Here is a 72089-nt window from a genome sequence, read left to right as displayed (position 1 = left end):
TCTATCTAAATCTATAACTACTACAGAGGGATAGTATATAACTATCAGAAAAAGTTTACCATATTAACTTATAGTGCACAATATAGTTCAGTTTTTAAAATAACAACTTACCTTTAGAAAGAAGTTGAAGTGATTAGTGAAAATCCAATTGAAATGTACACCAGGAAGTAGTAGTCAAAATGGCTGTGTTTCATTCTCTTCTTTTATATATATTCAGGTACATAACCAATCAAATGTCAGGTAAAAAAAGTAGAAAATGAAAGTAACATTTTAATTGGTTGTCAATTCCAGATGTGTTTTGAGAAGTAATTTACCTCAGGGTATTTAGAGAGGTCTACAGGCTAAATGGCTAAATGGAATTCCAATCAAATTTGTGAAAATGGTAGGGATTGGTATGTAGTATGAGCTAATCTATATTTGGTGAAATTGTCTCCAGTGGCTTTTCTGTAAACTACTTTCCCACCTTTTTTGATGGTGCGCTTCCCAGGGAGCGACCCGGTACGCGAACCGTTGAGCGCCCCGGTTCGCGAACCTTAAGCGTTACGGGAGTCCACCATTTTGTGTTTCGGTCGAATTAAGATACAAAATGGAGGGCAAATAATGTTCAGAATGGGTAGAAGGGGGCACGGTAGACTTATCTTGACCCCCTAGGTTTTGTGAGGGTGGCTGAGGAGGCTTATATGTGTGGAAAAAAAACAATTTTTTAAAAAAAATTTGCGAGGTTAGCTCCCGGTTCGCGTACCGGGTAGCGCCCCAGGGAGCGTACTTTGTTGAAAATTAGTGAAAAATGTTACAGTAAAATAATAATTGTGAGTGATCAGATGTAGGGTAGCTCTGAGAAGAGCTTTTGGGTTTATGGTACATTTAGGTACTTATAAGTAGGTACCAATGCACAGTCTTAAATTCAGAGTGAAAATTCTGTTGCCCTCATCTGAGAAGTGAACTCCATCTCCTCTGTAGATATCTTGCATGTAGTAACGCAAGTTATTGTTGTACATGGAGCCCATTCCATGGTCTCTCATGTAAGCTGAAACAGATTTGTTTACATGCTTCCTCGACTTCTCAATTTGTGGACAAAATTGGTTTGACCACCTCCATTTCTGTCTTTGGCATATATTTGAATATACCAAGGCAGTCTGAGGAAAAAGTGCCATTAATTGCTCAAAGGTGTCCTTTAAAAGCATTTCCAGACCTACCCCAGTCAAAGTGCCCAAATCATTACCTCCACAGTGCACAATTAACAGGTCAGGTTTGGGCAAATGCATAAAGGTTTTCACCAATGGTATCAATTGGTGACATTTTAATCCTCTGTGGCCAAACCACTTAATTTCCACATCTTGTAAATTGAGGTTAGGTAATTTTCTGTTCTCAGCATACTCGTGAGCCCAGTGGATATAACTATGTCCAACAATCCAGACAGAAAACATGGTGAGAGAAGGTTCTCCTGCAGTCAGATGAAGTGTGGCAATGAAATGGCAGTTGAAAAAATGAGAGTTTAAAATGAAAAAAACTGTGGAGTTTCTGTGTTCATGAAGCAGTAACAGTGATTGGTGGATTTTGATTGCTGAAAACAGAAAGTTAGGGTGCATGGATGACTTATTTGAAAGATGTATTTTGAATGGTCAATAAAAAATCATTAAATGAAAGAATGCACTGGATATGCAGGTGCACTGAGAGTTCAGAGTTCAATTGCAACATTGTTGTGTGAACTTGCAAACACCAGAGGTCTTCCAAGAGGTGGTTGCCATGCAGAAAAGGCATGAAATGGCAGAGGGGGGAAGGGTTTTCATTTGAAAAAAAGTGAGGGAAGAGTTTTGATTGGGTGACATGAGAGATATGTGTGAAGAATTACAGCATTTCTGTGCTTTTGATAGCTGCAGACTCTGGAGTGCATAGCTTTTGCTCTACTGAAGACAAATTGGTGTGTTTCTGAGACTGTTTTCAAACTCAAAGTATTTGCTAAGGTGAGAAAATATTTCTTTAATTTAGATAGAGAATAGTGTGCTTTAAGGAGAAAATTATGAATTATGTGGCGCAAATTGCTTGTAAATATGCTCCCACCTGTGCATGGAAAATTTAGATTTTGAATGTTTGTGTTACATAGCCATGTTAAAAGTGATACAAACATGCTGCAAAGGCAATCAAAAAACGCTTTTATGTGTCTTAAGGACATTTTAAGTAATTTTCCCATGTGCAGTGTTTTGAAATTATGATTTGAAAATCGTTTTTGGGGAAAAGGAATTGTTTTTAAATTTATGACAAGGACATAATGGTGTATGCTTCTTTATAAGGCAATTGACTGTCCCTGATGTTATTTTTCCCATTTTAATGTAAGACCTTTCTCTGTGGCGCAAATTGCTTGTAAATATGCTCCCACCTGTGCATGGCAAATTTAGATTTAAAATGTTTGTGTTACATAGCCATGTTAAAAGTGACCTAACCATGCTGGAAAGGCAATCAAAAAACACTTTCATGTGTCTTAAGGACATTTTAAGTAATTTCCCTGTGGGCAGTGTTTTCAAATTATGAATTGAAAATCGTTTTTGAGGTAAAGGAATGTTGTTAAAATTTATGTGCGCCATATGCCCCCAAATTTCTTTTTCAGGGGTGCAGCAGGGTGTTCTTGAGACAACCCTGCACCTTTGGAAAAATTCCTAATTTGCGATGAGCTAATTGCTAATCGCAAATTGCACCTTCATTCATATGGGCATCCTGGCCCATGGAAATGAATGGGTAATTTGCAATTAGCAATTTGCTCATTGCAAATTTGGAATGGTAAAGAATCGCTATTTATTCCTTAAAATTCGCTATTTAGGAAATGCAAAATAGTTTGATGGTACATATGGCGGTTGATGTCTAACAAGATAAGAAGCTTAGGGATACATTTATGATGACTGGCGCAATGAAGTGGACATTACTTACTTCATTGGTAGAGCTTTACATGTATTATGTCCTCTGTATTCTTCATCAAGCGTAACTTTAATCTGCAATCCTGAGTAGGCCTCACCTTAAACAAACCTCTGGATAGGCCACACCTTATCGTCATCCTGAATTAATCATTTAAAATGCTAGGGACACATTTATGATAGGTGTATGCCTCTTTTGCGCCACTTACAAAACACTGTCCACGGGGAAATGACTTAAAATGTCCTTAAGACACATGAATGTGTTTTTTTAAAGCGTTTGCAATTTTTTTGGGTCACTTTTAACATGGCTATGTGACTCAAACAGTCAAAATCTAAATTCACCATGCACAGGTGGGAGCATATTTACAAGGAATGTGCTCCATGGGGAAAGGTCTTATAATGTAATATGGGAAAAATGAAATCAGAGACAGTGAAATGCCTTATAGAGAAGCATACACCATTATGTCCTTGTCATAAATTTGCAAACCATTCCTTTTCCCCAAAAACGATTTTCAAATCATAATTTGAAAACACTGCACATGTGGAAATGACTTAAAATGTCCTTAATTCAAAATTTGCTATTCTTTATTTTGCGATTGCACTGAAGGATTTGCAAATTTTGCGATTCCTTAAATGCAATGTATCAAACAAAAAATATGTAAAAAATAACATTAAGGATTTGGAAACTACCACCAACTTCTAGTTTGTGGTAATTTGCGAATTCTTTTCAAAAAGCATTTTTTCCCAAAAAACAAAAGGTGCCTGTGAAGGGGCAGGCCTTACCTCCCGGGTGCAGCGCTCCTGTAGGACCGCCCATACGGGCGATAACACTAACCCACAGCCAAAACCGGCTACCCCTCTGTCTGTTTCCCTGCAGGCGCCAACAGCCACACCGGAGTACAGCGGACCGGAAGCGGCCTGGCCTGACCCCGGAAGTACAACGGACACTGAAGGACCGGAAGTGGCCCCATCTGACCCCGGAAGGTGTTCCTCTGGAATCAGCGCAGATGCTAGAAAAGCCGGCGTCCCGGAGGAGGAGAGATCCCCAGCGGTGGACTCGTGGCAGGAGTCGGCGAGACGCGACGGATCCGGAGCGACGACGGTAGCAGAGAGGACGAGGAGAGAGAAAGAAGAAGAGGAAGACGTTTGGTGCGAGGATTGGTGGCATCCTCAGGAGGTGGCTGGAAAGCGGCCGTAACTCGGATGAGAGTTACGGCGGGGCACGAAGGAGAACCCAGCCGTGCAGCAGAAGACCTACCTGGATTCTCCTCACCGGAACCCCTCACTCGGAAGCCCGACCTACCCACCGAGGCCAAGGACTAAACAGTTCTGTGTATCAATAAACCACTTGCTAATCATAGCACACTATCTCCGGCCTCCCAGCCTGTTATTCCGGCCCGCACACCCCCACACCCCACAGTGCCATATGACGCCAATACATGTCCTTAGGGCATGTATGTGCGCCATATGCCCCCAAATTTCTTTTTCAGGGGTGCAGCAGGGTGTTCTTGAGATACCCCTGCACCCTTGAAAAAATTCCTAATTTGCGATGAGCTAATTGCTAATCGCAAATTGCACCTTCATTCCTATGAGCCTCCTAGCCCATGGAAATGAATGGGTAATTTGCAATTAGCAATTTGCTCATTGCAAATTAGGAATGGTAAAGAATTGCTATTTATTCCTTAAAATTCGCTATTTAGGAAATGCAAAATAGTTTGATGGTACATATGGTGGTTCATCTGTAACAAGATAAGAAGCTTAGGGATACATTTATGATGACTGGCGAAATAAAGTGGACATAACTTACTTCATTGGTAGGCCTTTACATGTATTATCTCCTCTGTATTCTTCATCAAGCGTAACTTTAATCTGCAATCCTGAGTAGGCCTCACCTTAAACAAACCTCTGGATAGGCCACACCTTATCGTCATCCTGGATTAATCATTTAAAATGCTAGGGACAGATTTATGATAGGTGTATGCCTCTTTTGCGCCACTGTGCGTCACTTTTATGATGCAGCGGCGGTGCAAAAGATTTGCTATGAGGCGACAAAATTACAAATTGATGCATTTAGGCAGATGTGTCATGGTGTAAAAAAAACGTGCCACATGAAACCGATGCAGCAGTGATGCAAAAGATGCACCATGTTGCAAGACAGGCCTCACTTGGGGCCATATGTATCAAGCTAATTAGCATTCGCAAAGATCAAAATTCTGCGAATTTCGGCCTTTGCGAATGCTAATTAGACAAATGGTATGTATCAAACAAGTTTGATGCAAAATAAGGAATAGCAAAATTTGCTATTCCTTATTTTGCGATTGCACTGAAGGATTTGCAAATTTTGCGATTACTTAAATGCAATGTATCAAACAAAAAATATGTAAAAAATGACATTAAGGATTTGGAAACTACCACCAACTTCTAGTTGGTGTTAATTTGTGAATTCTTTTCAAAAAGCTTTTTTTCCAAAAAAGAAAAGGTGCCATATGACGCCAATACATGCCCTTAGGGCATGTATGTGTGCCATATGCCCCCAAATTTCTTTTTCAGGGGTCCAGCAGGGTGTTCTTGAGACACCCCTGCACCCTTGGAAAAATTCCTAATTTGCGATGAGCTAATTGCTAATCGCAAATTTAACCTTCATTCCTATGAGCCTCCTAGCCCATGGAAATGAATGGGTAATTTGCAATTAGCAATTTGCTCATTGCAAATTAGCAATGGTAAAGAATTGCTATTTATTCCTTAAAATTCGATATTTAGGAAATGCAAAATAGTTTGATGGTACATATGGCGGTTTATCTGTAAAAAGATAAGAAGCTTAGGGATAGATTTATGATGACTGGCGCATCACCAGGGATGTGCCAGTCATCCTGCGCCGCTGTTCCGCCACTCATGGTGTGCTGCATTTACAATGCGGGGCATCATGGGGCAAAAATGGCACAGATGCGTGACGTATCTGTGCTGTAAAGGTAGTGATTGCTGGAGTTGTATCGCAAGTGCGATGCAGCTCAAGCAAGGCTCAGGGGTGCCCCATCTCCACAATGTTGCGTCAAGACCTATGCCTGCTTAAAGCAGGCGCAGGGTTTTGACGCAGCTTTCTCCTATCTGATTGTAAATACGGCACACCATGGGTGGCAGAGCAGCGGTGCACGTTAACTGGTGCATGCCTGGGGATGTGCCATTTAACATAAATCTGCCCCTTTACATTTAAGTATGTGCAGGGGACACAGAGTTGGTGAGGCTTATCCAAGGTTAAGAAGAGATGAGTCCTGTTCACTGAAAAATTAGACATAGGCTTCACCTGCTCAGCATCGCTGGACATGGCTAAATAATAGCTGCAAAATGTTACTCTTGTTAAACAATTTTACTATTATAATCTCTGAGATTTGTCTCTTACTCTGCAACATCTCATTGTTGTTATCTTTCTTTAAAGATAAAGACAACATCAACATGAGCGACAATCTGCAATCAGTTGATTTTGACCTCATCATTGAACTTGTAATTGAAACATCAGTGGATGTTGATCCCTTGGATGATTTAAATCCTGAGGATGAAGAAGAGCGTGATGAGGATGCAGATTTGTCCGAATTATATGACATAGGGTGGGAAGCTGACCTGCTTGAGCCTATGGAACTATAAAAATTTATTTTTAAAATTTATAATAAATAAAAAGTAAAAGTGTAAACCGTTTAATTTAAAAATAAAGACACCTTCAAAAACAGGTTATGTGTAGTGTCTTCAATAAAATATTAAAATATGCTCATAAAATTAGATCAGATTCACATATAAAATAGCACAGGTAACATGAACATAAATTCCATTTCTTTTCTGCTATTTCTGTATTGTAAATTTGCCAAGGACTAAAAAATCTTCTATTTAAAATGTCAAATAGTGTGTTAAGTTTTTGATCACTGTTATTGATTTACTGTTTGGTAATAGTGGTTAATAAAATTTTTTAATATGTTTTACCACAGATTCAACTGCAGATCATTTCAACATTTCACCATGCCAACGAAAGAAAGAGAGAGAAAGGCTGCAAAACGTCAAAGACAGCAGGTGAATCAAAAGAAGCAGCAGTCCTCTAACAAAAAGATTTGTCAAGTCACGAAGAAAGCACCGGGTAAGAGTACAAAAACATTCATAAGAAATATGTGTAGTAAAAAAAATATTACTACAGAAAATGTTTCAGTCCATAAAAAGAGAACCAATTCAAATGGAAAGGAAAGGCCAATCAAAAATGGTACTGCTAGAGCAAGAGATAACTCTGTGCATGATAGTAGAAGGAAACAACAGTTTAGGGACATTCGTAAACGAATGTTCCGCAACAGGATAATTGGCAATTTGTTAAAAAATATTAAGAAAGGTCAACAGAAAGTGGTTTTTTATAAGAGAAAAAAAAAAGTTGAGAAAGTTATTGATCAGGCATTTGAAATTAAACGTAAGTTATTTATTTTGATAATCAATAGAATTAGGAAGCTAAACAAGGCAATTTATGATTTCAAAAGAAATAGTAGATGGAAGAGAATAGTTAATCGTAGTAATTTTTGTGAAGTTTTTTCTGGAGAATGGATTCATAGTTCAAGCTGTGAGGCATTTTTTAATGAGGAGAGTTATTTCCAGGATAATGATTTGGTGCATGCAGTTGACACCAGTGGTCGTGCTTATGAAGTGAAAGATGGTTGTCCAGTTGAAAAAGAAAAACTTGTGACAACAGAGGCAGAAGAGGTGTTAGGTAATGAGGTTTTAGGAAGACGTGCTAAGGGTCCTGTGTACACCTGGAAGTGTAGTAGTATTTGTAGTGTGAGACAGGATTCCATCAATTTGCTTTGTGATTTTGTACGGTCATTTAATAAGAAAAGTTTGAAGCAGAAAATAAGGTTGTTGCAAGAATTAGATCCTTGCAGAGTGAGAGAAGTGACAGGTTTGCATGGTCATTCACTGGCTTGTCTTTCCAGGAGAGTATGCCAGAGTGTTTTTCATCATTTCAGAATGCTAGCAGTGCATCATAATAAAGTGAGGAAATTAGTTAGAATGTTGTATTATGCTAAGAGTCCAGCAATTATGCTTAAACAATTATGCGCTGCTCTTTTGCATGGTTCTGAAATAGATGTGAAGAATATATGTGAAGAAATTGAGTTTTGTTACTTTGGAAGTAAAGAGGAGAATGTTGAAATTGACCAAGAAGAAGCGGGTAATGTGGAAGATAGTGTACAGGTTTCCAGTACAGATAATTTCCAGAGGGAAATTGTCACATTTCAGGTCAAATCAAGTGAGAGGCCAAATTTCACTTGTGTGTGTTGTCGACGCACTTATTATAAGAATCAGACTAAGTTAGTGGATTTATATGCAAAAAGTGAAAGGGAAAATAATAGTGAATGGAAGGATTTTGCAACATACTTGATGGTAGAAAATTGTTTTGATTTGGGATTGGATCAACGTGTGTGTACTTATTGTTGTTGCAAATTAAATCAAAACCAGATGCCTGCTAGAGCAGTTCATAATAATCTGGAATTGGTTGAGATTCCTTCTGAATTGAAGGATTTAAATACTTATGAATCTATTTTGATTCAAAGTATCCATCCCTTTCAGGCTATTGTAAGAATGGAGCCAAAGACAGGGAAATTGCCTCCATCGGATTTACAGAGAGGATTAAAGGGAAGAGTTGTTTATTTGCCTCTAGATTTGAAGAAAAACATTAACACAATTGGAGTAGAAAAAGTGGAAGAGGAACCTCTGGTTATCTTAGTTAATGGGGTTCCGACAAAGAATAAGAAAATATGGCAAGATTTAGTAGATGTTAGGAAAGTTAAAAAGGCAACATTGTATTTGAAAAAAAATAATAAATACTATAAGAATGTATATCTTGCAGAAGAGGAAGTAAGTGAGGAAGAGGATAGCGATTTGTGTGCTGGTCAAATTGAGAAAGTAGAACCCTCTACTAGTGAAGAAATATATGAACATTATAGTGTTCATCCTTTGCATTCCAAGGAAGTCATGGGGAATGCTATTGAGTTGTTTCAAATGAAACAAGCCAAAGGGAGTCCCATTAGTGTTTGGGGGGAAAGTTTGGAAGCTCGGTGTTTCCCACAGCTTTTTCCAACAGGTCAGGGAGGAAGATATGATGAGCGACCTCATCAAATTCCTGCTTCTGAATACCGGACTTTGCGATTGTATGCAGGAGATGCTAGGTTTCGACAATGCATTCCTTATTTGTTTCATCTCCTGTTTGAAAGCGATCTGTCTGGACTGTCATATGCAGTGAACCACATCTTGAAAAGTGGTATACACATGCAAAACATCTCGGCAAGTGACTTTATGGATAAAGTCAATGTCCAAGACAGTATTTTGGATTCTCACCTGATTAATCTCATGGCGTGTCAGCGTGGTACTAATGAGTACTGGTACCGTCGTCATGGTGATTTAAAATGTATGCTGAGGAACTTAGGTACTCCCACATGGTTCCTCACTCTGAGCTGTGCCGAGTATGGCTGGGAAGACTTACTTGAATTTCTACGAGAGGCAAATGCTAACGTAGATAACATCGAATTCAAGACACCCGGAGAACTGTGCTCTTTGGATCCAGTCAATGTATGTAGGTACTTCAATCATAGATTTGAAGCTATGATGTCTTTCATCATGAATAAGAAGAATCCACCTCTTGGAGAGGTGTTGGATTTCTTCTGGAGAAAGGAGTACCAAGCAAGAGGTGCTCCTCATATACATATGTTGCTGTGGATCAAGGATGCACCTAAATTTGGAACGGATCCAGAAGACTCAGTGATGAGTTTCATCCAACAGTATTCTACGTGTACTGTTCCAAACGCAAAGGAGAAGAAAAGCCTAAGAGAAAAAGTTCTGCGTTTCCAAAGCCATCGATGTGGAAAGTACTGCCGTCGTAAATTCCGAAACAAGGACAAGTTCTACACCAAATGTCGTTTCGGCTTTCCACGACCGGTGATTTCTAAAGGAAGAGTAAACAGTTTGTTGTCTTCGCTGCGACATAATGTCATGAAGAAATCACCTAAAAACACATACAATTTGAAGAGGAACGAAGAGTCCAAGTACATCAACGACTACAACCCGGTGATTTTGTCCATGTGGAATGCTAACATGGATATACAGTTTGTGGCTGATAACTGTATGGCTGTGGCTCGGTATGTGACGTCTTACATCACCAAAAAAGAGAAGACAGAATTGAAGGATATGTGGGAGGACATTTCCCATGAAAAGAGCCTCAGCAAGAAGTTGTACAGTTTCAGTCTGAAGATGTTGTCGCATCGAGAAATTGGAGCTTACGAATGCTCTGACCGGTTGTCTTCAGCAAGTCTCTATGCCAAGTCCAGGAGTATCATTTGGGCGAGTCTTGGTCTTGCTGCAACGCGTAATCGAGTTCTGAAACCTGTGCGGGAAAATGAGTATTTGGCGGAAAAGGAGCCAAACAGTACCGACATTTTGAAGACCAACATGTTGGATACATATTATCCAAATAGAAGCAGTCACCTCGACAATGTTTGTCTGTATGAGGTTCTTCAAAATTACATATTCAAGAGGAACATCAAAGAAGATACTGAGAAAGGAGTGTATGCTGTAATAGGAAGTGAGGGATGTCTGGTCAAGCAAAGAAAATGCCACTTGGTAAACCATCGAAAATTGAGTGGCGAATCTCCTGAAAAAAAGGAGTTTTTCTATTTAGCACTTTTGCAACTTTTCAAGCCTTGGCGTGCAGAAGAGGAACTGCTTGGAGATTTCCTCTGTTACGAAGACTCTTTCAATGCCGCCAAGGAGACCATAGAATGTCCTGCTTTTCCCAAATATGTAGAAATGTTGAATGCGGAAATTGAGCAGGAAGCAACGATTGCAGCCGAGATTGCCAGAGACAGTTCTCAGGACAGTCAGAGTTCTGCTTCATTGAGTCAGGATCCACTAGGAGGACCTGTTATCGAAAATGAAGCTGCCACTGCCATGAATGAAGTGGAAAGAGCTATGGCACATGCTCAGGAGGATGCGGTTAACTTAGAAGAGTTGGAAAGACAACTCAACGTTGAGCAGAGGAAAATATATGACGAAGTTACCATGCAAATTGATCATGGATTAAGTCATGACAAGAAAGAGTGCTCATGTACGTCGTTCAAGCCTGTCCGACTGTACGTGAGTGGAGAAGCGGGAACTGGAAAAAGTTTCCTCATTAAAGCAATTTCATGCTATTTGCAGGAAAGGACAGAGTCATCGCTGTCTTGTGTTGTCACCGCTCCAACTGGACTGGCAGCACATAACATTAAAGGGATTAATTTACATCGTTTACTGATGCTGCCAGTGGAGCATGACAACAAATTACAATATCACAAGCTATCTGGAGATGCTTGTTTTGAAGTTTCAAGAATCTTGAGGAAAATGAAACTTCTTATCATTGACGAAGTAAGCATGGTTTCCAATGTCATGCTTGCCTTTGTGCATTTGAGAATGCAAGAAGTTCTCAAAACAGAGTATGATGTGTTATTTGGTGGCAAACACATCATTGTTTTCGGAGATCTTCTGCAGCTGACACCAGTGAAAGGGCAACCTGTGTTCAAAATGCTCACGCATGAAGATACCAGGAAGTGCCTAGGCAGCATTGGCAACGTCAATATATGGTTAAACTTCAATTATGCTGAACTGCATGAAAATATGCGTCAGGCGAAGGATGAAGTTTACAAGACTATTCTACAAGATGTTAGAATTGGAAAAGTGACCGAGCATGGGAAAGAAGCTTTACATGCACGATTACTGTCAAATTTATATCCAGAACAAGATGTTGTGCCTGAGAATATTTTTCAGAAAATTACTGATAAGAAATCTGGAATATGTTTGATGCCAACTCTTGCAGAATGTGCCAAATTCAACAACAAAATGTTGCATTTAGAAAAGCAAGAGATTGTGAAACTGGAAGCTATTGACAGAGTAGAGCATATGGGATCAACAATTATTTTGTCTGAGAATCTGAAAACAAAATTGGATTCATTAGAGAAGAGTATATCTAAAACTGCGGGTTTTGAAAAGACTCTGAATGTGTGCTTGAACTGCCGTATAATTTTAAGAAGGAATTTACATGTTGAAAGAGGTCTGGTAAATGGATCAATGGGTAATGTTGTTGATTTTGTGAAATACAGAAATAGAGATGGAATTGAATTTTTAAAAATTAAATTTGATGGCATTGAGGAAGTACAGCTAATTGGTCGTTGCTCTGCTAGATTTTTGCTTGTAAAAGACTTATATGTTCGCCGTAAGCAGTTTCCTGTTTGCTTGGCATATGCGGTGACAATCCATAAATCGCAAGGTTTAAGTGTAGACTGTGCATTGGTGAATATTGGCAGTTCTGTGTTCAAGGAGGGTATGGCATATGTGGCATTGTCACGAGTTAGAACTTTATCGGGATTGTACTTGATTGAGTGTGATGTCACAAACATTTGTGCGGATCTAGATTGTGTTAAGGAATACAATAGGTTAAGAAGAGAGTATGCGCCACATTTGCCTCAGTATCCTTTGTTTGAGAAACGTGTGGTAGGCCGGAAACGAACAAATGTGACCAATACTGGGGAGGTTGTAGCAAAAAGACGAAAAGTCGATGAACCTAAAATTACAAGCAGAAACAAAAAGGATTCTGTTGAAGATGTTGTTGGTTTTCAATTTGAAAACAGTTCTGGTGTCAACTGCTATGCTAATGTAGTGGTTAATGTTTTGTTTTCTCTAGAAAATGTAAAAGAAGAGATTGTGGTCAATTCTGATCAACGATTTTGCAGTTTGTTAAATTCTGTGTTAGAGAAATGTAGCACTGATAGAACAAACATAGAAAGTGTGTCTGAAATTCGAAATCTGTTAGACAGATGTTCAGGCCAAACACAATTCTCTCAAAATATTCAGCAAGATTGTCAGGAGTTTTTAATGTATATGCTTGATGTATTGCATGCTGAAGATGTAGATGTAGATCAGCTGTTTGGGCTTTCTTATCAATGGCAGCATGACTGCGAGAACTGTATGGTATCAAGTACTACTAGTGTAGACTCAGAAAGATTTATATATTTAACTTTGCCAGACAGTAAATCAGTCTCCTTTAATAAGCTAGTAAAAGCAGCTGATCACAACATGGAGTGTAGCCAATGTAAATCTGAAATGATGTCCACATTATTTATACGAACATATGGCCAGTATGTCATTTTAATGTTCCAACGATGTTGGCCTGATGGAACAAAATTGACAACTTTAATGAAAAATTTTGTAGCTTCGCAGTTGTCAATATCAGGAAGGACTTTTGTAACTGCAGCAATTATATATCATGACGGCCCTTCAATAACATCAGGACATTACACAGCTTATTTAAAGTCTAGAAATGGCTGGTCATTCTGCAACGATTCTGTTTTAATTTTCAAAAAAAAATTGCCGTATGACCTTAAAAACTCTTACCTGGTGTTTTTAAAACCAAAATTTTAGGGAAAGAATCTCGGGATGTGCTCTGTGGAATTTCAAGAAGTTCTAATGGCTCCTACACAATTTGGCCTTGAGGATAAGTGTAGTTCAGAGACATAACTTCTAACCATAAGACTGGACGTCATGGAGAAATAAGTGCACTTTGAATGAGTTCAGAAAAACTATTTCTTTTTATAAGCTAATTGAAGCAGCCAATCAAAACATAGAGTAGAGGGAATGTAAGTCTGCAATGCTGTCTACTGTTTTACATTGCTTTGTGATTGAAAGTGATGTAGATAATTAAATAATTGTAGTAGTCATAGAGTTAGTGTAAGTCTGCTTCATAGTAAGCAGTATCAGTGTCATAGGAAATGTAGAACATGACTGAGCAAGAAGGGGAAGATATTACTATTCCTGGATTGTGAAAATGATCTTCAACATTTTAATTCTGAAAGTTGCAGAAATGCCAAATGACGGGATTGGCTTACAAGAAATCCAAGAGTTATAAATGGCTCTGACAAGATTTGGCCTTGTGGAAACTTGTGGTAGAGAGCAAGAAGTCATTTATTGCATGTAACATGTTTTTAAAAACGATGGAGATTTTCTTTCAGAAAGTGGCGGGCTGAAAGTAATAACAGCACAACAGAGTGTAAGCTGTTCATAGGACATCCTTTGACGTCATGGAAAGTAAGTTAACTTTAAGGAGTTCTGAATTCTGATTTGTTATGTTGTATGGGTTTTTTAAACACAATCATTTTGATTGTGTTTTTTTTTCCCCGCTGTTATATGATGAATACCTTCAAGTCACTGTTTTTAGTGAATTTTGATACATTCTGAGAACAGCAAAAATAAACCATTTAACATGTATAATTAATTCTGTACTGTTTGCATTTATGATGTAAATGTAGAACTGTGTAGGAGGCATGGAGAAGGTGAGGCTTCTGTAAGTGTCAAAGTTGTTGCATGCAGTGCTGCGCTTCTGCGTATTCTTTCATATGCTAGACTACATCTGCACAATGAGATACCTAAGCAAAGGAAACACAAGTGATGTGATTGTGAAATGAGCAAAATAAATTGCACGTATTTCATTTACATCACCTGTGTTTCCTATCATTACGAATCACATTGTGCAGATCAAGTTTAGGTCTGTCCAGGGAAACATAGGAGGTTTGGACTTTGTTCAAGAGTGCAGTGGACATGACTCACTTCATTGGTAGACCTTCACATATATTATGTCCTCTATTCTCTTCAACAACTCGAAATTTCATCTGCAACCCTGAGTAGGCCTCACCTCAAACAAACCTCTGGATAGGAGACATCTTATTGGCATCCTGAAGCAATTATTTAAAATTTTAGTGTCTTGCGACACTTTTCTGAGACAACAGCAATGCAAAAGATGCACCATGTTTTAAGATAGGCCTCACTTCATCTGCATCAAGATACTGTTAGTTTAAAATGTATATCTTTAGGACTGTGTAGGGGGCCTGGAGAAGCAGAAGCTTCTGTAAGTGTCAAAGTTGTTGAAAAACTGTTTGTCCTTCAATCTTTTCCCTTGTCTTTTGTAATTTTTAAATACATGTTTTAATATTTTTCAAATGTTTGTTCTCTCTTTCACAGATTGAAAGTATAAAAACAAAAAGTGAGTAATTTAACGACAATTATAAGGTAAATGTTTTGTACTCTTTTCGTTACATTTCTATCACATTTAACTACTATTAGTTCCACTGCTTCATTTCTTTAACCCTCAGTTTCCTGCCTTTGCTACTTCCCTCATTCCTTTCTCTATTACCTACTTACTCAACTCCTTCCACTCTTTTTGTCAGTCCCTCTCTTCTCATAGTTCCTCACTCTTGTTCACTCACTCCGTCTCTATTACTCTTAGTGTCTTTGACTGATCACTCTATCACTATTTGTTCATAATGCTTTCTCTGTGTAGTTGAAGCACACTAAGGGGCATATTATAAACACAGCCAATAAAATTATTGCTCTTTTTATTGGCAGAAAACTGGTGCAAAAGTGGTTTTAGCGGCAGTTTTCTGCCGCAAAAGCAGCTTTAGCGACACATTTCTGCCAATAAAAGCTGCAAAACTTTTATTGCCTATGTTGATGATATGGCTCTATGTTACTTACATTTCTTTGCTGTTTCAATTAATCTTTTTCTGTTATTTTTTGTTTTCTGTTTTCTATTTTTTCTCTCTGTTATTCCTCATGTTTTAATCTTATTTTGAACATTCACTCACATTCTCCAAGAAACTCTTCTTTGTTAATGTTATACTCTCTATTTTTTTTCTTTCACTTCGTTATCTATTTTGTTTTTCACAATTATACCCTCTTCCGTCTTTTCTTCGGTAAATAGATCTATTAAACAGTATCTCTTCTTTACTCCCTATAGCTGTCTTTCTTTTAACATCACTCTCTGTTTACTTTCCTTATACATACTCTTTTTAAAAAAAAAAAAATTTTTGGTTAGCTCCCGGTCCGCGTACCGGGAAGCTAACCGGGAAGCGAACCAAAAGAAATAGAGCTTGCCAGAGTGCTAAACATTCTAGCAATTTTTTTTGAAAGGGAAGGTAGTTCTGAAAAGACCTTTTTTTTTAAATATTTTTGTTGTTTTATATTTTTTGAACATTTTTTGTTTTTTTTGTATTTTTTGAACGATTTTATATTTTTTTGGGTTTTTTTGGGGGGGGGGAAACAACAAAAAACAGGCATTGAAAAGGGCTCAACAGGAGCAAAAAAGAAATTACTGGGGGCGGTTAGGGCAATTATGGTGTTCATACGCCAGGTTGATAGCATTTATGCTCATATTGCCACATGCTAACAACGCACGACAGTGCATACAAATGTGGATCATGTGGCCAAAATTTTCTTGTATGTTTGGCACAGTTTCCCGTGCCTCTGCTGGTGTCAATGAAATGGATATTCTTGATCTGGCCACAGGTGTTGATCTTGGATTTTCCTGCAAATCCCGTATTTCCGCCCGGCTATAATTGAGTGGATGCTTCCTTGTCATGTGCCTGTGCATAGTATGGTTGCCATAACTATATTTCTTATCCGTCCCTCTGGATAATTTTTCTTTACAGATGAGGCAGGTGACATACCTCGCATTCACTTTTTTTTGGCCAGGAGGGATCGAATAAAACTGCCAGATGAAACTGGCTTTCTTATGGGAAACCCGGGGCACCTCTTCTAAGAACTGTGGTTCTTCTCCCTCCTCTTCATCCATTTCTTCCTCTTCCTCCTCAGTGTTGGTCATCACCTGGGGAGGTGGTCCTCTCTTCCCATGAGGAGGTGGAGGTGGTGGTGGGGGTGCACCAGCTGAAGCAACTACTGAAGCCATTTCTGATATAGTAATAAAGGTCTTCCTCTCACAATGATGAAAGTCAGAGTGAGGAAAGAAGGAGGGGTTTTCATCATTTGGGAAAAACAATACTTCTCAACCAATGAAAAGTGTTATTTTTAGGTCACCTGACCTAGCCTTACATCATTATGAAACCAAAAGTGAAATGAACCAATGAAAAGTTTTATTAACAAGTCACATGACCTCTCACGCTCATGTTACGCGCTGCGGAACGCGCCCCGGTTAGCTTCCGGGTCGCTGAGCTTCGCGCCTCGGTCCGCGCCCCGGGACACTTCCGGGTGCGCTAACGCGGTACGTCACAAGACGCATTACGCGGCAACGCGATACGTCGCGCTTTCACGCCGCGCCGCGGATCGCTTCCGGGGAGCTGCGTTTCGCGCCTCGGTCCGCGCCCCGGGGCACTTCCGGGTGCGCTAACGCAGTACGTCATAAGACGCATTACGCGGCAACGCGATACCGTCACTATGTTGATTTCTTACCGGTTCGCGGACCGGGTCGCGGCATCAATTTGAGCTAACGGAAAGCTTCCCGGTTCGCGGACCGGGAGCGAAACAAAAAAAATATTTAAAAAAAATTATTAATAAACATATAAAATATATTTTTGGATTTAAAGAAGAATACATTTTACAGCTATAGATATTAGCTTTTAAAAAACCAATGAAATTCACTGAAAAAACCATAGGTTATAGACCATATATAGTTAGGAATTAGCATTTACAAAACCTTGAAAATTCACTGAAAAAACCATAGGTTATACACCATATATAGTTAGGAATTAGCATTTAAAAAACCTTATTTTACTCACACAAAACCATTGAAATTCCATATATAGTTAGTTGTACTAACTATATATCGCGCACCCGCAATCCACTGCTGATCATGTCACATATTACATCATTCATGACATGGTCAGTGACATCACTGATGACATCACTGATGACATCTCAAATGACATCACTGATGACATCACTGATGACATCTCAAATGACATCACTGATGACATCACTGATGACATCTCATTTGACATTACTGATCACATCACTGATGACATCATTCATGTGATAATACGATGAACCTCTTTAGACTCTAATATAACCTTAGATACACTCAGTGTAAACAGACACTCACAGACTGTCACTCATCCATGGAGTTACTTACACACCTAGTCAGTCATGCAAAGAATCAATCACACCTCCATTTTCACAACTATACAGTTATACACACCTTACTTATTCAAACATATACTAAAACATATTTACTCACTTATACAATCCTGGATACAAGTGCACAATGATCCATACAGCCACTCACACATTCACTGGCTCTTATGCACATTTATTTATATATGTCAACTCTCACATGTACTGTATTTTACATATGTACTTACTTTGACATGTAGCACTGAGATATCTATTCACTCACCAATACAGTCATGCACACAGTCAACCGCCCATACAGCTGTTTCCACATGCACTTTTGAACCCATACATCTATGCACAGAGTCATACACCTCCCAGCCACCCACACACACACTCAGTCTCCCATACAAATGCTTGGGCAACCAATCAATAACCCATATAGTTACTCATATAGCTACTGATCAACACATGCAGCAGTTTACAGAACAACAGACATAATGATGCACAAATTAAGACAGTTTAGTCACTAACCCATGCACTCAGTGAGACACATTTAACCACTCACTCATACAGTCAGTCATGCACCTACTAAATCCTTCATCCAGACACTTATACATCCACTCATTCTTAAATATGTAAGACATATTTTAACTTTACAGAAAAATACAGTCACTGGATGTTGTCATCAGTGATGTCATCAGTGATGTCATTTGAGATGTTATCAGTGATGTCATCAGTGATGTCATTTGAGATGTCATCAGTGATGTCATCAGTGATGTCACTGACCATGTCATGAATGATGTAATATGTGACATGATCAGCAGTGGATTGCGGGTGCGCGATATATAGTTAGTACAACTAACTATATATGGAATTTCAATGGTTTTGTGTGAGTAAAATAAGGTTTTTTAAATGCTAATTCCTAACTATATATGGTGTATAACCTATGGTTTTTTCAGTGAATATATATATATATATATATATATATATATATATATATATATACATATATATATATATATATATATATATATATATCCTCACATATTACATCACACATGTTTTGTTAAATGACATCATTAATGACGTCACTTATGACATCTCAAACTGCATCATTGGCGACATCAATGATCATGCCAATGATGGGATCTCCCCATAAGTGCAACAGCAGGTCATGTACCTCAACCCTGTCCCCTATATATTTTTTTATGTAGACACAGGATACTGGGATCTAGTCCTGAGTTCTGAAATGGTGGCTGCAGTTTTTCTCTTTATGTCAGCCAATCAGATTGCTCAGTCAGTCCTGCTGGATGAAGGTGCCTTAGGGGGAAATAAAGCCCAGTAGGACAATCAGAATGCTCCTCTTTATTTGAGTTACGAAGGGAACAAGCATCCAGATATCACTATATTTTAAACTGCAGTTTCTTGAATACAAGCTTTCTGCCAAATTTGTTGAAACTCTCTATACCTGTTTTTTGTGTAACGCTTCCTAAGGAAATGAACATGGGAAAAACATGTTTTGGGAGCTCCCTTTATCTTGCCTCCTGCAGATCCCCTTAAACATTCCAGAAAAGAGCTGAGGTAGATACATTATTTTTTGGAGAAAGTTTAATTGAAGATTGGTCAAACTGCAGAAAAGCTGTTAGCAAAACCAAAAATGCTCTTCCTATGGAAACGGTGACCTAACGTATAACAACACTTTGGGGAGTGCCACTCTGTAATTCACAGACAGACATACACACACAAGCACACACACAATTATATTTATGTATATATATATATATATATTCATTGAAAAAAACAAAGGTTAGAGGGACATTATAGTTAGGCTCATATTTCACTTGTACAAAACCACTGAAATTCAGCTGTTATAGTTAGCTGAGCAAACTGTAACTCCCCCCCCCCACAAGGCACTGCATATCACCTCACATAATACATCACCCATGACATGGTCAGTGACATCACTGATGACATCTCAAATGACATCACTGATGATATCACACATGACATCATGCAGTAAGTGTTTTCTAAAAGATTATGAGTGTTTAACATATATACCAAGGTACTACAATAGTTAAAATAGTATACTCTGTGTACTACTAATGAGTAATACTATTTCTAAAATATATCATGTGAGTATGAATGGCTATGTGACTGTGTGTATCGGAAAAACTTCCAAGTGAAAGCAGTCAATGTTAGCCTCTGGAAGGAAATTCAAGTTACTGTAAGTATGGTTAGAATTACTTTTCAGGATCAGTAGTGGGCTGAAAGATGCAGCACTGAGGTCTCTCCTGATAACAGGTGCATGAATTGGAATTCATAGTTCGGCTGATTTTAAAGGAATTTTTTAAAGTTACAAAACTCCACACTTAGAAACATTTCCAAGTGAAACCAGTCAATGTTAGCCTATGGAAGGAAATTCAAGTTACTGGAAGTATGGTTAGAATTACTTTTCAGGATCAGCAGTGCGCTCAAAGATGCAGCACTGACACCTCTTGTGATAACAGGTGAGTAAATCGGAATTTGTAGTTCGGCTGATTTTACAGGAATATTTGCTCAATAGTGAAGGAAGGGGGCAGGACCTGAGGTAACATGTGTGCAAACACGCATGTGATCAGTGATGTCAAATGAGATGTCATCAGTGATGTCATCGGTGATGTCATTTGAGATGTCATCAGTGATGTCATCAGTGATGTCACTGACCATGTCATGAATGATGTAATATGTGACATCATCAGCAGTGGATTGCGGGTGCGCGAAATATAGTTAGTACAACTAACTATATAGGAGCAATTTCAATGGTTTTTTAAATGCTAATTCCTAACTATATAAGGCCTGAAACCTATGGTTTTTTAAGTGGATTTGCAAGGTTTTTAAAATGCTAATTCCTAACTATATAAGGCCTGAAACCTATGATTTTTTAAGTGAATTTGCAAGGTTTTTTAAATGATAATTCCTAACTATAAAAGGCCAGAAACCTATGTTTTTTTCAGTGAATTTGCAAGGTTTTTTAAATGCTAATTCCTAACTATATCAGGCGTGAAACCTATATTTTTTTCAATAAATTTCAAAGGTTTTGTAAATCCTAATTCTATTAGCGGATAACGTTTAAATATGTTATTATCCTTCTGGGACCACCTGAGCAGCCATCTTGTTTCTCAGGAGAATTGAGGCACAAGAGAGCACAAAACAAGAGTGGAAAACGCGAAAAGGGGGCAGGGTAGAGACCCCCTGACCCCCTAGCCCTTCTCAGGGGGTCCCAGAAAGACCACCAAGTGCAAATTATTATTTTTTTTTAAATCGCGGGGTACGCGCACGGTTTGCGTACCGTACGCGTACGGTGCGCGTACCCCGCGATTTTTTTGATTTTTTATTTTTTTTTGCCCTTGGGGGTCCTTTTGGGACCCCCTGAGAAGGGCTAGAGGGTTGGGGGGTCTCTACCCTGCCCCCTTTTTGTGTTTTCCACTCTTGTTTTGGGCTCTCTTGTGCCTCAGTTCTCCTGAAAAACAAGATGGTGGCCATCACTTCCTGGTTTGGACAGTTTAGAATGTTGACAGTCGCCTGCCAGCCAATCAGAAACTTGCTCGCGCACATCTGCATACCAGACCCTACCATTTTGCCAAGTTTGATGTAATTCCATTCAGCCGTGTCTAAAGGTCCCTATGGAAATTAACATGGGGTAAACACGTTTTGGGACCCCCCTTTCGGCCCCCACTTGACGAATCCCCCCGAAACTTTCAGGGAAGGAGCGGAGCGGAGCTGGCCAAAATTCTGGAAAATTACACGCAGATTCCTCAATCGGCGCCAAAGTTATTCCCAATAGAATGTTGAGCGCATATAGATATATAATTTGCTCAAATTCAATTTTCTCAACAACTACTGGAGGGATTTTCACCAAATATACAAAAGGCACTACTGCATACCTGTACCTACCATTTTGCCAAGTTTGGTGTAATTCCGTTCAGCCGTTCGGCTGTAGCCGTGTCTAAAGGTCCCATAGAAAATGCCATTTTTAAAATTTCAAATTCAATTTTCTCAAAAACTGCTGGAGGGACTTACACCAAACATACAAAAGGCACTGCTGCATACCAGTCCCTACCATTTTGCCAAATCTGGTGTAATTCCGTTCAGCCGTTCGAGCTGTAGCCGTGTCAGAACTTCCCTATGGAAATTAACATGGGGAAAACACGTTTTGGGACCCCCCTTTTTTCTCGGCCCCTGCTTGATGAATCCCCCCGAAACTTTCAGGGAAGGAGCGTAGCGGAGCGAGGCAAATTTAAGGAAAATTACAAACAGATCCCTCAATCGGCGCCAAAGTTAATCCCAATAGAATGTTTGGAATTTCCTACGGTAACTAGGTCCTAACTATATATACCTACTGGCGACCGCCAGTAGGTAATATATATATGTATATATATCCTCACATATTACATCACTCATGTTTTGTTAAATGACATCATTAATGACGTCACTTATGACATCCCAAACTGCATCATTGGCGACATCAATGATCATGTCAATGATGGGATCTCCCCATAAGTGAAACAGCAGGTCATGTACCTCAACCCTGTCCCCTATATATTTTTTTAGGTAGACACAGGATACTGGGATCTAGTCCTGAGTTCTGAAATGGCGGCTGCAGTTTTTCTCTTTATGTCAGCCAATCAGATTGCTCAGTCAGTCCTGCAGGATGAAGGTGCCTTAGGGGGAAATAAAGCCCAGTAGGACAATCAGAATGCTCTTTTTTATTTGAGGTACGAAGGGAACAAGTATCCAGATATCACTATATTTTAAACTGCTGTTTCTTGAATACAAGCTTTCTGCCAAATTTGTTGTAATTCTCTACACCTGTTTTTTGTGTAACGCTTCCTATGGAAATGAACATGGGAAAAACATGTTTTGGGAGCCCCCTTTTTCTTGGCTCCTGCAGATCCCCTAAACATTCCAGAAAAGAGCTGAGGTAGATACATTATTTTTTGGGGAAAGTTTAATTGAAGATTGGTCAAACTGCAGGAAAGTTGTTAGCAAAACCAAAAATGCTCTTCCTATGGAAACTGTGACCTAACATATAACAACACTTTGGGGAGTGCCACTCTATAATTCGAAGACACACATACACACACAAGCACACACACAATTATATTTATGTATCCATACTAATATTATAAAGAGAGAGCCCAAACCTTTGAGGCGGGTAATCTCAGTAACCACAGCACCAATCACAACACCCAATACAGCGTTGGAAAGGGAAGTTGCAGCAGAAGGACATAGGCTATGCAGACGGCCACCATATATATATATTTTTTGGGCAGAGTTTTATATAGCGCGAACTTGACCCGAACTGAATCAGGTATCAGAGCGCTTTACATAGCACCAGTTACGTTACATGAGGACACACATTCATTTTTGTTAGGCACGGGGAGATTAAGTGATTTGCCCAAAATCACAGGATGTTTGGCATCGTTACCAAGACTCGAACCCAGATCCCCAGGTCCGAGGTCGAGCGCCTTAGGCGTTAGGCCAACTCCTCTATACATTTAAAAGGTAAAAGAACCGTGCCCGCAAAGTAGCCCCTTGTGGGCGTGTCTGCATTGTGCTGTGGGTGTGGGCTAGGGGCGTGACTAACGCTGGGGGCGTGTGGTACAGCCATCACATCGTGGGCTGTGGGCATGTGCTGGGACGTGACAAACGGTGGGGGCGTGACAAACGCTGGGGGCGTGTGTCCGCCCTTCATGCCATGTGAGTCGTACATACAAGCGCCAATTACGCTGCTGCGCAGCATCAAGGGGCACACTGGGGGCGTGACACGCTGGGGGGGTGAGAAACCCTGGGGGCGTGTGTCCGGCCTTCATGCCATGTGAACGCAATTGCACTGCATCAAGGGGCACTCTGGGGGCATGTGCTACGTTCCGCCCTTCATGCCATGTGGGTCATACATTAATCAGAAGATCGTCTGCTGTGGCCGTGTGCTGGGGGCGTGACAAATGCGTTCACCTGGAGGCCTGGTAAGTAACGTTACTGCAGCCTCTTCTGCGCGCTGTTACTGAACTCTCTCATTCAACGAAATTACACGTGCCTGCTACCATCAACCAGGGCTCTAGCCGGGCTCAGGCGGCGGATCAGTACACTAATTACACGTGCCTGATAACATCAACCAGGTCTGCAGCTGGGCCTCAAGCGGGGGAACACACGCCTGCTAACATCAAACAGGCCTGCATCTGGGCCTCAAGCGGGGGAACATGCAAATGAGCGTGTCTGCGGGGACAATTACTGCAGCCTCTCATACTCGCTGTCACTCAACTCTCTCATTAAACGGATTTACCCGCGGCTGATATCTCTCTCATTCAACGACATTACACGCGCCTGCTAACATCAACCAGGGCTGTAGCCGGGCTCAGGCTGCATATCACTACACCAATTACACGCGCCTGCTAACAGTAACCAGGGCTGCAGCTGGGCCTTCTCCGTCCCTATTCTAATGAAACAAAAAAATTTGTCTACCGCGAGATTTTAAAATAAATTGCCCTTGGCAAATGCTCACATTACACACATTCTATTTCATACCCGGACAACGTTGGGACGGGCTGCTAGTATATATATAGTCATTGAAAAAACAAAGGTTAGAGGGACATTATAGTTAGGCTCATATTTCACTTGTACAAAACCACTGAAATTCAGCTGCTATCGTTAGCTGAGCTAACTGTAACTTCCACCCTCCCCCACAATGCACTGCTTATGACCTCACATAATACATCACCCATGACAAGGTCAGTGACATCACTGATGACATCTCAAATTAAATCACTGATGATATCACACATGACATCATGCAGTAAGTGTTTTCTAAATGATTATGTGTTTAACATACATATCAAGGTACTGCAATAGTTAAAATAGTATACTCTGTGTACTACTAACGAGTGATACTCTTTCTAAAATATATCATGTGAGTATGAATGGCTATGTGACTGTGTGTATCTGAGTGTGAGTGGGTGTGTCAGTGGCTGTATGGGGATGTGAGTAGCTGTGTGGGTGTATAAGTAGGTGCATGAGGAACTGTGGGCGAGTGAGTGTCTGTGTGAGTGACTGTATTGTGAGTAAGTGGGTGTGTCAGTGGCTGTATGGGTTGGTGAGTGGGTGTGAAAGTGACTGTATGGGTGAGTGAGTGAGTGTTTGAAAGGCTGTATGAGTGAGTGACTAGCAGTGTAAGTGGCTGTATGAGTGAGTGGCTGTTTCAGTGGGTGTTTGGTTAAGTGAGCTCGTGTGTGACTAGCTTTATTATAGATTAAGTGTCTATGTCAATGGATATATGAATGAGTGAATAGATATGTGAGGTCTTGTATGGATGTGTGAATGGGTATGTAAGTGCATGGATGGGTGAGTGAGTGGCTGTGTTGAAAGGATGTATGGGTGAGTGAGTGGCTGTGTAAGTGGCTGATTATGTGAATACGTGGGAATGTAAGTAGCTGTGTGGGTAAGTGTGTGGTTGTGTGAGTGGCTGTATGGATAGATGACTGATTGTATAAGTAGCTGTATGGGTGAGTAAGAGAGTGTATGAGTAGATGTATGAGTGCATAAGTCAGTGTCTTAGTGGATCTATTAAGGAATAAGTAGTTGTGTGAGTACTTGTATGGGTCTGTGAATGGGTATATGAGTGGTTGTTTGGGTATATGAGAGGTATAAGGTGTGATTGAGAGCCTGAGTGCTTCTGTGGATGTGTCATAAGAGATTTCATTTAAGATGTCGTCAGTTATATTACTGACCAAGCCATCAGTGATATAATATGTGAGGTCATAAGCAGTGCATTGTAGGGGTGTAAGTTATTGTTAGCTCATCTAACTGTAAGTGCTGAGTTTCACTGGTTTTGTACAAGTGAAATGTGAGTCTAACAATCCCATCTGTAACCTTTGGCGTTTTCAATGATTTTTTTATGTTTTCTTAATGTTGTTTCTTAGCTATAACGTCCCTGTAACCTTTGCTTTTTTAAGTGAATTTCTAAGGTTTAAAAAAAAAGAATTGCCTAACTGTAACTTGTACCTTTGTGAGTGAATGTAGAGTAAGTGCATGAGTGTCTCAGTGGGTGTGTGAGGCAGTGCAGGAGTGTCTTAATGGGTGTGTGAGTGGGTACCTGAGTGTCTATATGGGTCTGGAAGTGACTGCAGAAGTATCTCTCAGTGTGTGTGAGTGGGTGCTTGAGTCTGTGAGTGGGTTCATGATTTTCTGTGTAGGTGTCTTAATGGGTACATGACTGTCTGAGTGAGTGTCTCACTAGATCTGTGAGCAAGTTTGAGAGTGTCTGGTGAGTTTGCAAGTACCTCCAACAGTCTGTAAGTGGGTGCATGAGTATCTGAATGGTTCTGGGAAGGGGTGCATTATTGTTTGAGTGGGTGTGTGAATGGCTGTGTGAGTAGCTGTATGGGTGTGTGAGAAGGTATGTGAACCTCTGAGTGGGTCTGTGAATGGCTGTGAGAGTGTCTGAGTTGGTCTATGAATGGGTGTATGTGTCAGAGAGGGTCTGTGAGTGAGTGCATGAGTGCCTGAATGGACCTGTGAGTGGCTGTGTGAGTGGCTGTATGGGCCTTTGAGTGGATGCATGAGTGTCTGAGTGCATCTGTTAGTGGGTGTGTGACTGTCTCTGTGGGTGTGTCAGTAGCCGTGTGAGTAAATCAATCACACAGGAACTGCACCTGTCCTTTCATCCAGCAAGAGTCCACAGTTTTAGACAGAATTTCTACCCAAGTGGAGTTCTTTCTACTGGTTAATTATTAAGTGCTACCTCCTTGGTTAAATGTCCAGTACATATTCTACACTAGCGCTGCATAATGGAGCACAAGCAAATGTCACCAGTGACCTTGTGTGCATTTTGGAAGTGTGATTGTTCCTGGTGTGTCTTCATCCAGAAATATGTGATAACATGAATCCTCCTATAAAGAAAACAACAAGACTACAAAGCTGTAAATCTCTCCCAAATAAGGGTCCTTCTACTTAACTATATGAAGTGCCTCTTTTTTTGGTGAAGATGTCCTCATATTTCTCAGCATGAAGGACTCCTCACCAAACTAGGCAGGTAACACGCTGTGGAGGCTGCTTATTAAGCTTTCCATCATACTGGGAAAAGGCTGGAAGACCTTTGGATACTGTTGAGGTGGGCGGGGCAAACAGGGAAGTATCCAAGTGATTTCTACATTTGCATACTCCTAGAAATTGAAAGGGCGAACCATGGACTCTGCTCTCACCAGGACAGGGCAACAAAGAACCCACTCATCACAATCATATACAGATTGTGCTCCAAAAAATCAGTGTTGCCGTCACCTCCAAGAAGGAATTCAGATCATTCCTTAATATGGAATTGCTTAGAAAACAAACTCTCTTTGCCTTCACCAACCCTGGAGTTAGAATCATTTGTCCTTTACAGAAATGGAGCTCCACTTTTCTGTGAAATGAGCATCAGGGCAAGAACGCTCCTAGGTGCCCTGTCCCCCGGGTCCTGGACACAATTTAATAGAGAGAGGTGCTGCACACCCTCCCTCCCTGGGCCAATTTCGACCCCAGGGACCCCATCCCCATGGCCCACCACAATTCAATATGGAATGGGGTCCACATGGCCCCACTCCCCAGGCCCAATTTTGACCACAAGGACCCCATCCCTCAGGACCTAGCCATGTGTCCCTGGGTGCCCTGGTCCCAGCCAGGGCACCCAGTTTACAGGATGGAGACCACATGGGGAGCCTCAAGGTCCCTGTGGTCTCAGCCGGCTCCCGGCCTCCTGCAGGGGCCAGCATTGCTCTTGCACGCAAGAACTACTGGAAATGCAGCTCCCTGTCTTTCATTCCCTGCCCGCATAAAAGCAGGCAGAGAAAGAGATAAAAACTCCGCTTCGAGCAAGCGGGAGCAGTTTGATAGCTCCTGCTTTCCGGTAGCAGAGTGTTTGCTTTTGCTTGGCAGGAGCTAGCTATGTCCCGGGGGTGGGGCCCTAAGACACAGCAGGAGTCAGACCTTGAGGTTGGTAGTTCCCACGGCCATTAATAGCTCCAGAAGGGGTGTCATGCAGCCCCCTTCTTTACAGTGCACAGGCCAGTGGTGGGCCCCGGCCCACATATGGCACTGGAGGGGTGCCTCACTTCCCCCTCCTTAAAGTTTATTTTAGCACCGGGGAGGTAATGGGCCCATATCATTTTAATTATGGAATCCCAGGGAGGTAGTGGTCCCCAGGGCCCAGAGGGTCCATCCTGCCCCAATATAATGTTTTTATATATATATCCCCCACTTATTCTTAAAATTAGCCCTGGGGAGGTGGTCATCCTCAGGCCATATTTTAACCCCTTTGGAGGGGGGCCCCATGCGCCACTTTCCATTTTTATTTAAAGACCACATGTCCACAGGACCTTGCCCACCCGTGGGCTACAATTCAAAACAAGCGCCGGAGACTGCCCTTGTGGTTTTTTTTTTATTCACAGTGAGGTTCACAAATATTTTTGGAAAAATTGCCCAGGGTATTTTTACCATGCCCCCTTTCTTTTTTGCTATGTTTTGTGTCACGACACAGCTGAAGCTGAGTCCTAAGAAGGCTACCAACACTGGTTAAAGTGTTGGCAACCAGTCAGCTCTGCAGATCCCTGCATGATCTCATTATTATGTGCGTAGTCGCCGAAGCCACAGATATACAAATTTAGACTTTCTTTAATTTCTGAACAACTACTGATTGGATTTACACCAAACAACTGAAAGTGTGATCTGCATATCCAAATCTACCTTTCTGCCAAATTCAGTGTAATTCTATCCAGTGGTTCGGGCTTTAGTCGTGTTCAAAACTCATATCAGAATTAATATGGTAAATGCACCCCCGATATTTCTTAGCCCCCGCTTGCTGGATCACTCCAGAGTTTTCCATGTGCAACAAGAATTACCAGTGTACTTTTTTGGGAAACGTTTCTGAAGATTCGTCAAACAGCGCTAAAGATATAGTTAAGTCAAAAAACACTTTTCCTATGGAAACATGGTCCTACGTATAACTACCTACTGGTGACTGCCAGCAGCTTATATACAAATATATATACTCTATAGATATTTATGTACACATACACACACGCACATATGTACACACACATACACACATATATAGATGGATATATGTATATTTTTTATTTGCTGAACAAATCACAGTTAAAAACTTCAGGCCTGATTTTGATCTTAGTGGTCTTACCACTGTCCCACCGCAGTAGTGGTCCCAAATTCTCAGTTGAGCTGTCGGTGGTCCACCCGCCATATTTAGAGGTATTCTGGCTGATGATTCGTCTATGTCAATAGAGTGATCACCACCATGTACGCAGCTCTATCTCTGCCGTCTCGATAGACTCTGATGCCACCAAATAGTACTCCGTCACTATCAGGGTGGCAGGATTGTGCCAAGCTGATTTACATTTCCCAGTTGCCTACTTCATCTGCAGCAGTGCCACAAAAAGCATTGTGGTTTCTCGCTGCACGGGGATGCTGTAATTCAGCAGCACCATCCCCGGAGGAGGGGCTATGAGGGTTCCTGTGACACCTGCTTCCCGTGCCAGAGCACCCCAAGAATCATCACAGCTTCCCGCTGTGGGGGATACAGTAATTCAGCAGCACCAGCCCCAGAGGAGGGGCTGTGTGGGTTCCTGTGACACTTGCTTCCCACGCCAGAGCGCCAAAAAAAGCATTGTGGCTTTCCGCTGCATGGGATGCACTTGGGCGCGCCCGGGTTTGGCCCAGGCAAAGACCGGGCCAAGATGGGCCTGTCCTAGCCCGCCATAGCCCGGAAGAAGCTGGTCTGGGCCACCCCCCTGAGACCTGCCCTCGGATATTCCTGGCACTTGGACAAGGTCATTCAAGCTTATTTCCATCGCCAAAGGTACTGTATTTTTTACTTTTTTTGCGCTTTTTGTCCCTATGTGTGCTCTTGCTTGGGAGCCTTAAGTCCCTTGATGTTCCCAACATTTGAACTGGATTACTGTGTGCTCGAGCATTGGGCAAAAGAAAGGCAACTCCAGATGCCACAATTGCGCTACCATTGCCCCGTACTTGCTCTACCACTAACAAATACCTAACTCAGGCAGTGGTTATGATCAGAAATGAAATAAGACTGGTTAAGTGATGCCTCTCCCTTACACCGGAGGATCTTACGCTAGCTTCTCTCCTGAAACAGCCAAATACTCAAAATCCAAAGAATTTACCCGGTTGAGTACACCTAGTGTCTTGGCCCTAAGCCCGCCTGTTGGCTTACCTGGGTACGCTCAATCAGGATTGTGTGGGTTGAGTGGGTTACCCACTAATGACAGGTTGGTCTGCCCGGATGGTGAGTCTACAAAAAAGGATAAGGGAATGGCATACAAGTCCATTTCTATTGAGCGTAGTCCCACTGGTAGGGTGGATAGTGAGCAATACTGAGAGCCCGACCAAGAGAGTAGCCCAAAACCAAAGCGCAGAGGGAAACATGATAAAATTACCAAAAATAAACATCCTGCTGCTAAAGATAAATTGGCTACCCAAAATAGGCCCTGTAATGCGGAGGAGCAGGTGTCAGTATCTGCCGCCACTTAGAATATCTGGGTCCAGCTCAGTTGCCACATGGGTGAGCTATTGGATGTAAATTGCGCCTCATTATTGACTGCTTGGCCCATCTGGAAGCCAAAATTGCAGTGCTACCAGCAGTTTTTGCCTAGTCTGACTGGGATCCTCCTAATCAGGACCCCAGTCAATCTGCTTTCTCCCTAAAGTGTTATGTTATGTACTTAGGTACACTCCAGATTGGATACTTGGGTACCCTCGTCTCTCCCTAATATATGGTACACATGTACCCAGGGCATAGATACCCCGGAGTCCTCCCATGCGCTGAAGCATGTATTATGCCACCCATGAGAGGCCATGCAAAATGGAACTACAGGCCTGTCATTGCAGCCTGTGTAAGTTGCATCACTTACAGAAGATATGTCTAAGGCTCACTGCACTTAAAACCTATAAGTCACCCCAATAGCAGGACTTTACAATCCTGAAGGCAGGGTGCTTGTTTCTAAGTGAGAGGGTGCCCTGCATGAGCCTGCAGCCTACCGAGTCCATTCTCCCGGGTTGTCAGTGAAGCAGCCATATACAACATATAGAGGGGCATTACGTGACTGCGTGATGACCAACTCTAAAACGGCTGAAACAAACCCTATTGTGTTTGGTGTCAAACATGTTAGAATCATACCCCCACACCGGTAACTGGTGTAGGAGGTATGACTCCTCCCCTCAGAAGCGAGCTTCATGGGGTGCCTGGTATTCCCGATACCAGCCTTCTAACTCTGGACAGCACAAAATGGTTGCTGCCGACCAGAGACACATTTCTGCCCACCTGCTGCTGAGCCCAGCTCGAACAGGGAAAGGCAGAACATAGGCATCCTGTCACAGGGAGGTGTGACCACCTCCCAGACAGAATTTAGTTTAATAGGGCTGTGTGGGTGCTCCTGCCAGCGTCTGAAAGTCTGCATGTGGGGCAAATGTGGTGTCCCTGTGCATAGCCCAGTTCAAACCAGTCCTGGGAGCCATTGGCTCCCGCTCTGGTGCAAAACTGGACAAAGGGCATGGGAGTAACCTCTCCCCTGTCCAGACCCTTCTCTAGGAGGGTCCTCTAAAACTTTCCAACCCTCTCCGGTGGGTACTTAATGGCTTACCTGGCTATAGCACCTTAGATTCATTGTGGACAAGATTCTAACCTGAAACCACTGCACTTTGACCATCTGGGCACTCTGGACTTCGCTGGACTTCGTTTGGGCCTGACTGCGTCTCCCTCTCAGTCTACCTGCTATCGTGCTCCTCGGACGGGACGTGCAACGCCCGACACCTCGATCCCATTGAGGATCAGTTAGAACCGGACCACCTACCCTCGCAGCCGGCCTCTCCCCACATTTTTCCAGGCTCACAATGTGTAGCTGGCCCTCAGCCAATTCATAAAGGCCATCCACATCAGGACGAGGAACGCCGATCGGACATTCTGCCGTTCTGCCCACCGACTTACAGAAGCCTGTCAAGGCTCCGTATCCACATGTTAAGGTGACTTACATCACCTCCGACGCTTCACATCCAGACACCTTGTTCCCCCCTTATCTGCGATCAGGCTTTTTAACCACTCAGGCAATAGCACAATAACTAGTCCTGAAGATGATCCCAGTTAATATTTGGAGCTAGGGATCGAAATGTCACGTCGACTGTTTTAACAGTACTGCAGTTTTCAATTGTACATATTTGTTGCAGTAACTGTTGGTTTGTGCTTACACAAGATTGCATTGTATTGTAAGCCGCCTTTTGCTCCATTTCCTTTGCCTGTAAAACTTTTCCTTATCTTTCCCTCAATTTTTTTTCCTGTATTGTTTTCCTTCCCTTACTTGGTACAGGCTTGTGACAAGTTTTTTGATCTATGTCGTGTCTCACATATTCGTGAATCCTTGCTAAATTTTGAAAATAAATATTTCCCTGTCCGGCTGGACATTGAACAAAAGAGCCATAGTTCTGTTTAAGCCTATGTTTGCCACTTACAAATTTATTTGATAAGCTTAGGACCTTTGTTCTTAAAAAATTGCATTGTGCACCATACAGGATCCGTGCATGACCTGTGGAGAATCAAAGACAACTGAAGATAATCTTCCTTGGAGTGAAGGAGTCACTCCCCTGCATTTGCATGCACTGCAACACTGCTGATCGGTTTGCTGATCCCAAGCTCCTACGGACTCTGAAAGCCCCACCAACACAGGAGTTGGGTTTCTACGTCCCTCAAGGTGTGAGCACCAAGATTAAGTCATAACCCCTTGTGGGGGCTGCAATACCTGAACCCCTGTGCACCACATACTTTCGCAAGTGCATGTGCTTGCTGGTAATTTCTTAACAAGTGCATTGGACTCCTAGTAGCCCCAACCTCTGGCACCACTTCCTACAAAGATCTTCACCAACCTCACACTGTGTGCTATGTGGTCTGTTGTTTTGTGAAGCTGCTCGAGGTCCTCTTGAGACTCCTGTGCCTACGGCCTGTGGGTCCATTTAAGGGGCTGAGAAAAATAGGGCTAAAAAACAATGCAATTGCAACGTTTATTCCCATTGGATGAGTCAACAAGTCTACAACCCAAACCACTGAATGGAATTACACTAAATTTGGCAGACAGCTAGATTTGGTTACGCAGATGACTATTTCAGTTATTTGGTGTAAATCTGTTAAGTAGTTTTTAGGAAGTTTAAGAAGAAAAAGTTACTGATATCTGTGTTGGGACATACCCACACAGGTGTCTAGTTTTCAAAAATGTATAGGTTTGCTAGATTTCCCTAGGTATCGGTAGAGCTAGGGTTCAAAATCAACAGCTAGGTACTTTCCAAAAATAGGGCCCGTTTTCACTGAGAAAATGTGTTGTGTCCACGTTGCATTTTGGGCCATTTCCTGTCGCGGGCACTAGGCCTACCCACACAAGTGAGGTACAATTTTTTCTCTGAAGACTTTGGGGAATGCAGGGTGGGTGGAATTTTGTGGATCCATGCAGAGTCCAGAACTTTCCACCACAGAAATGTGAGGAAATTTGTTTTTTTTACAACGTTTGAGGTTTGCGAGGGATTCTGGGTAACAGAATCGGGTGAGAGCCAGACAAGTGACACCATCTTGTATTCCCCTGGGTGTCTAGTTTTAAAAAATGTATAGGTTTGCTAGGTTTCCTTAGGTGCCGGCAGAGCTAGGGTTCAAAAACTACAGCTGGGCACTTTGCAAAAAAAGGGTCAGTTTTCACTGTGAAAATGTGGTGTGTCCATGTTATGTTTTGAGCCGTTTCCTGACACGGGCACTAGCCTACCCACACAAGTGCCATTTTTATTGGGAGACTTAGGTTAACACAGAATTGTAGAGCAACTGTTATTAGCTATTGACTTTCGATGCAATTCTGCCTTACAAATGAAAGGCAATGTGTAAAAAAGAAGACACTTTAAAAAATGTCCTCTAATTCTCATGCTAGTATGGGTACTCACAATTTTGGAAATGTGCAAATAGCAATTGTTTCTCAACTTTATATTTCGTTTCAATTTTAGAAATCCATAGGTGTCTTTCATGCAAATTTTTCACTGTATATATTTTCCCAAATGAATTGCTACATTCCCGGTGCATAATTAAAAATCATTCCAAGATGTTGCTCAGGTATTGGTTCTGGGTACGTCGGGTTCTTGGTAAACCTACAAGTCCTATATATCCCCACATCCAAAAAGGTTCAGCGGGTGTAACAGTATATTACTTGCAAACATCTGTCATCATTAGAAGAAGTTACAGGTGAAAACGTTGCCACAAATGGGTTTTTTTCAACTCATTTTCAATGGTTCCTGTTTTCAACTGTTAGTTTCTATAAAAAAAAACCTTGAAGGATCTACACAAATGACCACTTGGTGAATTTTGAATTTGCTTTCATACCAATTTCTACCATTAACTGGAATAGGTTAAAAAAACAGAAAATAGCAAAAATAGGCAATGTCTCAGTAAAATGCAAAAACTGTGTAAAAAAATGTTGGTTTTCTGACAAATGTCTGTCAGTCCCTTAAAGCTGGGAAACTTGTGATTTCAGCCCCAGAAACCCTTTGTTGATACCATTTGCAGGGAAAAAAACAGACGCTTTCATTTGCAGCACTTTTTCCCATTTTTGCCCCAAAAAAGAAATTAGCTGTATTTTAGCTAATTTCTGGGTCCCCTCCAGGGGAATCCACAAACCCTGGATACCCTCAGAATCCATGTGATGTTGGAAGAAATGAACACACATTTGGCTTGGATACTTTATGTGGTCAAAACGTTACAGGGGCCTAAGCGCAAACTACGGTAGCCAGAAAAAGGCTTAGCACGGGGAGGAGGCCTAGCAGCGAAGGGGTTAAATAGTTAAATAAAGCTCAAACAAAATCAGTGCTCTGCTGAAGCTAGATGGACATGCCCCATGCTCTCACCAAAGATGCAAGAGAGCTGGAAAAATCTGAAAGTGGCAGTAGAAATCAGGGAGGGTTACACAAGAGAACAGCTGAAAAGACATCGGCGCCGTGCCGAAACTAGATAGACTCTGCCCCATGCCCTCACCAAACACGCAAAAGAGCTGTGATATGGTGAAAGTGACTTTTAAAAGCAGTGAGGGTTATCGAAGGAAACAATGAGATAAACTTTGAGCTTCAATTACACTAAAGCAATCTCATATCGAGTTCTTAGTAATTCATGACGCACATTGTAAGACAAGCTAATTTTAATTTAAAAAAAGAGTTTAGAGCTGAGATTGCGCAGAACACTTAAATGAAGTCTCACATCATAATAATCTGCCCCAAGTGCAAATGAACACATTTCCTGACAAACGCAGAAAAGTAAACCAAGGGAGGAAATTAAAAAACAAACAAGAAGAAAGAATTTGTTTATGTGTCCCCCGAATGCATGTAAACAATGTGTACATCAACACAGTCCATGGAGAACAAGTATCACAGGAGTGGAGAGGGTGTGGCGCAGTGGCCAGAGCTGCTGAATCGAGAGCGGAGGATCCCGGTTCGAGGCAAAACTTTATACTAAAATAGTTACACCAAAGCAGATGTTAACATATATTTTGGCCACAGGAAATTGATAAGAAAAGCAGAGGAGGAACAAGGATTGGTAAATGCAGAAAAATATGCTACAGCCAATAGAAATGGAGGAAAAGTAAATGGCAAGCACAGGAACTAATGAAAAGCCAGGAAAGTGAGGCGGTGGGATCTAACTCCTTTTTAAGATTGATATTAAAAACAATAGATTTTACAAGCACAGCGCAAGCGCTGTGCAGGCAAAACCTAAAAAGAGTTCAGTCAATCAAATATTCACAGGATCTGATAGGGCACCGATAACCCTTGACAGAAAAGTATTGATTGAGAGGGAAAAGATATGAAGGGCCATATGTATCATGCATTTTGCAGGTCGCAAACGGCCTGATTCGCAGAATGCAAAATGCATTTTGGTGTGTATGAATTTCAATTTGTGATTAAGTAACATTTACCAAATTGCAATTTGGAATTGAGAATGCATACCGATTCGGTATTAGGAAGGGGACTTGTTTAGGGCATCCGTTCTTAATATCGAATCACAGCGGTATGTAAGAATTGTAGTGTAGTTCCTATATTCTCAATAGGCTCTGCGCATTGGAATAATATATCCTATAGATGTGACATAGGACTGAGGTCAGTATATCTCTATCGAATATACTAAACTTAATTGTGAGTGCCAGCTAACTCAGAGGTCACTAGAAACTTTCTGGAATACACAAGAAGGGATTAATTTCTGACAACCGCATAAACATGACAACTTTGTTTCCCTAGGACTGGAACAAATATCTTCAGAGTCGTGGAAACAATAGATAACTATTTTACTCAGTCAATCGTGCATGCTTAGTTTCTACAGAGTTGCAGAGAAATAGTCAGACGGGCGTTTTCAATGAAAGGATTTATTGAACAGTCTTCATTCTCATGCAAGAGAGGTGAACTGCTACAATCGTTAGACAGAATGCAAAGTATAATGTGTACAGCGAGAATAGTATTATAAAATAATACTATAATAGCATTGTTTAGTGCTATGACATTTAAAAATACATACATAAATAACACAGGCTAAAATACTCAACTGGTGCTTCTAAAATACGCCTACCCCATTGTACCTAACCTAGGTCTAGTACGAGGGGAGAAGTAAGTTTTGTCTCTAGCATAGGTTTTAGTTTTTGCCAAGAATGCCAAAGGTTTCTCTAGGTTTTAATCAGCTCCATACCTTAGAATGAAGGAGGTTGGTATCTCTGTATCGGACTCGATTTCCCAACACACCGCAAGGGGAGCCAGAAACACTGGAGCTGGATTTCTCGGCAGAGTAAGACAGCTTCTTGTCAGTGTGTCAGCTGGAGAGTCGGCTTCCTTTGGCACCTGCTGTAGCGAGCTGCGTTTGGCAAGTAGGTAGTCGAACTGCACCGAACCACACCGTGCTTTGCTATAGCAAGTGAAGGTATATTTATACCTTGAATGTGTTTAGGAATGCTAGCTTTGACGTAAAGTCGGGCATATAAATGTCATGGATGAACCCCTAAGGAATAGTTGTTCATGCATAATAAATGAGTTTCTTGGAGACATCAATATCCAGGCTAGGGGAAGTCCCTTCTGCTTAAGAGTCTGGTTTTCACAAAAATCGTTGTGACGTTTGATGAACCGATGGAAGTAACCATGCCTGTATTTGGGCAGCATGGGCTATGCCTAAATAAGGGCTTGATTTCTATGCCTATATAAGGGCAATGCGAATTGTACTTATATAAGGGCATGAATCGGAAAGATTCATTCAGAATCTAAAACGCCATCAACAGAATGTTTTACGATCAAAATGCAGTCGCAAAACATTCACATTTTACCACTTACTTCAAGTAAGTGATAACCCATTCACAAATGGAAAGTGTTTCCCAAGGGACCCCTTCCCCTTTAAGAATGGTAGTGGAAATGTTTTTCAGAGCAGGACCAGTTTCAGCTCTTAAAAAATGAAAATACTGTTTTTAATTTTTCTTTTTTAAACGCAACTTGTTTTCCTGTCAGGAAAACGGGTTGCATTTAAAAAAAAAGTGGCTTTATTTAAAAGCAAACACAGGCATTGTAGTCTGCTGTCCATAGCAGGCCACTATCCCTGTGTTTTTATTGATTCCCAAATGGTTCGCAAAGTGTGACCTAACCCATAAATAATAATGAGGTAGGTCAATTACGAGCCACTGGGAATCACTAAATGAAATCATGGAGTTTCATACATTAGGAATAGCGATAAAATAATTGCGATTCGCAGAGCATCACAATTAGGTAATCGCTATTTTCAATAAGGATACATATGACCCCAAAGTCTGGTGAAATTTCATAAACCTCTACATACATTGAGCTCTATAATAATATAATATATATCCCAATAAATAAAATCAAAAGTAACACTGTTACAAAGGATTGAGTGTACAAATACGTTATAGAAAAGGAGGGACGTGCAATAATAATAATAAACAATAATAAAAAATCTTTTTGACTACGTCCATAACCAAAAACATACATGTACTCAATTGACTAACATGAGATTCCAACTCAGTCTAAGATGGCAGAACCAGTGACAACATACTATCCATAACTTGACTGCCTAATATAGATATAAAAATCTATATCGCAAAAAGTTAAACATCGTATTGAGTACAATAATAACCCAATGTTTATAGATTCCCTAACATGGGTAGACATCTCTAAAAACTGAGATCATATTGCTAATTCAAATCTTGATCGTTCGTTCATAGTGCCCAAAACTAACGCAGTTTAAATCAGAACCAACACTGCTGTAAATAGACCCTGGATATGAACATGCGAAAAAATAAAGGTGGTATCCGTAACAATAAGGGAATCAACCGCGGATGCAACCTAAACAAATATATTCACTGAAACGATCGGTTTCTTCGCTTTTGGATTTCGCCCAATCCAAGATGGCCGAACCAGGGATAACACGAAAACCCATAGTACTATTTCGGAATACAAAGTAGAATATCGAAAGGAAATGATAAGAATCCACATCCATCATCCACAGTATGTTTAATATAGGTAGATAAACCCAACAACAGTCTACAATAGCAAAAATGTGTCCGTGGACGTAAATTCAAATCCCGACCGCACGAGGTTTTTAACAATGACTTTTTGTAACTTAAGTCATAATCGACCTAACTTTTATAAGGCAGATTGTAAGTACTAAAAGCATGGGGAATATAGTCAAAATAATGGTCCCCAATCGAGGAAATAAAACTTACAATAACTAGACCTTGACTAAATAACACACTACAAGATGGCCGAAATAAAACCATACATAAGACCAGCTCCCGAACGCGATCTTGAGGCAACTTTAAACAATTAAGCATTAATTATCCAATCAAGGAGAGTATAAATAAACAACAGAATCAGGCATCCATCTCAGTTGCAGTTGGGACACAGGACGGAGTGGATGCAGTGCTGGATAACCACGGGTAAGGAGAACACCTAAGATGAGGCTTCCAAGCATTCAAATAGTAAATGCTTGATATCTAACAGTAGGAATGAGACTTTTTCGCCTCTCTTTTTTCTCAGAAATAGAACCACCTGGAATTAATAGATCAGGAGTGTTCAAAAGCAGATATTTTAGAAAAAAGAAGACCACGTATTGCTGCACAAAACTCCATGGTAATATAAAGTAACAACTATATTATCTGAATTATTAGAGTAAGAATGAGGATATGCGTCACCACATGTAAATCAAAAATAATAACACTGGGTTGTGCTCTTTACAGTTATTTGAGACATAGATCACAGCCGTCCTGTAAAAGACCCCTAGGGCAAAAAATAAAAGGTAAGACCCTTAACCAAAAAACCATAAATACCCTTGACAACCAGAATAGGACTGTCTAGTAATCTAAAATGACCCCATGTATTTGTTATAGCTCTAAGAAAACTACCAGTGAAGGAATTGACAATCAACACTGGTAACTCAAGCTTTCTAACAACATATGAACTAAACAAGTTGTTTTTAATGAAGGTCAATATTGAGTTATACTTGTTTGCCCATAATTTGAGTGCAAACAAACTATATAATATATTATACCAATAGATTCTGTGTCCTTACAGCTAACCCTGGACAACCAATAACTAGCAACACGAGTAAGAAGTCATGCATATAATCAAACCCGACTAGACATAAAGTAAGTCTAAGTTGCAACCTTCAGTAGTGGTCACAAGGGATGAATAATGAATCTCCCTATCCTAAGATCACATCTTTTACGTTATAGAACGAATTAAACAAGAAGTGCCTTAAGGAGGAGCAAGCTTGTAGGACGCTTAGTGCAAAGTGCTTATACTACATAGCTGGGTCATTTATGACATCAAGTGAGTACCATAATATTCCCTACAAGTTAGAGGGGAATAGAACATGAGGCACCATGGGGTAACAAATGTTAGAAAATGTTAATTGTGTCTCAAATTGTCTTAGTGATTATTGTTCAAGAGTCCCCTATATCCAGAGGAGATGTCCCGATCTTATGAATATAATTAGACGCCTAGGGACTATTTTGTTTAACTAATCATAGTGATAAGAGTGATAAGTAATAAGAGGTCTTTTTGTACCAGTATGTTTAGCTAATAAAATTCTTTTACCTATATCTTTTCATATAGATTGCTTTTAACCATAAAAGCATTGTCCTGAAGAAGGTGTTCAAGCCAGGTCACCGAAACGCCGCGTCGACAGTCATTGGGCTTTTTCTTTTACCTTTTTAACAAATAATTGATTGCACTTGCATTCTGGTCGCTACTCCCCGGTCCACCACAGCTTCTGTGCTGATTGTTGTGGAGGGAGGTTCAAGCGACACCACTTCCTGGTTGCTCCATCCTGGGCAGCCATCTTGGGGAGGTTGACGTGCTAGTCTCCACCCTCACCTAATCTATATGACCTCTTCCTACCTCGCGCAGCGGTGACGCGCAGCGGTAGCGCCGTATACGCGCCGAAGAGGCGCCAAAGAGAAGCCAGTCCGCGCCAGTCCGCGTCCAGACGCTTCTCGCTGGCCCTGGCTTGGGAGCCGCCCAGCACTATGGTGGGTCTTCGTATCTCCTACAACTCTTTGTTGTTACACTCCCTACGTCCCCCCACCAGTCCCTCCTGTCGCCACTCTTTTTCCCCAGCTAACCTTGAACATTACTGTAAGCACTGTACATGGAGCACCCCCCGCCCATACAGCTACACTCTCCCCCCGGGAGAGATTTGGAGATTGTATCTCCTCAACTGCCGGTCACTTCCTAAACACTTCACAGAGTTGCATCTGATGATTGAAGAGCTCAATCCTGACGCTCTGTTTTTAACGGAAACTTGGCTCCAGATGGACAATGACCCGACTACAATATGGGCCACACCTCAAGGCTATGCCCTCAAGCGCCTCGACCGCCAGTGGGGGAGAGGCGGGGGCCTGGCCATCATATATAGGGACAGTTTTAAGTGTTGTGTCATTCCCAATTCCTCGCCGACCTGCGAGAGCTTACACTTTGCGCTTGATTTTTCCCCCACCACCACTTTCTCCAGTATCTTACTCTATCGCCCACCTGGTGCCCTTAACAATTTCATCACGCAAATCACGGACCTCACTGCTAACACAGTTTTGACCTCATCTAACTTCACCTTGCTTGGGGATTTTAACATCCATCTAGACGACCCCCTTGATACGTCAGCTAATAACTTACGGGTCAACATGCAAGCGTTAGATCTTTGCCAGAGAGGCCATCAGGCGACCCACAAGAAGGGACATCTTCTTGATCACATATACAGCAACACCAACCTTAATGTAGAGTCCCCAGTTCCACTACCCTGGACCGATCACTTCCTGATACCTTTTACCTGGCTTTCCAACTCCTCTTCCCCTTGTGATGTTCCTATCAAGTATCTGGGCAGGAAATGGTCCTCCCTTTCTCTCATCGACTGGACAACTGCTCTCGTCCAAGATCCCCCGAGGAAGGCTACGACTCCGGCCTCTGCCTCTAACGATTTTGATCACTGGATCTCCAGCACCCTAGACCTAGTTCTTCCCAAACGCCCTTGTAAACTTATTAGAAGACCTAAAGTCGCACCTTGGTACACTCCTGCTCTAAGGTTATTAAAACTTGACTGCCGTAAACTTGAGAGAGCGTGGAGGAAGGACCATTCTTCGTCTAGGAAAGAGGATTATAGGTCTGCAATGAAGCTCTACAAATTAGAGATTAAAAAGGCGCAAGCCTTCTTCTATGAAGGGAAAATTAATGCAGCAGCCAATGCCCCCAGGGAAATCTTTAGGATAGCTAAGTCCCTTATTTCACCCCCGGCTGAGCGTCCCACTGCCGAAGGTGCACAAGATCGCTGCAATGAGCTGGCTGCCTTCTTCTCAAAGAAAATTTTGACCATATACTCCTCCTTTAGCAATTCTATGGTCATCGCCCGCTCTGTCCCACACAAACCAGCTGACTCTCTGGCTCTCTGTAAGCTGGACACAATTCCGCTTCTTGATGCCTGTAGTCTGGATAGATTAATCTCCAAAGTTACTTCCGGGTCACCCAATGACCCGGCACCTCCCCGGATCTTTGTCAAGGCCTTGGACGTTATTCGTCCTGTCATCTTGGAAACCTTAAACACTTCCATTGTGTCCAAATCGGTTCCACTCTCCTGGAAATGTGCCATGGTGAGGGCACTTCTCAAAAAGCCCACCCTGGATCAGAGCAACCTGTCCAACTACCGTCCCATTTCGTTGCTCCCCTGGTTGAGTAAACTGCTGGAGAGGCACGTCAACAACATCTTAACAGACTATTTGGAGTCCAACTGTCTGTTGCGTGCCTCCCAGACAGGATTTCGTCCTCAACATGGTACCGAAACCGCTATGTTAGCGGTTACAGAAGAAGCAAGAGCTATTCTTGATCAGGGAGGAAAGGTGGCCATTATCTTGTTAGACCTTAGCGCCGCGTTCGACACGGTGAACCATGCCACGCTATTACATCGATTGGCTGGCATGGGCGTGTCGGGCGCGGCCCTGGATTGGCTTGCCTCCTTTCTGAGCGAGCGTTTCTTCCAGGTCTTTGAGGGTGAGACAGTCTCTCCCAAACATCCTCTCAGGTGCGGGGTTCCTCAGGGCTCCTCCCTGAGCCCGACCCTTTTTAACGCCTACATGGAACCTCTGGACAGGATAGTCCATCCCTTTGGTGTGCGTATTTTCACCTACGCGGATGATACGCAGCTGGTGGTCTCGCTAGACCACGCAGATGGATCATCCAACACCTTAGGCCCCTGTCTAGAGGCTGTTGCCAGATGGATGCAAGCCTCCTGTCTGAAACTTAACGGGGAGAAGACAGACATCATTCTCCTCAGAAATTCCTCCCCGTCTGTTCTTGCACCCGTCTGGCCACCATGTCTTGGCGCTCTCCCCGCCCCTAGGTCCCAGATAAAGAGCCTCGGGATCTGGCTCGACACCGCCCTTGATTTCTCGGTCCAGGCTACTAAGACCGCTGCCACTTGCTTTGGACTAATCAGGATGCTCCGGCGGGTGCTCCCTTTGCTCCCTCTCCAGGCGAGGAGGATCATGGTCCAGGCCCTGATTCTCTCCCGCCTGGACTACGGGAATGCTCTCTATCTGGGAGCACCGGCCTCGGTACTTCAGAAGCTCCAGGTCACACAAAATAGTGCGGCCCGCCTACTGTTTAATCTGCCCCGTCGGCAGTCGGCGAGGAAGGCTCTGAAAGACCTCCATTGGCTCCCAATGGCTGCCAGAGTGCAGTTCAAGGCTTTGTGCATCCTGCACAAATCCTTCCATCGTGTAGGCCCTGCGATTCTGCACCCCTTGGTTACGCCCTATGTTCCAGCTCGCTCCCTTCGTTCTGGCACCCTGCAGCTGGCTACCTCCTCTAAAATCAATAAAGCCCGGTGGGGTGGCCGCTCTTTTTCCCACTCGGCGGCCAGACTCTGGAACGCCCTTCCCCTCACCATCCGAGGAAACAGCAACCTTTTGTCTTTTAGAAAGGCCTTGAAAACGCATTTGTTTGCAAAATCCTGCTGATCTGCCCTGAGCCTGCGCTAAACCATTTAATCTTCAAGCGCTGCGAGGCCTCAGGGCAGTTATGCGCTATACAAATGCAATTTTTCATTTCATTTTTTCATTTCTTTCATGTTTTTAATAAATTGAATTTGATATTTGGTTATGAAATGTTAATGAATGTATAAGATCAATCTTTGTTATAACAATTACAATAAATGTGATAATTTTAATCATCAGAAACTATAGTACTCGATCATTTGACCTCTTGTTTTATTACTAATGTAACTCTGTGTTTGATTTGTAAGGCTGTAAAACTGTTGAATTTATATTGACCAGTTTTCTGTTTGTGAATTTGTTACCATATGGGGTGCCTCATACCTAACTATACTTAGAGTAGATTTACGATCTGATAGGAAGACTGTCGAGGATAGTCTCATCTATCACTTAAAACCAGGAAAAGGGAAACCCTCTTTTTACATTGACTTTATACCCATTCCCTTTTCGCCAATAAGGGTGTCTCCCTAACCTTTATATCATTATAAACCTCTACACATACATTTGCAGAAAAATCATATTCATGAAGTGCAATATGCACAAAGCAAGTGGAATGTATGTAAATTATGAATAATGGTCAAGTTATACACACGTAAATATGAATACACACACATCAGTCTAGATTTGCTGTCCTTTATGTAATGGAATTTAGCAATCCTTTGTGAAAAGGAGAAAATAAAAGCATAGCAACAGATTTAGGGGCATATTATCAAGAACGACGTTAAAAATTATCGCCGGTTTAGCAGCAGGAAAAGGCAGCTAAAACGGCGATAATGGGCTTGATAATATGCCCATGAGAATTCCAATAGAAGTCCATGTTCACACCAAAACATGGACTTCAGTTTTCTGCCGCTAAACAGGCGATAATTTTTAACGCCGTTCTTGATAGTATGACCTTAGTGAGTATGTGGGTCTCACGCCAAAAATGGCATTCCTGGGAGATGCTCAGCTTTACTTTACTGTGTAAGGCAAGCCAGTACTATCTAGCATGGGATTTGTACTTGCAGTACACCTTCCGGTACAAATTCCTATGCAAGGCCGAGTGCACAGAGGTTAGTTGTGCAAGATGTGTGCTTTTGTCTACAACACACATTAGCAGATGTATATACCAGTTGACCCCTTGCTGTTGCCTGGTTTCACTTGCCATTAAGATTTAGTGCACAGCCAGTTCAGGCTACTGAAGTAGATCCCACTTGGCACCAAAAACAGATGGCGTTTAGGCTGTTCTGCCCTAGACGCTCCCTCTTTATATAAATTAACAGCAGGTTGGCACACCGCATTTTTTGTGCTATGCAAGCCTCACCCTTTAGGGCCAAACATTTGATTGTCACTGCTTTTTGCGCTTTGGCATGAGCCTCTGTGCAAGTGCGTTTGTAATTCCAGGCTATCGCCTCTTACATATGTTCCGCCCCTAAACTTTACATGTGAAAGGTGGTTGAGCGTAGGTTTGGCGTACTTCGCGAGATTTACAAACATGTCAAGAGCAATGAACAATGAACTTCCTCCTGTTTCATAAAGGCGCTGCTTCCCAACACCTACTAATGTAAGGCTTCTGCCGTGGTTAATTCATGCTGTTTTGGAAGTATGATAGGCCACGCTGATGCAACTTTTGAAACAATCTCATCATCCGTGATTCCTCTAACGACTTGATCCACTGGATTAAGTCGTGATCCTATCTTCATCATGTTTTTAATGTGACGGCTTACATGAGCCAGTGCTCGGAGGCCACTAAAACTAAGCACGTGGCACTTGGGGCTTAAGAAATGAAGCAGTAAGTCCAGCACGACGTGTTACACTCACCTGATATGACAATACGTATGTACTGTTTGCTCGGGACTCTGAGGAGCTGATTCACAATCAAGTGCGTACTTTGGTCAGGGTGATGTAACCGGCCTATGCCTCAGCGGCTGTCAGGAGGATGGGCTGGGAGGGCAATAACACACAGTAAAGGACATATCACCCTAGCAGACAGTCACAACAAGGCACCTGGAGGTAAGACAGAAATATTAATCAGTAACTTTACTTGAAACACCCCTGTTTCTTCTCTGTAATCCTCTTTTAAATGAAAACGTACACATTAGCAAAAAAAGAACAGAGAATTTCCATTGAATAAATAGAAATAGGTTGCAATGCTGAATAACTCAACCTTGTGTGTAATCCGCTCTTCATCCAGACAGGAAGATGGTAACCAGAGAGTTAATCACAATTTCTCCATGGAAACGTATTGGACAGTAACAGCATAAAACATAACAGGATTTATCACAGAATGCGTTTGGATTTGCCTCCTACATTACATCTGAAGGTGTAAACGACCTTCTTAATGAAAGAACCCCCCTTGGACTATACACAATAGAGACAATATTGAAACAGCAACACATCTGTCCCTGTGAAAGTCTTTGGTAACCCTGAAACATTGCCAATGGCACACCTGGAACATTGCACAAGTCACTAGGTTACAGGTGTGCTACTGGGAATGTCACAGATCATACTCACTAAGCTCCAGTTTTCCTCAATGTAGCAAAGACGTAAGCACTGTGGAAAGAGTCTGATGAGCACAAGCCATTTCATTCTTTACTTTGTTCTTTTCACTGGGAAAAGTTCGTACCCCTGCCCTCTCTTGCGGGTGATTGGCTCCTTTTCCCTTTCTAGCAATGGTTCCTGTTCCTATTCTGGCAATGGAATTACTCCAGCTCTTTACTGGAGTACATTTTCAACAGTTTACAGGGTGGGAAAGAGTTGCATTGGAGTTTGTAAACATGCACGATTGTACCCGTTTTTCAAAAGGTGAGCCCTCTAGTGACGCTGGTTTCTGCACACTTTCTATACATTGTGTGAGAACCATCTGTCAGCACTCATGGTCGCGAAATACGAACCAGTACTCCCACTTATGCCCACCAGAATTACTTTAGTGAATACCTGGCATGTGTGGGAATGAATCGAATTCTCGTCATAAAGACTTTGTGAATTGCCCTCTAGCTGTGTTGAAAGCAAAAAGTACTAAATAAGGTATTTTTCTTGAAACATAGGTAGGGTTGCAAACCCTACATTAATTAAAAATGGACATTGAATCGGGACCCCTGTCTTGACCTATAGCCATTAACTAAATATTGCAGGAAAAAACACTAATCGATTTCTGAACAATGACTGAAAAAAACATTTAGGTATATAGGTCAATAGCAGTGACACAGTCCTTATTTACATTTCCTGATTTACCTAATCTCGCATTTTTTCGAGTGTGCTTTTTCCTGGTATTTTTTGTGTGCAGCATAATACACGTGGTTCTGGTAGTCCTGGCCCATGGTAAACTGTTCCCATTTCACACTGCTCTCTTGACACCAAATCAGGATATGTGCTGACCACCAGCCCCAATCACCAAATTATACTTTGCTAAAGAGCACTCTACTCCACAACATCAGGACATTGAGCACAGTAATCTCTATCAAGGCCTCGTTCCTTTGTATGGTCATAGAAAGAGGTGACATGCTATATCCCCATAATACACAGCAGGGGGAACTTTATTCCTTACAATAAATGGCCACACCATCACACTTCCAACAAAATGTGAAAATCCTTGATGTTTGCTCTTTCGTAAGAGAGAATTAGAATGTTTCCGAACATGAAGACTAAAAGTAAAATCTCTAATGTAAAATTAAAGACACTGTTAGAAGCGGCTGTCTCTAGTTGGCAGAGGTATACACTTCTGACAAATAGGGACACACCTTTTCTAGTCAGGGCAAGGGGATCCCACACTTAGATAACCCCTGCTCACCCCCTTGGTAGCTTGGCAAAGCAGACAGGCTTATCTCAGAGGCAGTGCGTTAAGCATTTATGACCACATACAGTAATAAAGTGAATACACTACAAATGGACACGACACAGTAGTATTATAAAAAATAAGGTTTGTTTATATAAGGCTTAGCACAAGACCAAATAACGACAAAAATATACTACAATCTTAATAAATACTCTTGGAAGAAAAAATAATAGTTCAAGTGTAGTTTCTTCTTAGCACAAAGTCTTTAGTAACAAAAGCAACTCTTCTTCTTTAAATCACAGTTCTTGGCAACAATGTAACCCACTCAAGAGTCACACGACGTCGAGGCAAAGTTAATCCAAAGGTTCGGCGTCGACCGCGAGGAGCGCTACGTCGAGCCCGGAGTCGCAACAGACCCCCACAACACAGTACCTTGGAAAAGTGAAGCACACGATGATCCGCGGCGTCGAGATGTCCGGCATCGCGTCTACGGTGTCGATCGGGCCTCGGAGTCGGGGCGATTTGCAGCGGCGACGACAGATGTCAGGCAGGAGCAGCGCTCACGAGGTGAAGCAGGATACGGCGTCGTCGTCGATGTCGATGGTGATGTTGCAAGAGTGAGCAGCGCTCACGGCGTCGAGAGGGCTCGGTGTCGAAGCGTCGGTAGCGGCTTCGCTACTAGCGTCGATCGGGCCCGGCGGCCGGCGTCGAAGGTGCGGGACACCGGAGCTGCACTCACGATGTCGAGCTGGATTCGTCTGCGTCCGTCGGCGTCGAGATTGCTGGATTCTTCAGAGGTGCCGGATTTTCAGGTTCCAGCAACAGCACTTTCAGCAAATGATGAAGTCCTTTAACCCTGTGACTTCAACAGGAGGCTGGCACTCTTTCAGCCCTTGGAGATTTCCTTGGCAAAGCTTGAGAGTACACACTCAGTTCCTCTCTCCTGGTTCCTTGGCAAAAATAAAGAAGCAACTGCAGGATTCCCCCAACAAACAGCACACTGGCAGAAGGGGTAGGCAAGTCCTTGGATCAGCAGACTTCTTGTCCTTGTTTCAGGTTTCCTTGTCAGAAGTGATCTAAATTCTTTGGTTCAGGGGTCCTTCTCTTATACCCCTTTTCTGCTTTGATCCCTTTGTCTGTGTAGGGAGATTTCCCCCCATCCTGGATTTGTTGTGGGTGTTGCCAGCCCAAGGCACCTGGCCTATTCACTGTGCAGGGCAGAGTCTTCAGCCGCCCAGCAGGAAGTGGAGCCAGCATTGTCACTGGCAGGGGCAGGGCCATCAGTCGCCCGGTAGGAGGTGGGGCCAGGATCGTCCCTGGCAGGCACGGAGCCATCAGTCGCCTGGCAGGAGGTGGAGCCAGCATTGTGTCAGGCAGGGCAGGCTATCAGGAGCTACTCTTCCCCTACTCTCAATGCAAATGCCCCACTCACCCCACACTGACTCATTCAGACCTCTGGAGCCACCCAGCTCCTGTCACACGCACACCAAACCAGCAGTGACCAGTAGACAGTCAGACAAGAAAATAGCCACTTCTACAAGTGCTATTTTCAAACACAGAGTCCAAAAACCATCCACCGAAACGGATACGTTATTTAACCCTGAGTTCAGGGATACCAAACTCGACATTGCACCATGCTCCCCGAGCCCGCTAGGATTATAGCGCTTAATAATCCGGGCAGCCCATTCTAACTTATGGAGAGCAGGTTACCTTACAATAGTGAAAAACGAACATGGCTGTAATTCACTATTAAGACATGCCAACCTCATCAGGCTTGTCCTACCTTATGCTTACAATGCACCCTACCCTTGGGCCTACCATAGGGGTTTCTAACATGAAGTTAAGGGAAGGTTTAGGGACTGGCAAGTAGGTGTACTTGCGCAGCCCATGTGACAGTACCAGACTGCACGTAGGTCTAGCAATGACAGACCTTTAGACGTATTTTACTAGGCTGCTTTTGTGGGTGGCACAACACGTGCTGCAAGCCCACTAGCAGTATTTGTATTTACAAGCCCTGGCACTCCTGGTGCACTCTACTAGGGAGTGACAGTAAACCAAATAAGCCAAACATGGAATCCAATCAATATCAATTTCACCTAGGGAGCACTTGCACTGTGGCACTGATCAGCAAAAACATCGTAAACAGAGGAGGCAAACAGAAAAAAGTGGAGGAGAGACTCATGCCAATGATGCCAGGTCTAACACGTGTCCCCTCCAGCTGAAATGTGGGGAGAACTACCCTTACCCTAGGGAGTCCTCATCACTAAGGCGGAAAAATCTGGACAGACCATCAGCATTGGTGTGATCTGTACCAGGGTGGTGTTCCACCGTGAAGTCCATCCCCTGTAGGGAAATGGACCACCTCAACAGCTTTGGATTCTCACCCCTCATCTGCATCAACCATCTGAGGGGCCTGTGGTCTGTCTGAACCCGAAAATGAGTCCCAAACAGGTAGGGTCTTAGCTTCTTCAGCGCCCAGACCACAGCAAATGCTTCTCGCTCTATCGCACTCCACCTCTGTTCCCTGGGAAGTAACCTCCTACTGATGAAGGCTACAGGTAAGTCTCGGCCCTCTTCATTCACCTGAGCTAGAACAGCCCCCACGCCATGCTCTGAAGCGTCCGTCTGGACAACAAATTCTTTCGAAAAGTCGGGTGCCTGGAGTATAGGTGCTGTGCACATTGCAGTTTTCAGGGTATCAAAGGCCGTCTGACAGGCGTCAGTCCGGATCACAAGTCTTGGCTGCTTTCTGGAAGTCAGCGAAGTCAAGGGGTGCACAATGTTACCATAATCCTTGACAAACTTCCTGTAGTAACCCGTGAGACCTAGGAAGGCTCTCACCTGAGTCTGGGTTTTCGGTGGTGCCCAAGCAAGGATGGTATCAATCTTGGGTTGCAGGGGGGCCACCTTGCCGCTCCCTACTTGGTGCCCCAAGTACACCACTGAACCCTGCCCAATCTGGCACTTACTGGCTTTGATTGTGTGGCCTGCTCTGCGCAGGGCAAACAACACTTCCTGGAGGTGGCGCAAGTGTTCCTCCCAGCTGGCGCTGAACACTGCTATGTCGTCCAGGTAGGCGGCACTGAAATCCTCCGGTCCAGCCAATACCTGGTTGACCAACCTCTGGAAGGTGGCAGGGGCATCCTTCATCCCAAAGGGCATAACCCGGAACTTGTAGGGCCCATCTGGTGTGGAGAATGCTGACCTCTCTTTTGCCCCATCAGTCAAGGCGATCTGCCAGTACCCAGACGTTAGATCAAACGTACTAAGGTACCGGGCAGCCCCCAACCGATCTATGAGCTCATCAGCTCTGGGGATGGGGTGCGCGTCAGTCTTGGTGACTGAATTGAGTCCTCGGTAATCCACACAGAACCGAAGTTCTGGTGAAGCACCAGGCGCTGCAGCCTTCGGGACCAAGACACTGGGCTGGCCCAAGGACTGCTAGAGGATTCAACCACCCCTAAGGCAAACATTTTGGAGACTTCCTCCTTGATGTATGCTCTGACCTTGTCAGTCACTCTGTAGGCCTTGTGCTTCACAGGAGTGCTGTCCCCGGTGTCCACATCATGGACACACCACTGAGTGACACCAGGAATCAAGGAGAACAGATCAGGGAATTGTCCTAACAGTTGGCGACAATCTTGCTGCTGCTCAGGGGTCAGTGTGTCAGAGAGGACAACACCATCCACTGACCCATCTTGCTCTTTTGCATACAGGAGGTCAGGAAGAGGCTCACTCTCCTCCTCCATTCCAGCATCTGTAGCTAGGAGCATGCCCACTTCGGACCTCTCTAAGTGGGGCTTTAAACGGTTGACATGCAGGACCCGCAAGGGGTTCCTAGGAGACTTCAAGACCACCATGTAGGTGACATCGCTCTTTTTCTCCACAACCTCAAACGGTCCAGTCCACCTGTCCTTGAGCGCACAAGGTTCCACAGGGGACATGACCCAAACTTTCTGACCAGGCTGAAGCTCCACCAGAGTGGCATTCCGGTCGTACCACTGCTTCATCTCTTCCTGGCTGGCCTCCAGATTTGCCTGAGCAAGATCTCTGAAGCGCCTAGTCTGGTTCCTAAAGGCCAGCATGTAACTGTATACATCCTGGGAGGTTTCCTGGGAGATTGCTCCCAGCCTTCTTTGGCCAGACTCAAAGGTCCTCTTACCGGGGGTCCATACAAAAGCTCAAAGGGTCTGAACCCTAGAGACTTCTGTGGCACCTCACAGTAAGCAAACAGCAGGCATGGCAAGAGGACGTCCCATTTACGCCTCATTGGTTCTTCAAGACCCATAATCATGCCTTTAAGGGTGCGGTTGAATCTCTCAACCAACCCATTACCTTGAGGGTGGTAAGGAGTGGTGAACTTGTAGATTACCCCACACTCCTTCCACAGAGACTTCATATAAGTGGAAATGAAGTTGGTGCCCCTGTCTGACACCACCTCTCTGGGGAACCCCATGCGGGAAAAAACACCCATCAGTGCCCGTCCCACCACGGGGGCCGTCACTGTTCTGAGAGGGATGGCCTCCGGGTACTGTGTGGCATGGTCCACCAAGACCAGGATGAACCTGTTGCCCATGGCTGTCTTGGGGTCCAGGGGCCCAACAATGTCAATCCCCACCCGGTCAAAGGGGGTACTGACGACGGGAAAAGGTTGGAGGGGAGCCTTCTGCTTCCGCCCGCTTTTCCCACTTGCCTGGCAAGTTTGACAGGTTTTGCAATGGATATCTGTATCCCTTCTCATCTGAGGCCAATAAAAATGGGTGACAAGATGTCATAGGTCTTGTCCTGCCCCAGATGTCCAGCTAACGGAACGTCATGAGCCAAACCCAGTAGGAAGGCTATGAAGCGCTGGGGTACCACCAGCACACGGGCTGACCCAGGCTCAGTAGCCTTAGGCTCACTATACAGGAGATCGTTCTCCCAGTAGACCAAATGTGACCCTGACTGATCACCTGTTGTCTGGGCTGAGGCCTGCTGCCTCATACCCACAAGAGAAGGGCACACTTTTTTTTCAGCACAAAATTCCTCCCTGGAGGGACCACCATCCTGCTGCCAGTGGGTCAGCTCGGGCAGGTCTCCCAGTTCAGCAATTTGTTCCCCTGTGGGCTCCAGGGCATCCCCCTCAAGGTCTGCCTCCTCCTGGACCACGGGAACTATGGGGGCCGGTTTCCCGCGCCTCCTGCCACTTCTCTTCACAGCTGGGTCCTGGGCCATACTTTCAGGCTCCGGGACCCCATCAACATCCTTACTTGCTGTCATCGATCGAGTGGTTGCACACACCCACTCTGGCACGCCCAACATTTTCAAATGGGTCTCACTCTCCACCCTAGTCCAGGGGGAGTTCTCTAAATCATTGCCCAGGAGACAATCAACAGGCATGGCGGCCCTTACAGCAACCTGAAGAGTACCTGAAACCCCCCCCCATCCAAAGGAACCTGAGCTACCTCACACGACACTTGACAGCTGTCACACTCCCTCCGGTGTCTCTGAGAGCTTCCACCCTATGGCCATTAATGGTCACCCACTGCCTATATTTCTTAGTGTTACTAGGCAGAGGGGGTGGAGGGACCATTTCCATGTCTCCTAAAGAGACCAGGGACATCTCTGTGGGACCCGCCCCACTGAGGGCAACCATCTCCTCCCCTCCCAAGGCTACACTCGCCAACTGACGGGGGGTGCACGTGGTTGTGCATTAGAGTTCTTCAGGGGACACTGGGGATCATAATAATGGTGTCCCACCTGCTTACAAACATAGCAGGTCACTGGGCCCCTATGAACAGGTTTACCTGTTGGGGCCTCTGGCTTCTTCATAGGGGGAGGCTGGGAACCCTTCCCTTGGTTCCCTTGGGGATTACTTTGGGGCCCTTTCTGGAACTCCCTCTGTTTACCCTTGTCCCCCCCACTCTTCTGCTGGGGACCCTGCCCACCTTTGGCTGAGTCTCCCATTGGACCCATGTGGACCCTGGTACTGACCCTGTGGTCCACCTCCTCAGCAAGTTTTCTAGGGCTAGATATCTTGCTATCAATACGGTGCTGGCGCAGCTCTGGAAAACAGTTATTAGACAAGTGCTCCCAAGCAAACAAATCATAAAGAGCATCATAACTTTCCACTTTGCTGCCCTTTACCCAACCATCCATGGCTCTGCAAAAAAAATGACACATATTCAACCCACATAGTACCAGGCAATTTCTTACATTCTCTAAAGGCTTGTCTGTACTTTTCTGGGGTTAGGCCATACCTTAACATTAAAGCATCTTTCATATGAGTATAAGACGTCCTATCCTCAACAGGCATGTCTAACAGGGTATCTCTTCCCTCATTCACAAAGCGACCCCACAACCCCGCTCCCCAATCCTTCTCAGGGACCCGGTGGGCCAACAATGCTAACTCATATGCTTTAAACCATTGGCCAATATCTTCATTCTTATGAAAATCTTTTATAACATCTTTGGGAAAATAAAACCTACTTTCTGCAGGCACAGATGGGATGCTGCCACCAGAGGGATTCAATTCTAAATTCTTAGCTTTGAGCTCCATTTCCCTCACCATTTTCTCACGCTCAAAAGCTAACTTTTCTCTTTCAAACTCCAACCTTTTGATCTCCATATCAGCTTCTCTCCTGCTTCTTGCATTTTCTAACTCCAACTGCCCTTCTATCGTAAGTTTTGCCATTTCTAACTGGTATGCTCGCTCCTTCGCCCTGTCTTCCAATTCTTCAGGAGAAAGACCTTTAGGGGAAACACTGCTGCCGGGAGAGGACCCAGGCCCATTCACTGGCACCTCCTCTTCCCCTTCCCCTGGCGGTACCACCACCGGATCAGAGGGATCTCTGGCCTCCAACCAGGCCTCCAGCGCTTTGAGAAAGTCCCCTTTCTATGTGAGGCCTGGGGTAGGTACTTTAAACTGCTTGCAAAAGTGTTTCAGCTGCTGTGACTTGTAGTCCTTTATCTTTTTCCTATCGAACTCCTCCACAACAACAGGGGTAGTGACTCCGGCATCACTCATGGTCAAAACTGGCAGTGGTCAAAAATCAAGCTCCAGGAAAGCGGAGAACAAAAATAGAATATCCAACCAAAATAGATTGTGGCTGCGCTATGGTCTGCTTTCACTATGTAGCGCACACTAATCACTGCACATGGGTCATAAATGCAAAGTTCAAATCCTCACCGCTGACCCACCAATGTTAGAAGCGGCTGTCTCTAGTTGGCAGAGGTATACACTTCTGACAAATAGGGACACACCTTTTCTAGTCAGGGCAAGGGGATCCCACACCAACTCCTGCTCACCCCCTTGGTAGCTTGGCAAAGCAGACAGGCTTATTTCAGAGGCAGTGCGTTAAGCATTTATGACCACATACAGTAATAAAGTGAATACACTACAAATGGACACGACACAGTAGTATTATAAAAATAAGTTTGTTTATATAAGGCTTAGCACAAGACCAAATAACGAAAAAAATATACCACAATCTTAATAAATACTATTGGAAGAAAAAATAATAGTTCAAGTGTAGTTTCTTCTTAGCACAACGTCTTTAGTAACAAAAGCAACTCTTCTTCTTTAAATCACAGTTCTTGGCAACAATGTAACCCCCACAGGAGTCACACGATGTTGAGGCAAAGTTAAACCAAAGGTTCGGCGTCGACCGCGAGGATCGCTACGTCGAGCCCGGAGTCGCAACAGACCCCCACAACACAGTACCTTGGAAAAGTGAAGCACACGATGATCTGCGGCGTTGAGATGTCCGGCGTCGTGTCTTCGGCGTCGATCGGGCCTCGGAGTCGGGGCGATCTGCAGCGACGACGACAGATGTCAGGCAGGAGCAGCGCTCACGAGGCGAAGCAGGATACGGCGTCGGCGTCGATGGTGATGTTGCAAGAGTGAGCAGCGCTCACGGCGTCGAGAGGGTTCGGTGTCGAAGCGTCGGTAGCGGCTTCGCGACTAGCGTCGATCGGGCCCAGCGGCCGGCGTCGAAGGTGCGGGACACGGTAGCTGCACTCACGATGTCGAGCTGGATTTGGCAGCGTCTGTCGGCGTCGAGATTGCTGGATTCTTCAGAGGTGCTGGATTTTCAGGTTCCAGCAACAGCACTTTCAGCAAATGATGAAGTCCTTCAACCCTGTGACTTCAACAGGAGGCTGGCACTCTTCCAGCCCTTGGAGATTTCCTTGGCAAAGCTTGAGAGTACACACTCAGTTCCTCTCTCCTGGTTCCTTGGCAAAAATAAAGAAGCAACTGCAGGATTCCCCCAACAAACAGCACACTGGCAGAAGGGGTAGGCAAGTCCTTGGATCAGCAGGCTTCTTGTCCTTGGTTCAGGTTTCCTTGTCAGAAGTGATCTAAATTCTTTGGTTCAGGGGTCCTTCTCTTATACCCTTTTTCTGTTTTGATCCCTTTGTCTGTGTAGGGAGATTTCCCCCCATCCTGGGTTTGTTGTGGGTGTTGCCAGGCCAAGGCACCTGGCCTATTCACTGTGCAGGGCAGAGTCTTCAGCCGCCCAGCAGGAAGTGGAGCCAGCATTGTCACTGGCAAGGGCAGGGCCATCAGTCGCCCGGTAAGAGGTGGGGCCAGGATCGTCCCTGGCAGGCACAGAGCCATCAGTCGCCTGGCAGGAGGTGGAGCCAGCATTGTGTCAGGCAGGGCAGGCTATCAGGAGCTACTCTTCCCCTACTCTCAATGCAAATGCCCCACTCACCCCACACTGACTCATTCAGACCTCTGGAGCCACCCAGCTCCTGTCACACGTACACCAAACCAGCAGAGACCAGGAGACGTCAGACAAGAAAATAGCCACTTTCTACAAGTGCTATTTTCAAACACAGAGTCCAAAAACCATCCACCCAAACGGATGCGTTATTAAACCATGAGTTCAGGGATACCAAACTTGACATTGCACCATGCTGCCCGAGCCCGCTAGGATTATAGTGCTTAATAATCCGGGCAACCCATTCTAACTCATGGAGAGCAGGTTACCTTACAATAGTGAAAAACGAACATGGCTGTAATTCACTATTAGGACATGCCAACCTCATCAGGCTTGTCCTACCTTATGCTTACAATGCACCCTGCCCATGGGCCTACCATAGGGGTGACTAACATGAAGTTAAGGGAAGGTTTAGGGACTGACAAGTATGTGTACTTGCGCAGCCCGTGTGACAGTACCAGACTGCACGTAGGTCAAGCAATGGCAGACCTTTAGACATATTTTACTAGGCTGCTTTGGTGGGTGGCACAACACGTGCTGCAAGCCCACTAGCAGCATTTGTATTTACAAGCCCTGGCCCTCCTGGTGCACTCTACTAGGGACTGACAGTAAACCAAATAAGCCAAACATGGAATCCAATCAATATCAATTTCACATAGGGAGCACTTGCACTGCGGCACTGATCAGCAGTGGCACAGTGCCCAAAGCAATATTCCAGCAAAAACATCGTAAACAGAGGAGGCAAATAGAAAAAAGTGGAGGAGAGACTCGTGCCAATGATGCCAGGTCTAACACACACCAAAAGGAATTAGATATTTGTAATCAGTTTAATACAAGTCAGATTGAAAAGGCTATAGTTCTGAATGTGCATGCAGCAATATTGTATCTTTCCTCTAATTAGCTAAAGCATGCAAAAAATAACTATGTTGCCATAAATACTTGCTTTTTGTTTTTTGCAGTTCATCTAGAAAATACAGCAGAAATAGGAAAAGACAGGTTTTTAAGTCGAGCATCAGCGCTGTTTGCAAGAACTGCTGTAAACACTCTACAGAGTGTAATTTCACCTGCTGCTTGCCATTGGTCAACTTCTACGTCTCTTTTATTTCCTGGCTCCTTATTGGCCCGTGCTCCTGATACATCACTTCCGTTTTTAAGCTAGGAGCACCGGTCATCTACAGTTTCCGTACACTGCAGGTCTATATGTTTGTCTTTGAGACTACTTATTTTTTATTTACTGTGGCGTCCACTTCACTTGCAGGCACGCACACATGTTTTATGTACAGGGGCGCTATGCTTTGTTTCAGCATGGTGCCCGCTTTCGTATACACATGAGATGTATGTATGTATGTATGTATTGTGATTTTATATAGCGCAGACACTGTCACCCAAAGGGTATCCTGGCGCTTGACCAACAAAACATAACTGGAGCACCCTCGTACCGATCACACACCTCTTGGAAAAAGATGAGTTTTCAATTTTCTCTTAAAGGATGAAAGTTCGTTTTGGCTCCTCAAAGGGAGCGGAAGAGAGTTCCAGAGACTAGCAGCCGCAAAGCTAAAAGAGCGGCCTCCCATTCTTGATCTCTGAAACCTGGGGACCATTACCAGGTATGCAGAGGAAAAACGCAAGGTTCGAGGGGCAGTATACCAGGAGAATCGTTTCTGCAACAAAACGGGTCCCTGTCCATGCAACGCCTTAAAAAACCAAACACGACGACTTAAAAAGAATCCGTTGCTGGACAGGCAGCCAGTGGAGATCAAGCAGTGCCAAGGTGGAGGAGGCAGTGCGCGGGCGAGAGAGAGCCAACTTGGCTGCCATATTTTGTATCCATTGGAGCTTACCAACCAATGTTTTAGGTGCTGACAGAAGCAATGTATTGCAATAGTCCAACCTACTTAAAATAATCCCCCGCACAACTTCAGGCCTAGCCTGAGCTGGGAGCATAGGAAGGACTTTGCGTAGCATCCGGAGCAATGACATGCATGTGGCCACGGTCTTATTGGCAAAGGCGTCCAGTTGAAGATTTGGGCCAAACATGACTCCCACATTACGGACAGATTCTGCTGCCATCACTGCCCCCGAGAAGGAGGAGGGCCAGAAACCCTCTGGCAGGGAGCGTGGAACTCGATCATTGGAGCAGTACAGCACCTCCGTTTTTGATCTATTAAACTGGAGTGAGTTGGTACACAACCAGTCCGCTGTCGCCGTCATACATCGATGGAAGGTCTCTAAAGAAACACCATCTTTACCTTCCAAGGAGAAAATTAACTGGGTGTCGTCGGCATAATTATATACCGAGATGCCAAAGGAGCCAATCAGTTGAATTAAAGGGCGGAGGTACAGGTTAAATAATATTGGGCTGATGGCAGAGCCCTGGGGCACCCCCTGTCCGACCTTCCGCACACCTGATCTAAAAGGCGGCAGTGCCACCACCTGCTGCCTGTTGTAAAGGTACGAGACTAGCCAGTCCCGTGCCAGCCTCGTTACCCCAGCCTCCTCTAGTCTCCTGATAAGGGTCGAGAGGCTGACCGTGTCGAATGCGTCCGACATGTCGAGCAGCACGAGAAAATCTGCTCGACCAGTGTCGACTCGCGAACAAAGTTTATCCAACACGACCACCAGTGCCGACTCCGTACCATGCGCTGGACGGAACCCAAACTGGGCCGCATCCAGGTAGTTGTTATCTTCCAGGTATCTGGACAGAGACTGGGTAACCAACTTTTCCATGATTTTAACCGGAAAAGGGAGCAGTGATATGGGCCTGTAATTAGCTGAGCAGGTGGGGTCTAATGTGGGCTTCTTCAGAAGGGGGGGTCACCACTGCTAGCTTCCAGCAGTCAGGAACCATAGCGGTTTCGAAGGATTGAAGACAGATGGAGTACAGTGGGTGAAAAAGTTCCCTATGGAAAAGTTTCCAAAATTTAAGGGGAAGGGGGTCCATAGGGGAGCCCGAAGTCACAGTCTGTGCCAATCTGTCAAAATCATCGAAATTCGGGGCAGGGAAGCAGCTCAACCGAGGTTTATCCGATAGGTTGCCTAGGTCATCCGGAGTGGATGGAGAGGCCAGAGATAACGAAGGATTAGGGTCGGGGATAGAAAGGCCGCTCAAAATGGTGGCTATCTTATCTTCAAAAGCGACTGCCAGAGAGTCGCACAGCGCCTGAGAGGCCGGGATGTTATTCGAGGCACATGCAGGCCGTGAGAGATCACTGACAATCCTAAAAAGCGTCTGAGATTTATTAGTCGCTTGATTCAGTGTCTCCTCAAGATAAGTAGCCTTCGCACGTTTAATCTGTGCTTTGTATTCCATTAGAGCGAGCTTAAAGATGGTTTTAGCCGGATCTAGATAGTGCTTCCTCCAAGCCTTTTCAGCCCGCTTGCAACGCTGCTTCATCTGCCAAAGGTCGCCGGAGTACCAAGGCTTAGCCTGTCTCTGTCTGTCCCTTGACCTAAGGGGTGGAATCACCCTGTCCAGAGAGTTCGAGATTTGCTGGCACAGATTGTCATAGCTTTCTTCCGCATTGGCCCCTAGCTCGTACTCGCCAGGCAGTAAACTAGGCAGGTCCGGGTTTTTTAAAAGTTTAGACCATGATCTACCCACTTTGGAATGCCTTTGCCCTGCGGCATTAGAAAAATCCGCCGGGAGGTGGAGAGAAAAGGAAACCAAAGCATGGTCCGTCCAGCATTGAGGGGATATGTCCTCCACCGACACTAGCATAGTGTCTGCAAAGACTAAATCCAAAATATGGCCCTTCTGGTGAGTTGGAAAAAGTACCAGCTGTTGCAGCTGTATATTGCCGCAAGCCTGGCATAGGTCATTATAGGCCGTGTGCAGGGGACCACTCGGCCATAGATTAAAATCTCCCAAGATCAACAACCTCGTGTGAGAGTTAGAGAGATCATAAAGGAGATCAATCAATTCCGGCAAGGTAGATACTGTGTTACCCGGGGGTCTGTAACAGAGCACCCCAGATTGTAATACTCCTTTCTGACCTATGAAGGAGAAGCCCATTAATTCAAAACCCTGCACTTCTTTAATCTCCAGCTGAGTGAGGGCTAAGGTCTCTCTAAAAATGAAGCCTATTCCTCCCCCTCTGTTCTTCAAACGAGGAGTATGCCTAATTTTGTAGCCCTCTGGACATGCCAAGCCCAGCTCTACGTCTCTATCTGCCCGCGTCCAAGTCTCCCTGAGAAAGAGCACGTCCAACCCAAGAGACTCGATAAGAAAAGCTGTCTTGGTGTGATGCTTGCAAAGGGACCTCACATTAAGGAGCCCACAGGCAAGCATCTCCGGCCTGCAGACAGCCACATCCTGCTGGGCCGGCCTAAGCTGCCAGTCAATGTGCAAGATGTGCTTTTTTTAAAAAGTTTAAAATAGCGCCAAAGCAGGAGTGCAATAGCGGTCACGCAGCGCACAGCCAGTAAGTAGATGCTTCAGAGCAGGGGCTCTGCGTGGCGCACAAGAGAAAGGGAGACTCCTTCAGCTGCACTTTCTTTTCTTTTCTTTTGCAGGGCGCGGCTTGCCCACCTCCATGTTTTTTAAATAACTTTAAACTATTCAGTGCGGCGCCCATTTCACGAGCGCTGTACTTTCAGCTTCAAAGATCCATCTCCCCGTAGGGCAGAGTTCTTCAATCTGTGGGGCGCGCCCGACACCGTCTCAGGGGGGGCGCACACTCCACACTAAAATCTCACTTTTATCCTCTACTAATTCGAACAAATGGCAGAGTGGAGCTGCAGGGGCCCTAATAAGGGATGAAAGCCATCAAAGCCTCATTAACAAGAAAAAGGTCTTTTAAAGACCTGTGAAATACTGCGGTGGGCTGTGTGCACACCGGGAAGCAGTCTCATCAGGCTGCCACACACGGCGTTTGGGGGGGGGCTATCCTGGTTAATTCCTAAAGCTGAAATGCTTTAGCTGCAGTGGGAGGTAAGGAGCCCCCTTTGCTAAAACTGAAAGCGAGATTTCATAGCAGAGAAGACTCCTTGCCTCACCCTGCAGATGAAATGAATGTCTGTTACTTGCTTTCTGTTTTAGCAGGGATGGCTTCCTGCCTCCCGCTGCAGCTGAAGCATTTCAGCTCTCGGATTTTAACCCCGTCCAGGGAGGGACAGCTCTTCCCAGAAAGGCGACAATGTTGCTTTTTAAATTACACCAACAGGAGCGCAGTGATCACAGGGCTAAAAGGGTTTTAAGTTGCCAAAAGACAAATCCAAGTCAGGTGTTTAAACAGCCTGCAAATTGCTTCTCTTGACACTAAATATGAGTTATAAAGAAGAATGTATTCATTTATGACGTTACTTTTCTGTCTTTATTCCCTTTTATTATCAGTCATATCATTCAAGCAGCCCTAAAACACAATTTAAAGTGCTTTCTATTTATATTTGCTGTTCAGAGTATGCACAGATGAGTGCTGAAAATAGAGCTTTAGGTGACTGGTTTTTTTGGTACCACGTGGGGCATCAAATTAATTAGCTGGCAACCCTAATCATAAAACTGGAATTTTGTTGCAAGATCAGCTCAGTATTTATTTCCTCCACCCTTGATCCCTGGTTAATGCCATAATTGCAAAAGCAATAGTTTAACATATCTGAAACCCTATGCTGCCTTCAATAGCGTGGTGAGTTACTGCAAGTGTCTGGGAATGCACCCTGCATTTAGACAACTGGCTCCTCATTCTCGCCATCACTTTCATGCTCACCCTGCACTCACAGCGATCACAATTCCCTCACACTGACCTCCATGCACACACACCATTCACCCTGCACTCAGTGATCACTCTGCTCTCACAATGCACTTGCGCGGTTTTCCCTGAGCCTCAACCTGCAACCACACAAGCACACTATCAACCCTGAACTCATGTGACACTTCACTCACCTGTCCCCCTCACAGCTCAATATGCAATCTCACTTAAACAAGTCCATCACTAACCATGCATTCATTAGTCCCACTCTGCACTAACAAGCACACCCAAATTCATATGGTCACCTCACCCTGCAGTCACTCCACTTACCCTACTCTCACACTGTCGCATACCTCACTGTGCAATCACATGAGCACTCCTGCCACCCTCACAGCACAGAGTGTTAATGTGCCTGCTACAAAGAAGGTGTACCATGCAGATCAAAGAACTGAGGGGCATATGTACAAGGAAGTTGCGGAATGATGCGTTAGCAGTCATAGGTTAAGGCCTCTCTCCGCCACTTCAGAAAAAGAAGGCTGTACCATATTTACAACAATAAGGTGCAGCCTTGCGTTTCCCCGGCGCTGGCGCTACACTTAGTAGTGTAGCGCCAGCGCAGACACCTTTGCACCATAGTGTAAGGGTGTCTGGGTGCAGGGAAAATATTGTTTATGTACAGGAGGGGGACCTTCCTGTACATAAACAATCTTTAAATGCCATTTGTCCCACTTCCATGTGTGCTGCTTAATGCAGCACACACAGAAATCACAAAATAGATTTTTTTTAAAACATTACAAATACAAGGCATTTTGCTTTTTCCAAGTGTGCTGCACAAGGCAGCACACATGGATGAAGCAAAAATGAGGAGAAATATTGCATTTCTCCTAGTTTCGCCAGCTTAAGACCAGATTTTCCCTGTTCGTAATTTTAACGCTGCCTCAGTTTTACGCTGCCCTTGTAAATAGGGCGCAACATCAAAATCAATGCCTGTTGCAGTGGAACGCCCACCGCAACACCCACTGCCCACCCTTTCACGCTAAGCATCGCATGAAAGGGGCCTTATTTACAAGGCAGCGTTGAGCCAAGTTAAGTGGCTTAACTCTGCCTTGTAAATACGGCAATGCCCCTATCGCCACCACAACGTCGTAAAAAGTGACGGTGTGGTGTCTATAGGGGCTTGTACATATGCCCCTGAGTATGATGAAACTATGAGTAGCACTATTAAAAAAATGATAGTGAGGGAATTCCCGGAGGAGGAAGCACTCATTGTTTTGAACATTATTTGCCGGATATGGCCCGGGATATGTGGATGGCGGTCGATTATGTAGTGTACCTGATTCCAGAAATTTCTGTCAGGTGGTGGGGGGGCGACATTTAAAAAAATTCAGCTGGGGGGCTCAACCTTCAAAAGTTTGAAGACCTCTGCCGTAGGGCGCCCTTCCTCCCACCACCAAAACCAGGCAACCTGTTTAATTCTCCGCCCACCGCTGTTGCCGGTTAAGAAGCTCATCATCTCCCAGGACCCGGGCCGGACTGAGAACCAAAACCAGCCCTGGCAAAGGGCTTGGTCGCCCCCTCTCCCCACTCGGGGGGGGGGGGGTTGGAGGTGCCACCGAGCGCTTTGCTAGGGCCGGTTTTCGGCCGATTTTGTTGCAGGGCCGATTTTGCAGCTATGCTGCAAAAATGGCCCTCTAACAAAATCGGCCCCCACCCTTGCGGCGCACCGGGGGATTGCCCGGTGCCCACTATGGCCAGTCCGGGCCTGGCCAGGACTGACGTCATGTCTCCCTCAACCACTCCATGTGTTCCCCCTGTCATGTCTCCCTATTTTATCTTATTTTGCAGGGTGTGGTTCACTTCGGCCACCTCCACTTTTTTAAAATAACTTTATTCAGCGTAGCCGCCGGGTCTGCCGTCATGTCTCGGTTAAGTGTTGAATCTGTAAGTGTCGTGATGCTGTAAGAATGTGTCACATATCCCAAGTGATTCCAAATCCAGTAAAAAAGCTAAAACGATGAGGTCACACCCTGTTAAAAGAATATGTTTGTGCACCCATGTAACCCCTGAATTGTGTAACCAAGACAAATAACATCAGAGCGTGTAGCATGTTAATCCAAACGTATAACAAAGCAGACATGCAGATTTAAGTTGAAACGGCAGCCCAACTACCAATTTCATATTAATCTAAATACATTCAAAACACTATATATAATCTGATATCATTAGCGAAGAGTGCATGCTTTTGGTTTCGGACATTGATGTGTGAGTGTGGATCTAAACAAACATTTTGATCTTACTTAGTCCGGAGCGTGCTTGTTAGTCAAATTGCCATGGGGTTAAAAAATGGTCATGTTGATTAAAGACAATGCCCATCTTACACTGTAATAAACGTGAGAAATGCATACACAGATTGTCATATTCGATTGCAAACAAGTGTGTGTACCCGGTCGCTGAGTCTGAAAAGACGTGGTCTCTTGCTGGTTTTAGTGCATGCTTTTCATCATGGTATCGTGCATAACATTAAACTAGCTATGTGGAAATGAAGAAGTACCTTGCGGTGGCTGAAGGGTCCCCAGTGAATCTAACTTGTCAATAAAGCGTACCAAGTGTGTAGGAAAATACAGGGTAACGTGGGTGGCATGCTCTTACTGTGCCATATTAGATTCTCAACCATTTCAAGACTGTACAACATGACTTAACAAGCATTTGCAATGCAATAGGTTTCACAATTGCGAGATGTTGAGCTGTTGGCATTGCAAATGACAATGCCTTTTATTTATGTTTTTAAAGAGCTACAAATAAAAAAAGGCATCGCCATTTACAATATCAATAGGTCAAAGTTTCTAAAATGTGAGACCTATTGTATTGCAAATGCTTGTTTCTTTTGTAGTTTAAACTGTAGTTTTAATTATCCTTTTTCTCCTGCCTTTCCCCATGGCAGATGAATCCTCAGTTGGCATTCTGACATCAGAATTCAACTGTAATAAGTTCTTACAGTTCAGCAGCTATGTCATTTCTTTATTACAGGCAACTATAGATGTCACAAATCATCTGTAATAAGGAAATTAGAGACAGTTTTTTTATACCAGGATTGCAGGCTACCATGTAATATATATGGGTAAAATACACCCGGCAGTGCATTTTAAGGATATTGCAAGTCACTGATATGCTCCATCAATCAAAGCATTTGTAATCAATCAAAGCATTTGTATAGCGCGCTACTCACCCGGAGGGTCTCAAGGCGCTTGGGGAGGGGGAGGTCCGCTACTGCTCGAACAGCCAGGTCTTGAGCTGCTTCCTGAAGGCGAGGTGGTCCTGGGTCCGGCGGAGATGGGTCGGGAGGGAGTTCCAGGTCTTGGCGGCGAGGTAGGAGAAGGACCTTCCCCCTGTGGTGGCTCTTCGGATGCGGGGGACGGCGGCGAGGGCGTGGCCGGTCGATCGAAGCTGGCGTTTGGGAGCGTAGAAATTGAGGCGGCTGTTGAGGTATCCTGGGCTTTGGTTGTGCAGGGCTTTGTGTGCGTGGGTGAGGAGACGGAAGGTGATTCTCTTGTTGACCGGGAGCCAGTGCAGGTCTCTCAGGTGTCCGGAGATGTGGTTGCGACGGGGGATGTCCAGGATGAGTCTTGCTGAGGCGTTCTGGATCCACTGGAGTCTCCTCTGGAGTTTGGCGGTGGTTCCGGCGTAGAGGGAGTTGCCGTAGTCCAGTCGTCTGGTGACGAGGGCCTGGGTGACCGTCTTCCTGGTCTCGGTGGGGATCCACCGGAAGATCTTGCGTAGCATGCGTAGGATGTTGAAGCACGACGAGGAGACGGCGTTGACTTGTCTGATCATGGAGAGGGAGGAGTCCAGGATGATGCCCAGGTTGCGTGCGTGGTCTGTTGGTTTGGGTGTGCTGCCTAGGGCGGGGGGCCACCAGGAGTCATCCCAGGCAGAGGGTGAGGATCCCAGGATGAGGACTTCCGTCTTGTCCGAGTTCAGTTTCAGGCGGCTGTTCTTCATCCATTCGGCTACCTCTTTCATCCCTTCGTGTAGGTTGGCTCTGGCGGTGGCGGGGTCGTTGGTGAGGGAGAGGATCAGCTGGGTGTCGTCGGCGTAGGAGATGATGTTGAGGTTGTGCTGGCGTGCGATGGCTGCGAGGGGACTCATGTAGACGTTGAAGAGGGTTGGGCTGAGCGAGGAGCCTTGAGGAACGCCGCAGATGACTTTGGTGGCTTCTGATCTGAACGGGGGGAGGCGGACTCTCTGTGTCCTTCCGGAGAGGAAGGAGATGGTCCACTCCAGTGCCTTCTCCTGGATTCCGACGTTGCTGAGGCGCTGTACTAGGGTACGGTGGCAGACAGTGTCGAAGGCCGCGGAGAGGTCTAGGAGGATGAGGGCCGCTGTTTCTCCGTTGTCGAGCAGAACTCGGATGTCATCGGTGGCTGTGATCAGGGCGGTCTCGGTGCTGTGGTTGAATATATAGGGTAACAAAGCTGAAGGATGAGTTCCTTTATAAGGTCATGGAATTGGAGGTGGTTTGCAATATCCTTTTAACCTATGGCTGAGGGTATTTCATATTCATATTCAAAGTAGTTTATCTTGGATTTAAAATCCTTAAAAACAACATACATCATGGTGAAAACAATCAGCTAAAATAATTGCAATTGAGATAAAATCAAAAATAATAAAATTGTGCATGGTGACGTACTATGTGTATCCCTTTAAAAATAGATATTTGCATACCAAAAGAAAAGGTAACGGACACCTAAGAGGAGAGGGACCTACAAAACCAGATAGAACGACTAAGAGAGAGGAATTCAAAATACAGACCTTGTAAAAGGTAAGAAGCAACACAGTTAGGGGTCCGAAAGAGTAGTAAGAATAACAGGGATTAGAGTAGTGGATACTAATTGGTTTTTGCTGAAATCTCCCTCAGATTCGAGACAGTAAACCACGAACCTCGCACGAGGGTGTGGGGGTGCCACAGATGACACCTGGAAAGATCAGCTATATAGGACATCTGAGCTCACTGCTATACCGACACGAACAATTAAGGTTGGTAGTTAAATAGAAATAGGATTATGTAGAAGCCTGATTGATGTTTGTTCCTCTTTGGATTGGAGTAGTAGAAACTAATGAGGAGTTTTTGTTGAAATCTCCCTCAGATTCAAGACACTAAACCACGAACCTCGTATGAGGGTGTGGTGGTGCCACTGATGATACCAGGCGAGATCAACTATATATGACGTCTGAGCTCACTGCTATATCGACACGAACAATTAAGGTTGGTAGTTGAATAGAAATAGGATTATGTAGAAACCTGATTGATGATGTTTGTTCCTATTTGGCCAACAACTAAAATGTAATGGAGGGCCCAGGTAACGATGATGGGATATTAAACCCACAATGTAATCCATGATGAACTAATACAGACGTGTACATTTATATTTATCGATTGCATTTATCGTTATGAGTGTATGATGCCCTAGGCTACACAAAAGACAAGTCCATGGTTATATTAAGTGACTGTATACCAAAGCCTCGGGCAATGAGTTAGATGTAGAGGTTGTAGTTAAGAAACCAGGAGTTAAAATCCAATGATGCTATGAACTGTTATGCGTTGCTTGTTGTATATAGATATAATCTTGTACTGATGGGTATCTTTCTAATATACAGAAGGATACCAGCTACAGGAAATTGATGACCCCGCTTAAACTTGTCCTGAGTAAGGTGTGACCATATCTACGGCATAAACACCAAAACGCGTAGACGCACTGTGTAATAGAGAATCCAAGTAAAGCCTAGAGGGTACCAGATACATGTCAATTCAGGAACTCTGGTGGCAACACATTAATTGTTTAAAGGCTATTGGATCCAAATAATTTGTAGAAACATCATTCAAGCTATTTGAAGACAGGGGGTTTATGTTCTTTTTGTATTATTGGAAATGAATTTTGTTGCGAAATGTGCTTATTAGACTAGGGTGTTTTTTATGTTTTTTTATGTATCGCACTTATTAGGTTTTTATGTATTTTATTGAAATGTATGAGATGTCTTTACATTGTATGTTTTCAGAATACTTGGTTTTTCTGAAATTTTAACAAATGATGATCAGATTGTATTTTAATAAAAGAGTGTAAACGTTATATTTCAGTTTTTGGCCTGTTTCCAAAGAGTTTATGTATGGATGAGGTGTGATCAAAGTGATAGTACTATAAAAACTGTTGTCCAAAAGTTAGTTCAGGGATATTCCTCAGACTTACTTTGTCGTTTAGTACCCTGTTCCCTGGAACACGTGGGGTTTTCTCTCTTACCTTGATCTATTCTCCTAATGCCTGATGAAAGACACATTGGTTTAATCCACTTTTTATGGGGGATTGTATATGCTTCGCAAAAGATGAGTAAATGGTGTAGAGTTTCTTCATCCAGATTACAAGTAGGGCATAAAGAGTTGAGGGTATTTTATTCTTTATATTACATGGTCACACCATCACCTTTCCAACAAACTGCTTAAACCCTTCGAGCCTGATTATGATCTCAACCAGACCACAGCCGATAGGCGGTCAGTGGCGGTCCTCCTGACAGACAGGCCATCGGTCCGACTGCAGCATTACAATGCAGACAGTAGGACCGCAGAGGTCACCGCTGCCTCTGACAGGATCATCTCATCTAGACGGAGCAGCAGTTGGAATCCTAGTCCTGATAAGAGGCAGTGCCAAGGCAGGCACTACCATCAACATTAAAATGTCCCTTTCCGACAGCCATTTCATGGTGGTCCCACTGCCATGAAAAGGCTGTCAGAAAGGGACTTTGCCGGCCCCAAACAGGGCCCCTTCCTTAGTGGGCCACAGCAAAGTGACCCAGGGGGCAAATGTAGTGCCCTTACACACATCCTGAGGTTCTGTGGTTTTCGGGACCGGACTCCATTTAGTTTGCGTTGTTCATAACGCCATTTTGTGTTGCCCTCACGTAGGCCGTGGAGGTAACCGAACGAACAAAGTTGCATGGGCCTCATTGTTCATGTATGCATTAAACAGGCCCTTTTCTGACTTGTGAGTGAACTGCAGGACGCTGACCTCTTCACCTGAAACTGACCCTTCACAAAGCCAATTTCTCTGGCTAATCGTTAACCTTTAGTTTCCTTGCACATGTTTTATCTTGTCCAGCATCTATTACTGTTTCCTTTATGTTCCGACATTACATGGGTTGTGATTTTCAATTATAAATTTGTCCGGCTTGCAAAGATTGAATTTGGGACAGTCCTAATAATTAACTTTTGGGTTGGGTTACTGTAAATTTGGTTTTTGTTAATGTGATACTCAGTTAGAAAATGTGTCCTATTGGTAAGAATTTTGCGCAGTGTGTGTACATTTATGATGAGAATATTGTGTATAAAAGGTGATGTCTTGCTCTATGAAATTTGAACAGTTTCTTGAGTTGTACACCGTGTTGTATTGCTGAGATTACTGTTACTAGCTGCAGCTAATAAATTTGTTCTCTGACGCCACCTAGAAGTATTCCGTGTCTCTGTTTGCCAAGACAGGAGAACCCGAAGACTTTGGGCGTGTCCCTGGCGCCGCTGGGTTCTAAAACCCGGTTCTTCAATCCATGCCAGGCATGGCCGACACAAGTATCAGTGGTGGGGTGGGGGATAACTAAAACCATGTACCTTGCGCTCGCTGCATCACAAGGGAAGTGTTTTTTTTTAATCTTACCTTCCTTATCCCGTCATCTGTTTACTCCCCCCCACCCTTCCCCACCACCCCACTGCTGTTACCTGTGCCGGGCATGCCTGATTCATGCACCATGTCCCATGTACCACATGGTGCATGGCACACAGTGCATGTATGTTTACAAAGTGCTCATTTACACTGCTGCTTGTGCTGCAGCCCTTTTCCTGGGCTGCAGCACAAGACTCAGTAATAGAGCACTTTCCAACTGCCATCACAACAGTAATCGAAATTGGGCCCTTGGTGTTTTGCTCTTTCGTGTTCACTTCAGACAATAAGAGTAAAAGCAGAAACAGTACTGTCATTTTAACACCCCAAAAGGCAGAATGTGATTTTTGCCAAAAGATATTAGGATCAGTTTCATATAAATCAGATTTAAAAATGCTGGGATGAAACATAGAGGCATTCTAACTTTTCAGGAATACCCATAGAGTGAAAAAAAACATGTTGACACAAATATCTCCTTTCTGATGAAAGCTTTTCAATTTAGAAAGCATACTGGAAGAAAGAAATGCGGTTCCCCTTTTCCTTCTTAAAACTGTAGCTGCAATTATACTCTGTGACCTGCTTTCACCATCGCTGCTGGCCCTGGCAGCAAGTATTGTGTTGTCAGAACTCAACTGTAATACTTTATCACAGTTAAGAGGATGCACCATTTATTCCAGGTTAATAGATGCATCACAAGTCACCTGTAATTATGGAATTAGAGCTGGCTTCTACACAGGGATTAGAGGGTCCCATGTATTATATTTATATTATCAACTTCAAAAAATGAAAGGCTAGTTTGATTCACCACAATTTGAACCTGTACTTTGCAAGCTTCAGGATAGGTGTTTAGCCCATTGCACTAGCTGTTGCCAGCATACTTGACAAAACTCCCAAGAGAAGTTTGAGCAAGTGAATTGTGTGGGTGGTCTCAATTATTCATGGGCCAACAGAATAAACAATTGAACCGTTCCTTCCGTTGCTTGGCGGCCAAACTATGGAACTCCTTGCCGGTTCAGATACGTGGTTTGGAGAGTCTGTTGGATTTTAGTAAAGCTATCAAAACCTATCTCTTTCCATTACAATAGCTTTTTGGCTTCTGTTTTATGTTGGAGCTTTCCCGCTGTCGTAACCAGGTTCATTCTCTGTTGTTGGAAGGGCCGGGACGCCCCTTTGCTGGGGCAGCTGTGCGCTATATAAGCTCTGATAACATAACATAACAAAGAGAAATGGGTCTGTCTGTATGACTAAGGAGCCACAGCTTACACAGAATACGGGCCCTGGCTCTGGCAGAGACATACATTTGACTTTAACCATGGGAGGAGTGGAAGTGCCATCATACAACCTTCATCACTCATGTTATCACTAAAGGGGTATTACACAATTAGTGACCACAATGGGATAATAGGATTAAGATTAGCCTATTTGTTTCTCGAAGACATTAAAGAAAGTAACATCATGGTAAAGCACAAAACATACACCGAACAATGAATTGAATTGATATAATTGTTCCAATCTCTACTGAATATTATTCTGCCAAATTGACAATTGTAATGTAATACCACATTCTTAGTGTTATACAACAGGAAGTGCAAACACGCCCCAGTTCGATGTAGACCTTGTTAAAGGAGAACTACACTTATTTTCGACCAGACTTCAATAATTTTCCCAATTCAAGATTTTAATGAATAATTTCCATTGTGCTTTCATGACCAACGCTAGAACAATTGAGCACATCTCTTCAGCCCCACTTGTGTTGCGTCTGTGGCTTCTCAGCTGCCTGGGTGCTCATGGGTGCTCAAGAACTGCAGTACCTTCATGTGTCTTGTGGTGCACTGGCCTTAGATAAATCCAACAAAGCCCTCAGCTGTGGGCTGGGTGAGTCTCCCACCTGGGCCTTTCTCTCTTATGCTCCTCGGCTCCTGGCTGCTGCTCCTTCTCTCTTCAGCTCCAAAATAGCACTCACCTGCTTAAAGGCTTCCACCCACTTTTTAAGATGGCTCTGCAGGTGGTCCACTGCGCATTTATGTTCTTTTTTCTTTTCCCTCACTCTACTCTCTTTAGCACACCAGAGTGCCAGTGCCACGTTTTGCGAGGAGCGCAGAGAGGGGAGAGTGAACTGCGAGAAGCCGCCGCGGGAGGCCGTCACCGGTGCCGGCTGTGTTTTGAGCACCGAGCGCCGTAGAAAAGGCTGCAACTGGAGGTGACACGGACGGTCTGGCCCCCAATTGGCCCTCTCGGGCCACAGCTCTCTGAGGTTACCAGCCTCTCTGTGTCTGACCCGCGAGTGACTGTTTGGTGCAGTGCGGTGAGACCCGCGGGTGGTGAGACCCGCGGGCTGCCTGCTCAGTGTGCCGCTCCGCGGACCAGTCTCCAGTTTGGCGGGACCCGCGAAACACTTCCTTAATGCAGCAGGAGGTGCATATTACACCCTAATTAACCTACCGAGCACATTCTGAAAAACGTCAGGATTCTCCTGGAGACCGGAGACCGGGGCCCGCTCCTTGCAGGACACCAGGGGGCCGCGTGTTGCTGGACACGCAGGGATGGCTGAGGCTGTGGTGGCCCTCGGACTGGGATACCTCGGTCTGGAGGACAACAGAGGAGGCGCGGGTGGAAGAGGAGAACGGGGGACGGTGTGCAGGATACAGCGGATAAAGCGGGCTGTATGGTGAGGCCTCCTGATTTACTGATTTACTATGCAAGCAAGCCTACAAGCCTACAAGCCCCTGGGTCTCGGGCACTGCTTACATCCTTCTGTTGCCGTTACCTGATCAGTCGCCA

This window comes from Lissotriton helveticus, chromosome 4_1, assembly GCF_964261635.1.
Source record: "Lissotriton helveticus chromosome 4_1, aLisHel1.1, whole genome shotgun sequence".
Classification (NCBI taxonomy): Eukaryota; Metazoa; Chordata; class Amphibia; order Caudata; family Salamandridae; genus Lissotriton; species Lissotriton helveticus.
The sequence above is the reverse complement of the archived record's forward strand: the minus strand, read 5'-3'. Positions refer to the sequence as shown.